The sequence below is a fragment of the Jaculus jaculus genome, chromosome 17 (genome assembly GCF_020740685.1).
Source record: "Jaculus jaculus isolate mJacJac1 chromosome 17, mJacJac1.mat.Y.cur, whole genome shotgun sequence".
NCBI classification, from domain to species: Eukaryota; Metazoa; Chordata; class Mammalia; order Rodentia; family Dipodidae; genus Jaculus; species Jaculus jaculus.
The window spans coordinates 30267884-30339972 of record NC_059118.1 but is presented as its reverse complement, the minus strand read 5'-3'; the positions used below and the strand labels follow the sequence as shown (position 1 = coordinate 30339972).

At 40.0% G+C, this 72089-nt stretch overlaps 2 protein-coding genes and 1 non-coding gene across 4 annotated transcripts; 2 read left to right on the top strand and 1 right to left on the bottom strand.

The window, feature by feature from the left end:
* The first annotated feature begins 21596 nt into the window (after positions 1–21596).
* Positions 21597–52563, top strand: Copb2 (COPI coat complex subunit beta 2). Its single transcript, XM_004663606.2, has 22 exons — positions 21597–21731; positions 26159–26296; positions 27383–27469; positions 27655–27781; positions 28802–28950; positions 30651–30797; positions 32573–32672; positions 34056–34198; positions 34438–34637; positions 37342–37452; positions 38245–38333; positions 38420–38526; positions 40581–40724; positions 41530–41660; positions 41901–42108; positions 48196–48306; positions 49155–49369; positions 51110–51202; positions 51327–51507; positions 51687–51755; positions 51890–51961; positions 52194–52563. The coding sequence occupies exons 1-22, from the start codon at positions 21729–21731 to the stop codon at positions 52287–52289; spliced, it is 2721 nt and encodes a 906-aa protein (XP_004663663.2). The 5' UTR covers positions 21597–21728; the 3' UTR covers positions 52290–52563.
* LOC123455678 lies at positions 39842–39966 on the top strand. The gene has a single exon (XR_006634061.1). It is a non-coding gene; the product is annotated as a small nucleolar RNA SNORA36 family (small nucleolar RNA).
* A 616-nt stretch (positions 52564–53179) lies between the features above and the next one.
* On the bottom strand, positions 53180–66184 carry Mrps22 (mitochondrial ribosomal protein S22). Of its 2 annotated transcripts, none has more exons than XM_045137012.1 (8): positions 66002–66184; positions 63250–63416; positions 61538–61702; positions 59418–59561; positions 59026–59109; positions 57515–57660; positions 54419–54527; positions 53180–53304 (listed from the first exon to the last, which is right to left on the bottom strand). In XM_045137012.1, exons 1-8 carry the CDS (start codon positions 66171–66173, stop codon positions 53209–53211), a joined length of 1083 nt encoding a protein of 360 aa, XP_044992947.1. In that variant the 5' UTR covers positions 66174–66184; the 3' UTR covers positions 53180–53208. The 2 variants fall into 2 exon arrangements, with proteins under 2 accessions (XP_044992947.1, XP_004663662.2); XM_004663605.2 differs by having other exon boundaries at positions 63250–63413.
* Between the last annotated feature and the right edge of the window lie 5905 nt (positions 66185–72089).

Here is a 72089-nt window from a genome sequence, read left to right as displayed (position 1 = left end):
GTGAGACCCACTTGAAGGGCTACATGGCATGAGATGAAAAGGCAAAAGTTAGGCTGAGGAGATGACTCATTGGGTCACAGTGTTGAGTTCAATCCCCGACACCACTTAAAAATCTAAGTGTGGGAGTGCATGCCTGTAACTCCAGCCCTTAAGGGTCAGAGACAGGACGATCACTGACACTCACTGTTCAACCAATCTGACTGAGCTCAAGATTCAGTGACTCTGTCTCAGGAAACAAGGTGGGAGAGTGATGGACGAGGACACCAGTGTCCTCCCCTGGCACCAGTTCATACACACATATACAAACACACACTGCACACCACACACACGCCACCCCCTTCCACACATCTCTATTTATATATTATACAGCTGCTCTTCTAGTCCGCTTAAAAAGAATGGAGAATCACAAACTCAAGAGTCTAAAAAAGCTTAGAGTAGGAAGGGACTTCTGAGCTCCTGCTGTATTAATTTGTACATCATGAAATAGGTACAGAGAGGTCACTCAACAAGATGCTCCTGGGGCAAAGAAGTATTCAGAGCCTTCTGGTCATGAGCTGCCATGGAATGATCTTAGCACCCCATGTATGAAGAGTAGGCCACAGAATGCTTGGGCAAGTGGATCACAATAGAGACTACTATATGACAAACTCCTAGTCCTCTATGGTTATATTTATAACATAAAGCAATTTCCATCTAGAAAGGATCCCCGCCCTTCCATAAATGCTTACTTTAAACTGAAGCCTCCTTAGAAATTATCTAAAAATTATGAAGTTAATGGAAATTTTTTAAAAGTAAAATTATATATGAGTCAAAATATGAGTAACATTCTAGAGTTTATAGTTTTAACAAACAAAAGTGAAAATTCTCTCCATCCAAATTCTACATTCAACTCACATGGAAAAAAATATGTTTGAATAAATTTTAACTTCTTGTGTATAATATATTGCCATCAATCAAAGCTTCTAAATTCAGGTAGATTTTGTTGCACATGCCTGTGACCCCAGCACTCAGGAGGCTGAAGCAAGAGTTGGGCTACATAGCAAGTTCAAGTCCAGCTTGGATTATCTAGCAAGACTCTGTCTCAAAAAAAATTTTAAAGGGCTAGAGAGATGGCTTAGCAGTTAAGCACTTGCCTGTGAAGCCTAAGGACCCCAGTTCGAGGCTCGATTCCCCAGGACCCACGTTAGCCAGATGCACAAGGGGGCGCATGCGTCTGGAGTTCGTTTGCAGTGGCTGGAGGCCCTGGCGTGCCCATTCTCTCTCTCTCTCTTTCTCTCTCTCTCTCCCTCTTTCTCTCTCTGTCACTCTCAAGTAAATAAATAAAAATGAACAAAAAAAAGTATTTTTAAGATTATCAGTGACATTTTTTTAAAAATTTTTTATTTATTTATTTGAGAGCGACAGACACAGAGAGAAAGACAGATAGCGGGAGAGAGACAGAATGGGCGTGCCAGGGCTTTCAAGCCTCTGCAAACGAACTCCAGACGCGTGCGCCCCCTTGTGCATCTGGCTAACGTGGGACCTGGGGAACCGAGCCTCGAACCGGGGTCCTTAGGCTTCACAGGCAAGCGCTTAACCGCTAAGCCATCTCTCCAGCCCGGCATTTTTATATATAAAAAAAAATCTACAATCAGGTCTGGCATGCCTTTACTCCCAGCACTCAGGGGTTAGGGCAAGAAGATCAAGAGTTCAAGTCCATCCTTAGCAACATAGCTAATTTCAAAAAGAAAAAGAGAGCCAGGCATGGTGGCACATGCCTTTAATCCCAGCCCTTGGGAGGCAAAGGTAGGAGGATCTTCAAGAGTTCAAGGTTACCCTGAGACTATATAGTGAATCCCAGGTCAGCCTGGTGTACAGTGAAACCCTACCTCGAAAAAAAAAAAGAAAAAAATAGAAAAGAAGAGGACTTCTGAGTAAGGTAGCAGCATAGTAGCAACCTAGGGAGGGAAATGAGCAGAAAAACAGCAAAATATACTCTTATACTGAAAAGTGCAGGTACATAAAGAATTATCAACCACAGCTGAAAAGCAGGAGAGACTGAGATCTTCCAACAAGCAGGAAACCAGCCAGAATCCCATGGAGGCAGCAGCAGCCCCAATCTGTTACCCACCTGGCTGGCACAGACCTACAGGAGCAGAAACCAGATGAAGGGATATTCTACTCACATCGGCCTCCTTGCAGAGTCAAGAAACCTGAGGGAGAAGACAGCAGGAACCAGCTGCTGAAGAGATCACAAATGGGACCAGCTGAGCAGCTCTGGTACAACTCCAGGCATCCTGCACAGCCTCCCAACCCCCAACTGCTAGTGACAAGACCCACAGGCAAACTCATCAACACACCCCTGCAGCCACATAACATCCACCACAGCTGATTAGAACCCCAGATTAAGCAATCCAACCAGGCTAACTAAGTCCACAGTGCAACAGAGAGGGACAGAGATAGGCACTCAGCATTAGTGAGATTTGAAGCCACCCCAAAGGGTAACAGGGCCTACTTACACAAAGCCAGGCACATAGGCCTACACTGGAAGTGCTAATCTCACCTTCAATGTCAGGGCAGGTTATGTGTTAGATTTGATTGATATATTCTTGGTCAGTATTACCATTCTCAAATAAGCTGTATTTTGATATAGACTATTGTTGCCTTTGACGCTGCCTTTGTCTTTTTCTTCTGTAATCAATAGGGGAATCCACTTCAGACCACAAATCCCAGTTGACAGGATTAAGGGTGAGGGGCAACACTTAACCTTAAGGACTTTGGCTTTATTAGATTAGCTCCTTGTCTTAATGCCCACTCTGTGCCAGTTTTGATTTAATATGTATATTGCTCAGTTGAATTTCAGAATTTGCCACTAATTTGCTCCACCCAGCTTTCTAAGATACTTGCAAAGCTGGCAAACACAACACCTAGGGTCACTTCTGCTGCTACTCTAGGAGCAATATATGAGCTACACCTGGCATCTAAACTCAGGACAAACTAAGAGGAAGGCATGAGTGGGAATGTCAAGACATTCCAGTACACTATGAAGAGAACAAACATAACATTCAGGGCATAGTAGAAAGAGAAAAAAATTGGTCCAAAGGCATAGTTGGTATTTTAAACAAAATCATAGATGAAAATTTCCTCCAAATAGAGAAAGTGATGCCAATACAGATACAAGAAGCCTTTAGAACGCCAAACAGTCAAAATCAGGAAAGAACCCTTCCCTACCATGTGATAATTAAACTACAAAACACACAAACCAAAGAAAATATATTGAAAGCAGTTAGAGAGGAAAATCAAGTCACATATAAAGGCAAGCCTGTTAGATTAACTGCAGATCACTCAACACAAACTTTAAAACCAGAAGGACTTGGAATGATGTCTTTCAAGTTCTGAAAGGTAACAACTGTCAACCAAGATTACTTTATCCTGCAAAGATATCCATCCAAATTTATGTAGAAATAAGGACATTCCACAACAAAATCAGGCTAAGGGAATATATGACCATTAAACCAGGTATATAGGAAATTCACAAAAGGATCCTCCATGCTGAAGAGAAAGAAAACACACACATAAGAAAATAGGAAAAAATAGAACACACTCAAATAATACTTAATATAAGAAAGTAAAGAAAAAAAACACGAAGAACTGCAGAATAAGAAGAATGGCAAAAATAAATGTATACCTTTCAGTAGTAACTCTTTATATCAATGGCCTCAATGTCCCAACCAAAAGAAACAAGTTTCAGACTGGGTTTAAAAGCAGGATCCTTCTATTTGTTGCCTTCAATAGATTTACCTTTCCTCAAGAGTCAGACACTATCTTAGTGTCAAAGGATAGAAAACAGTATTTCAAACAAATGGACCTAGAAAACAATCAGATTTCACTATCCCAGTATCTGACAAGATAGACTTCAAACCAACATAAGTTAGGAAAGATAAAGAAGTTCACTTTATATTAACTAAAAGAACACTCCAACAGGAGGACATTACAATTCTAAACACATATACACCTAACATGGGAGCTCTCATGGAATAGAAGGAGCATATCTCCATATAATAAAGGCTATTTATCACAAGCCTACAGCCAACATAGTAAATGGGGAAACTTGAAGCTTTTCCACTAAAATCAGGAACAAGAAAAGAGTTTCCACTATCCCTACTTTTATTTAATATGTACTATAAATCTTAGCTATAGCAATAAAGCAAGAGAAACACATTAAAGGGATACAAATTGGAAAGAAGAGATCAAATTATCATTATTTGCAGATGATATGATTCTATACATAAAGGACCCTAAAGACTCTACCAGCAAACTGTTAGATCTGAAAAAACACTTTTAGCAATATAGCAGGATGCAAAATAAAAACGCAGAAATCAGTAGTCTTCCTATATACCAACAACAAACCTGCTAAACATGAAATCATGGAATAACTCCCATTCACTATTGCCTCAAAAAATAAAAAGGACCTTGGAATAAACCTAACCAAGGAAGTGAAGGATCTCTACAATTAAGACATTAAAATACTCAAGAGAAAAATTGCACAAGACACTAGGAAATGCAAAGAGATACCATGTTCTTAAGTTGGAAGAATCAGTATTGTGAATATGTCAATCTTATCAGAAACAATCTACATATTTAGTGCAATACCTTTCAAAATTCCAGTGGTGTTCTTTGTGGAAATAGAAGAAAAATAATTCTAAACTTCATTTGGGAAACACACCAAAAAACCCTCGAATAGCCAAACAATTATGTTCCACAAAAAATAAGGCTGGCAGTATCACCATACCTGATTTTAACCTATATTACAGAGCCATAATAACAAAAACAGAATGGTCCTGGCAGAAAAACAGACACATAGATCAATGAAACACAATAATGGATCTAGATGTAAGTCTGTGCAGCTACAACCATCTGATCTTCAATAAAAATGCCATAATTATTCATTGGAAAAAAAGCCTCTTCAACAAATGCTGTTGCAAAAACTGGAAATCTATATAAAGAAGGATGAATATAGATGCTTATCTCTCTCCATGCATAATAATAAAGTCCAAATGGCTCAAAGACCTTAATATTAGACCTGAAACTCTTAAGCTGCTATAGGAAAAAGTACAGGAAACCATTTCACATACTGGCATAGGCAATAACTTTATGAACATAACCTCAGTTGCTCAGGAAATAAAACTACTTATCAACCACTGGGATCTCATGAAATTACAAAGCTACTGTACAGTATAGGACACTATAAATAGAGCAAAAAGGAAGCCTACATTATGGGAGAAAATCTTTGTCAGATATACATCTGACAAAGGACTAATATCCAGGATATACAAAGAACTAAAATTCTAAACAATATGTAATTAAACAATCCAATGAGATAAATGAGCTATGGAACTAAATAGAGAGCCCTCAAAAGAAGAAATAGACATGACCTATAAACACCTAAAAATGTTCTACAGCCTTTAGCCATCAGGGAAATGCAACTAAAAACTACTTAGAGTTTCCATCTCACTCCTGTCACAATGGCTATCATCAAGAAAACAAATGATGGAAGAGAAAGGAAGGGAGGAGGATACTTAATAGGTTGATATTGTATATATGTAATTACAATGATTGTAATGGGGAGGTAATATGATGGAGAATGGAATTTCAAATGGGAAAGTATGGGGGTGGGGAGGGAGGGAATTACCATGGGATATATTTTATAATCATGGAAAATGTTAATAAAAATTAAAAAAGAAAGAAAACAAATGACAATAAATGCTGGCGTGGATGCAGAAAAAGAGGAACTCTTCTATGCTATTAGTGGGAATGTAATCTGGTACTGCCATTGTGGAAATCAGTAAGAAGGTTCCTGAGACAGCTAAAAAATAGATTTATCATATGACCCAGCTATAACACTCCTAAGGCATCTATCCTACGGACTTGTCTCACTACCTTGGAGATACCTGTACATCCATGTTTATTGCTGCTCTATTCACAATAGCTAGGAAATGGAACCAGCCTAGGTGTCCCTCAGCAGATGAATGAATAATGAAGATGTGGTAAATTTATACAAATGAGTTCTATTCAGCTTTACTGCTGAATAACAAAATTATGAAATTTGCAGGGAAATGGATGGACCTACAGAGGATTATTCTTAGGGAGATAACCCAGGCCCAGAAGGCTACATGCCATATGTTCTCTCTCATACATGGATCCTAGCTACAAATGTATGGACTTATATGTGAGTTGAAATAAAACTCAGTAGCAGAGGCCAGTAAGCTAGAAAGGGGCTATAATGGAGGGAGGAGAGGAGATGATTTAAGGGGATGATATATATATATTGCAACTGATAACTGGAGGTGGAAAGGCCTAAGTGAGGTCAGGGGAAGAGATTGAAGGGGTGAAAGCAGGGTTAATCAAAATGTGAGAGGGTATGAAGAAGCCATATGGAAACCTACTTTTTCAGACAACCTAGATGCCATAGTTTGTTACCACAAAAGTTTCAGTGCTAGGGATGAAATACTTTCCAGTGAGTTGTTGGCCAGGGAGATCGCTGGTGACCCCTAATATTACAGGCTTTTGTCAAGGTTCTTGCTTCCCCACCATGAATAGGTAAGACCCTCTTGCTGGAGACTACATATGCTTAGGCTGCAAGGTCACTGAGAAATCTTGCTGGAGAGGAGCTGAAAACCTCTTTTCTGTGGACCAGCTGACACAAAGCTGGGGAAAAAGCTATACAAGATGCAGCTCTATGGGAGAGAGAGAAATGATCAGTGTAGATAAACAACAGTGGACACTGAAAGCCTTAAGTTTGGTCAGCCATGCCAAATGAGCCAATGAGTGAAATAGTGGCTTATCTGTTATGGGGGAAACCAACTACTCTCTACTTGGACTGGAGGCCCTGTACATGGGAGGGAAGACATGTCCAATACTGAAAACCTATGATGGAGGAGTTCATGAGCCCTAGGAGTGTAATGCCTGCTAGTGTCTGCCTAAATGCATATATTATGCTCACAAAACTGACCAGTAAGCACTTTTCTTAATGTTAACCCCCATATATACATGCTACTCTCAGTTGTGGTTACAGAAGCTTCTCCTTTCAGATGGCAGTGACCTCTGGGATAACTCAAAAGGTACCAAAGTCCAGGGAAGAAGAGACAAAGGAATGCTTAGCACTGAAGCATCTCTATCACACATTCCAAGGATCAGGGACCATTGTGGAAGTGGTGGCAGAAAGAATGTAAGAGCCAAAGGAGGGATAGGACTGCTTACCAGACATAAAATGGCCTGGATATATATGACCTCACAGTGCTTGGCACTACCTACACAAGACACTCCTAATAGGAGGGAAAGATGATGACATCAAAATAAAAGATTAATTTAGCAGCACTCGGGAGGTAGAGGTAGGAGGATTGCCATGAGTTCAAGGCCACCCTGAGACTCCATAGTGAATTCCAGGTCAGCCTGATCTAGAGTGAGACCCTACCTTGAAAAACAAACAAACAAACAAACAAAAAGATTAATTTAGAAGGGTAGGGGATATGCTGGAGTGGAAAGTAAGGCGGGAGGGAATAATCATGGTTTATGGCCTACAATTATGGAAGTTGTCAATAAATTTAAAAAAAAATAAAATTTAAGTTTAAAAAAGAAAAAAGGAAGGAGGGAGGCAAGGGTCGGAGGGAGTTTGTAGGAAATAAAGAAAGGGAGGGATATGGAGGGATGATGTGAGGAAGGGATGAAGGGAAGGAAGGAAGGAAGGAAGGAAAGAAGGAAGGAAGGAAGGAAGGAAGGAAGGAAGGAAGGAAGGAAGGAAGGAAGGAAGGAAGGAAGGAAGGAAGGGGGAAGGGAGGAAGGAAGGAAGGGAAGGAAGGCTTTTACAATCAGTCAGACCTTTGCTTAGAAATGTCAGGCAGTATCTCAATTCTCAGAAGACAGTTCAGTGGTCCTTCAGCTCACTTTAATCTGCTGTTGGGTATTATGTGATCATGTGGTCAAAACTTTCCCTTTCACACAGTTCATGTGAAATCCAGTTGATAATTTCAATTTCCTTTAATAGGAAGTTAACTGCCTCACAGCAATAAATCAGTAGAGAAGCATGAAGATTAACCTGCTTAACATTCTTCCACGGCTCCCCAGAGCCTACAGAATAAAGCCAGATTCTTTAAACTGACAATCATGGATCTTCAGAAGCTCAGCCTTACAAGTCTTTCTTGTGTCATTTCTCAATCCTCCCTACTTTACTCTCTGGCCCAGAGCATGATAAACTATCCTTATTTCTCTGGAAAAATCAAAGGTTCTGCATATACTCTCCTGATATATGTCTGGCAAGTTTCCACTCATAACTGTTAGTTACATATATCCACTTGGAGGGTTATATAATTAATACCAACAATACCCTAAATGCAAAAATAACCCATTTTCAGTGCTATATGTCTCACATCAACATTTTCCTTTCATCACTAATCTGTTAGTTATTAAAAATGGTTGATGGGGCTGGAAAGATGTCTCAGCCATTAAAGGTGCTTGCTTGCAAAGACTGCCAGCTCAGGTTCAATTCCCCATTCCTACATAAATTCAGATTCACAAAGTGGTACATGCATCTGGAGTTCATTTGCAGAAGCAAAAGTTCCTGGCATTCCTATTTCTCAAATAAATGAAAAAAATTAAAAATAAAATAGTTTACATCCTTAACTTCCATTTCTTTATCACCCTATGATTTTTAAAATCTTTTACAAACTTGCTCCTAGCATTACTCAACTAAAAAGCCACTTTAAACATCATCACTTGATACTTCTCAGAAGACAGTTTGGTGGTCCTTCAGCTCACTTTAATCTGCTGTTCTGTAGCATCTGATTATATAGTCAAAACTTTCCCTTTCACACACTATGTCAAATCCAGTTGATGATTTCCACATTTTGGAATTCTGACTTCTGATAATCACATGCCTCTTTGGAAACAGTTTCACAAAAACCATTTTCCTGAAGCAATGACACTGTTTATTTACCTGTCTTCTATCTCCTTCCTGTTCCTTCTCTGCCATGCAGTTTTCTTGGGTTTCTTGACTATTTCTTCAACAGTTCCTTTTCTTTCTCTCACTGTTTACCATTGATAAATTTCTTTCAAGCTGGGCATGGTGGCGCACACCTTTAATCCCAGCATTCTGGAGGCAGAGGTAGGAGGATTGTTGTGAGTTTGAGAACATCCTGAGACTCCATAGTAAATTCCAGGTCAGCCTGGGCTAGAGTGAGACCTTACCTCAAAAAATAAATAAATAAATAAATAAAGATAAGTTTCTTTCTTTGACTACTCTTTCTCTTGTTCCACGTTCATTCACTGACTATATCTTCCTCTAAGTAAAGATATTCTTCTGGGTTACTAAATTCAAAATAATAGCATTAAGACATTTCCCATTCTCTCAACTCAACACACCCAGTCTTTTGTGTGTGTCTAATTAACTATAGCTTCTCAGGAAAAGAGGAAAAATTTCAGTCCAGTAAAAAGGGCAGTGAGATAATTAAATATGCACTGGATAAACCTTAGATAAGATTCTTAGAATTGTCATTTATTCTTTTTGTGTGTATGTACTTATACATAAAAAAAGTTTTTTTGACAACTTCCATAATTATGGACAATAAACCATGATAATTACCCCCTCACCCTTCACAACTCCACTCTTCAGCGTATCCCCTACCCCTCTCAATTAGTCTCTGTTTTATTTTTATGTAATCATCTTTTCCTCCTGTTATGAGTATCTTGTGTAGGTAGTGCCAGGCACTATGAGGTCATTCCTCTGTATCTTCTCAGGATAGTCCCTTTTGAATCATCCAAGAGGTCACTGCCATCTGAAAAGATAAGCTTCTCTAACCAAAAGTAAGAGTAGCATTAATATATGGGTATGAACATTAAGAGAAGTGCTTGCCTGACAGTTTGATGAGCATAATATATGCATTTAGGCAGATACCAGCAAGTGTTAGAGCCCTACGGCTCATGACCTCCCATGCCATAGGTTTTCAGTACCCGGCATGTATTCCCTCATGTGGAGAGGGTCTCCAATCCAATTATAGAGCACTTGGTTTCACCCATAACAAACATAACACTATTGTACCCATTGGCTCATTTGGCCTGGCTGGCCAAACTTAAGACTTGCAGGGTCCAGTGATGACTTCTCTCTCTTCCATGGAGCTGCATGCAGTATAGCCTCTTCCAGCTTTCTGTTGGCTGGTCTTCAGGGAGGAAGTATTCAGCTCAGCTCAGGCAAGATTTCTCAGTGACCATATAGCCCAAGCATGTGGAATCTGTAGCAATAGGGTCTTACCAGCTATTCCTGGTGGGAAACCAATTATCTTGGCAATGTCCTGTAAAGATTTGGAGGCATCAGGAAACTCCCTGGCCAACAACTCACTGGAAGGTATCGAATCCCTGACACTTAAAATTTTCTAGTAACCATCATGGTTTCTGGGTGCATCATTTTCCAATAAAGTAGGCTTCTACATGAGTTATTCATATCCTCTTAGATTTTGCTTAACACTTCCCCCATTCCTTTACTCAAACTATTCCCCTGACCTCACTTAGGCCTTTCCACCCCTAGTAATCTGTTCTTTGGCTTACACATATATATAATACCATCTCCTTAAGTCCTCCCCTCTTACTGGCCTCTGCTACTCAGTTTTATTCCAACACATGTACAAGTCCAAACATTTGTAGCTAGGATCCACATATGAGAAAGAACATGGGGAGCATGGCTTTCAGTGCCTAGGTTACCTCACTAAGTTTAATCCTTTCCAGGTCCACCATATCATTTCATTTTTCACAATTTCATTTTTTTTTACCACTGAATAGAATTCCATTGTACAAACATACCACATCTTCATTATCCACTCATCAGTTGAGAGACATCTATGCTGGTTCCATTTCCTAGTTTTGTGATAGAGTGGCAATAAACATGGTTGTACAAGTATCTCTAAGGTAGTGAGACAAGTCCTTAGGATAGATGCCTTAGGAGTGGTATAGCTAGGTCATATGGTAAATCTATTTTTAGCTGTCTAGGAACCTCCACACTTATTTCTACAATGGTAGTACCAGATTACATTCCCACCAGCAGTGTATAACAGTTCCTCTTTTTCCACATATTTACCAGCATTTATTACCATTTTTTTTTCCTGATGATAGCCATTGTGGCAGGAGTGAGATGGAAACTCTAAGTAGTTTTAAGTTGCATTTCCCTGATCGCTAAGGATGTAGAACACTTTTCAGATGTTTATAGGCCATCTGTATTTCTTCTTTTGAGAACTCTCTATTTAGTTCCATAGTCCATAGATTTTTAGTTCTTTGTATATCCTAGACATTAGTCTTTTGTCAGATGTATAGCTGACAAAGATTTTTCTCCCATAATGTAGATTTCCTCTTTGCTCTAGTCACAGTGTCCTTTACTGTACAATAGCTTTCTAATTTCATGAGGTCCCATAGGTTGATTAGTAGTTTTATTTCCTGTACAAGTGAGGTTATATTCAGAAAGTCATTGCCTATGCCAACATGTTGAAGGGTGTAGTGGTTTGATATGGGTGTTCCCCATAAATTTATGTGTTCTGAATGCTAGGTTCCCAGCTGATGGCAATTTAGAATTAAAGTCTCCTAGAGAGAGTGTATTGTTGGGGGCAGGCTTATGGATATTATAGCCAGCTTCTCTTGCCAGTGTTTCACACACTCTGACTGTTGAAGTCCACCTGATGGTGCCACTCTGTGTTTATGTAATCAAACTTCCCCTGTCATCATGGAACTACCTCTTGAGTCCATAAGCCAAAATAAACCCTTTTTTCCCTCAAGCTGCTCTTGGCCTGGTGTTTTCTGCCAGCAACGCGAACCTGACTGTTACAGTAAAGTTGGCAGAGAGTGATGTTATTGCTGCTTAAAACATGACTGTGGCTTTGGCCTTTTGGAACTGGTTTTCAAGAATGAAGGACTGGGAGATTTGGTTTAAGAGCATGAGAAAGAGCTTTGCCTGGATTGGGCTAGAAGCAGTTTGTGTGAGAGGCTTGCTGTTATGCCCATGTCTTGAGAATCTGTTCAGGGATGCATGAGTAAAAATGGACTGGTGTGAGTACAGAGATGTGGCACAGAAAAAATGAAATCTTTGCACAGAAACTTCTGCCCATCCAGCTACAATTGTTTGAGATTACGACTATTGAGATTGGGCTAGCTAACTTGTATTGGGAAAACTGAAAGAATGTAGAGTCTTTGAAGGGGCCTGAATGCTGAAGGAGTGTCCTGTTTTTCAAAGTCTGCTTTATTCCCCCACTGGAACAAGTAAGAAATGCAGAAAAGAGAGGGTCGTTGAATTTGCAACATAGTCTTGTGTTTTGCAAATGGCCATGGGCAGTGTGAAGGAGGTTTGCTGAAATGCCTGCATGGAGATGATGGAGCCATGAGGATGAACTGTGAGTTGTGGTGGAGATCCAGTGGAGATGCTGAGACCACAAAATAGATGCTAAGGAGAGCTGCCAGCCCCTAATGAAGTTTTCCAGGACTGTGAGTAGCCTAGCTGGACGGGTAAAGTTGGAACTCCAGAAATGTGTTGCTGGTTACAATTATCAGACATGAAGACTTGTCATTGACTAGAATCAGTAGACTTGGAGCTACAGAGCTTGATGTTTGCTCTGTTTAAATCTTGTATGGGTTGAATAATTCTGTGCTATGCCCAATGTCATCTTTTGTAGTGTGAATGTTTATTTTGTGCCACTATGGGTTTTTTTTGGGGGGGGGTTATTTTTTGATATTTTAGCTCAGTTAAAAGACCTTGGATTATGGGGATGGTTGAACATCATTAGGATTGATAAAACTATGGGAGCTTTTAAAGTGGGACTGAATGCATTGTATTTTATATCATGGATGGTTATCAGTTTGTGGGGGCCAAAGGCAGAATGTAGTGGCTTGATTCAGGTGTCCCCCATAAACTTAGGTGTTTCAAGTGCTAGGTTCCAAGCTAATGGAGATTTGGGAATTAATGCCTTCTGGAGGCAGTGTATTGTTGGAGGAAGGCTTATGGGTATTATAGCCAGCTTCCTCTTGCCAGTGCTTGGCACACTCTCCTGTTGCTGTTATCAACCTGATGCTGGCAAGGAGGTGATGTCCACTCTCTGCTCATGCCATTGTTTTCCCCTGCCATCATGGAGCTTCCCCTCAAGTCTGTAAACCAAAATAAACCCTTTTTCCCACAAGCTGCTCTTGGTCCAGTGTTTTCTGCCAGCAATACAAACCTGACTGTAACAAAGGGTTTCCCCTACTTTTTCATCTAGCACTTTCAGAGTTTCAGGTCTGATGTTAAGGTCTTTAAGACTTTAAGACTCTTTGGACTTGTGCATAGAGAGATAAAAGGATCTATATTTAATATAGTGCTAGAAGTCTTAGCTATAGCAATAAGGCAAGAGACACACATAAAAGGGATGCAAATTGGAAAGAAGAGATCAAATTATCATTATTTGCAGATGATATGATTCTATACCCAGTTTCTGTAGGACTTTTACCATGAAGGGATGTTGGATTTTGTCATTTGTCTTTTCTGCATCTATTGAGATGATCATGTGATTTTTGTCCTTCAGTCTATTTATATTGTGTATTACATTTATTGATTTGCATATGTAGAACCATCCCTGCATCTCTGGGATAAAGCCTACTTGGTCAGGATGAATAATCTTTGTGATATATTCTTGTATTCTGTTTGCCAATATTTTGTTGAGAACTTTTGCCCTTATGTTCATGAAGGAGATTGGTCTATAATTTTCCTTTCTTTCGTTTTTTCTTATTCCTTTTTTTTTTTTTTTGGTTCTGTTTGTGTCTAGTTTTGATATCATAGTGATGCTGGATTTGTAGAAAGAGTTTGGCAGTAATCCTTCTTTTTCAAGTTTATGGAAAAGTTTGAGAGACATTTGTGTTAGTTCTTCTGTTAAGGTCTCGTAAAATTTACCAGTGAATCCATCTGGGTCTGGGCTTATTTTAGTTGGGAAGTATATATATATATACATACATATATATATATATATATATATATATATATATATATATATATATAAAACTACTTGGATCTCCATAATTGTTAAAGTTCTATTTAAGTGGTTAATAAATAAATAAATTTTGCTTTAATTCTGGTAAGTCATGTAAATCAAAGAAATCACCCATTTCTTTCAGCTTTTCAAACTTAGTGGAGTACATGTTTTTATAGTATGTCCTTATGATTCTCTGAATTTATTTTTTATCTGTTGTAATGGTGCCTTTTTCATCTCTAAATTTATTAACTTGTGTCTCTTCTTTCTTTTGGTCAGATTTGCTAAGGGTTTATCAATCTTGCTTATCATTTCAAAGAACCAACTCTTTATTTAATTTATTCTTTAATTTTTTAATTCTATTTCATTAATTTCTGCCCTAATCTATATTATTTCTTCCTGCCTGCTGATTTTTGGTTTGCATTATCATTCTTTTACAAAAGCCTTAAGGTGAAGTATTAAATTGTTTACTTGCAACCTTTCTAATGTCTTAAAGCTGTAAATTTCTCTCTTAGGACTGCTTTCATTGTGTACCAAGATTTTGGTATGTTGTATCCTCATCATTTGATGCTATGAATTTATGAATTCTTGATTTCTTCATTGACCCATTCATCATTTTGTAGTGTATTAATTTCCCATGATTTTGTGTATGCCCTATAGCTTTTTCTTGCTGATTTGTAGTTTACTCCCATTTTAATCAGATAGAGTACAAGAAATTATTTTAATTTTCTTGTATTTGTTAAGATTTGCTTTCTGTCCTAGTATCTGATCTATTTTAGAGTGTTCCATGTATTGTTGAAAAGAACATGTATTTTGCACCATTTGAATGAAATATTCTATAGATATCTGTTAGGTCCATTTGTTCTATGACCTCATTTAATCCGGATGCTTCTGTTTATTTCTTGCTGAGATGACCTGTCAATTGGTGAGTGTAGGATATTGAAGTCACCAACTACAATTGTGCTTGGTGTTATCTGAGACCTCAACTCTAATAGAATTTGATGAAATTGGAAGCCCCTATATTAGGTGCATATATGTTTACAATTGTAATGTCCTACTGTTGGAGTACTCCTTTAGTTAATATAAAGTGAACTTCTTTATCTTTCTTAATTTATGTCAGTTTGAAGTCTACCTTGTCAGATATTGAGATAGTGACACCTGATTGTTTTCTAGGCCCACTTGCTTAAAATACTGCTTTCCATCCTTTCACCCTAAGATAGTGCCTGTCTTTTATGGAAAGGTAAGTTTATTGGAGGCAACAAATAGACAGATCCTCCTTGTAACACAGTCTGCAAACCTATGTCTTTTGGTTGGGGCATTGAAGTAGTTGATATTAAGAGTTATAATGGAAAGGTATACATTTATTCTTGCCACTCTTCTTGTTTTGAATTTTTTTTCTGATTTTTCCTTTACTCTCTCGTATTATTATTTTAATATGTTTTTTTTTCCTGTTACCTTGTTTGTTTTTCTTTCTCTTTAGCATGGAGGAGCCTTTCATATATTTTCTGTAGAGATGGTTTAGTGGTCATATATTCCTTTAACCTGTTTTTGTTGTGGAATGTCCTTATTTCTACATCAATTTGGATGAATAGCTTTGCTGGATAAAGTAATCTTGGTTGACAGTTATCTTTCAGAGCTTGAAATGCATCATTCCAAGCCCCCTGGTTTTAAAGTTTGTGTTGAGTAACCCACTGTTATTCTGATGGGCTTGCCTTTATATGTGACTTTATTTATAGTTTATATGGAGGTGAGAGGTTATTTCCTGATTTTGTCTGTTTGGCATTCTAAAGGCTTCCTGTATCTGTATTGGCATCACTTTCTCTATTTGGGGGAAATTTTATTCTATAATTTTGTTTAAAATCCCAACTATGTGTTTGGACTGAAATTCATCTCCTTCTACTATGTCCTGAATCTTGTGTTTGTTCTCTTCATAGTATCCTGAATGTCTTGAAATTCTCATCTATGCCTTCTTAGTTTGTATTCTCTTTGGTGGATTACATTAGATATACCACCTGCTCTTCTAGTTTAGATATTCTGTCCTCTTCTTAAGCCATTTATATATCTTCAGGGTAGGAGTTTAAGGTGCCATATGTAGCTTTTATACTCCAAGAGTAACCACAGAAGTGACCCTAGGTATTGAGTTTGCCTGCTTTGTAAGTATTTAAGTAGACTGGGTGAAGTAAATTAGTGGCAAATTCTAAAATTCAACTCAAGAATATACATATTTAATCAAAATCAGTATATAGTATCTATGCAAGAGTTGGGATTAAGACAAACAGGTAATATAATACAACCAAAGACCCTAAGATTGTGTTTTGCCCCACACCCTTACATCTGCCATCTGGGAGGCTATTTCTGGTCTGAAATGGGTTCCACGTCTGCCATGGCCAAGTCAGACCCTGACCCCCAATAATAACAGAAGAAAAAGACATTGGCCCTACAAATCAGGAAACATCAAAGGCAACAATAGTCAACACCAAAATACAGCTTATTTGAGAATAGTATGGTCAACCAAGAATGTATCAGTCATATATTACACATAACCTGCCCTGATATGGAAGGTGAGATTAGCACTTCCAGAGCAGGCCTATGTACCTGGTTTTGTGTAAGTAGGCCTTATTACCATTTGAGATGGCTTCCAATCTCACTAATGCTGAGTACCCACCTCAATCCCTCTCTCTTGCACTGTGGACGCAGTTAGGCCACTTGTGTCACTGGATATGGTGTTCTGATCAGCTCTGCTGGATGCTGAGCAGCCTGGGGTGGATGAATGTCTCCCGTGGTTTGCATCACTGGTGGTTGGGGAATGGGAGTCTGTGCAGGATGTCTGGAGTTGTACCAGAGCTGTTCAGCTGGTCCCATTTGTAATCACTTTCAGCAGCTGCTCAGCTTGTCCCTGCTATCTTCTCCTTCAGGCTTCTTGACTTTGCAAGGAAGCTGGTGTGAATGGAATATCCCTTCACCTGGTTTCTGCTCATACAGCTCTGTGCCAGCCAGGCAGGTAACGAACTGGGGCTGTCCACACTTCAGTGGGATTCTGGCTGATTTCCTGCTTGCTGGAAGATCTGAGTCTCTCCTGCTTCTGTGCTATAGTTGATAATTCCTTATAACCTTCACTTTTCTGTACAACTTTGTGTTTTGCTCTTTTTTCCTCTGCAGGCTGTTCTGGTGTGGTTACTATACTGCCATCTTACCCAGAAGTCTTTGTCGTTCACTCTTGAACATTGTGACATGGATCATATTACATAGTCTATTTGGGTCTCAATTTCTCACATAAAAATTAGACAAAATAGTGCCTTCTTCTATGTGATTTGCAGTTCACAAATTGTATATTTCTGTGATGGGTACCTAGTGCATGCTTACTAAAATATATTTCTGCTATTGTTTTCACATCCATTTCCCTTAACCTTTGTGTATATGTATGTGTGTGTATATATGGTGTTTGTGTATATTTGTGCACATGTCTGCCACTGCACATGTGGAGGTCAGAGCATAAGTTTGGGGTGTAGGTCCTCACCTACTACATGGTTTAAGACAAAGTCTCTTATGTCAATTAACATTGCCATCATGATGCAAATAGCAGACTAGCTGGCCCAGGAGCTTTGGAATTCTCTTTATCTACCACAGCTGTAGGTGCATTTGGGGGATACAAGGAAATATGCTACTTGTATGGCTTTACATGGGTTCTGGGGATGCAGATTCCTGTCATCAGATTTGTACAGCAAGTACTTATAACCACTGAGCCATCTCCCCAACCCCTCCATCAACTTTTGTAGTCTATCTTTCCCATTTCTTCACATATGTCAAACACATAAACAGAGATAAATATCTAAGGTACATATAGGAACAGGTTGATTTTTCTGGCTCAGTAGTTCTCAATTGTTTACTGAATCAAAGCCCAATTATTCCCTATTTAGAAATTTCCAAGGTCTAGTCCTGCCTCCCTCTTTTCCTTCCTTCACCTCACTCCTCTTCTAAATGAATACCATCCTCCAAGCAAACTGGGAATATTCTGGTCCTCAAATATAGCATATACTCAAAGATCATCTAAAATTCTTCCTTTTAAAATATTTTTTTCATTTATATGCAAGCAGAGTGGGGGGGGGGGACACTCCAGGGCCTCTTGCCACAGCAAATAAGCTCCAGGTGCAAGTACCACTTTGTGCAGCTGCCTTTACATGGATACTGGGGAATTGAATCTGGTCTGTCAGGCTTTGCAAGCAAGCACCTTTAACTGTTGAGCCACCTCTCCAGCCCCAAATCCCACCTTTTCATTGAAGCTTGTTATTCCCTCAGCTGAATATTTTAGTTTGTTGGTGCTCCTCTCACTGGCACTCATATTCTGTCTGCTGTAGTGCTTTATGCTAAATTAACCCTTCTTGCATATAGACTGTGAAGGGAGAAACTAGATTATTTTTACACTCCTACTCACTGGTCGGCTAAGTGAGGATGCACATATATTTAAAAGCAAAATTACACAAACAAAACTAGATCTTTCCTCAAGGAGTTATTTCCACTCCCTCAACCTCTTATGAAGAAATAGGACTAGGAAGGGGAGGGAGGGAAGCTGACAGAGGCACTCCTGGTGGAATTTCCTCTTGAAATTCGCCCAGCAGTAGAAAGAAGCCAGGGTTGAAAGAGCCATCCTAGAAATTGAGCATGTAAGACTTTAAGATCTGTTGATCAATCGCAATCAACCTCTTGGGGAGCCCTTTAACAACTTGCTAACCTTGCCTCTATTTCTTTTCTTCCCTAGAGTTATTTTCTAGCCTTTCAATCTCCTCTAAATCAAAGAATAAACAAAAGATTTCATTTTAAACCTACAGTTGAATACTGAGGGATATACATACATATATTTGATGTTAGTTTATGTATTAGTGAATATTTGAAATTTTTCTTTAAGATGGAATTTCAACCAAAACCAAAGTACTAAGTTCTAGGGTTATTACCCTAAGAAAGTAACTAACATAGTGTTTTTGTATAGTACACATTTTGCATGTAATGGTTAAAAAGAAAGAAATAATTCATGCTTTCTTTTTTTTTTTTTTTTTTTACTTTTTCTATTTTGGGAGGCAGAGTTTTTTTATATAGCCATGCTGGCATTGAACTCACAATTCTACTGTGTTAGCTCCCAAGTGCTGGTAGTACATACATATGCCACTATGCCTAGCAAAGAATTAAGAGTCTACAACTGCAGAACTTAATGTCTGTTAATTGCAGTAGAAAAGATAAAAAGATACAAAATGGGCATGATACTCAGGGGCTTAGCTCCTATATCAATACCAGCTAAGTAAATCCTTGGGTAGCTAGTGGAATTTAATGATTTACATAAATTCAATTATGGCTTGAATGTAAAGTGTCCCTCACAGCCTCATGTATTTGTGATTAAGCCTCAAGCTTAATCTCCAGCTGAAGGAGCCTTTCAGATGTGGAGCCTTGCTGGAGGTGTGTCACTTGGAGCAGGCCTTGAAACTTTACAATCTAGCCCCCTTGCCAGTTTAGCTGCTTCCCTCCAGCTGATGTGATAAGATGTAACATGCTCCTATCTATTCATGTCATGCTTTCCCTTAAAAGCTTTATAAACCAGGCCGGGCGTGGTGGCGCACGCCTTTAATCCCAGCCCTCGGGAGGCAGAGGTAGGAGGATCGCCATGAGTTCAAGGCCACCCTGAGACTCCATAGTGAATTCCAGGTCAGCCTGCGCTAGAGTAAGGACTCTACCTCGAAAACCAAAAAAAAAAAAAAAAAAAAAAAAGCTTTATAAGCCAAATTAAACCGTTTCCTTCCTTAAACTGCTTCCAGTCAAATGTCTTGCTCCAGCAACCAGAGGGTAACTGATGTATCAACTGAGCTCCTGGAGAACTGACAGAACATTTTATTCGACATTACTTGATATTTTGTCAAATTCAAAAATTCTTTCAAATACAAGAGAATTCAGAAAAAACCATTATTCATTATTAAACAAAGTGTAGTTCATATAGTTTTAAATCCTTCAACTAATACTTGTGATTCTTTTGGTCTATAGAGTCAGCAAAAAGTAAATACTTACTAGTCTGTCTGTAAAATCTCACTACCGACACTAAAATACAGCTCCAGACTCACTCTTCTTTCCACGGTTGAATATTATTACTGAACGTAGAATAGTAAAAATAGATGTTTAGAAATGATTCAGCCTGGTTTTCTTTAAAGATGAAGACAACTGAGGCCCATAAGACCGCCACACTAGAATGCCAAAATTATTTGATTAAAAAACAAACACTATGGGACTGTAGAGATGGCTCAGCTGATAAGGGCACTTGCTTGCAAAGTATGGCAGCCCTGGTTTGAGTCCTTAGTATCCACAGAAAGCCATAGTGTGGATTTCAATTGTAGCAGGACGTCTTCTTGGCACATCCATCCTCTCTCACTCACTCACTCGCTTAAATTAATATTTTCTAAAATTAAAATTAAGGGGTTGGAGACATGGCTTAGCAGTTGAGGTGCTTGCCTGCAAAGCCAAAGGACCCAGGTTCCATTCCCTAGAACCCATTTAAGCCAGATGCATAAGGTGTCGCATGTGTCTGGAGTTCTTGTGAACCAGCTGAAGGCTCTAGCACACCCATTCTCTCTCTCTCTCGCTCAATAAAATAAATTAAAAAAATAAAATTTAAAAAAATTAAAGTAAAATAACTCGCTTTCCATTAACACGTTGCCTTTCTGAAAACCTGAGGATCTAAAAAGACTGCAAGGTTTCTCTCAGATCAAAGGTACACATCTGTAAGTAGCCAGAGGGCAAGTTTTATTTGGTCTACAGTGTTTTTTAAAAAGTGCAGTGAGTGGGTGTGACAGCACCTTACTTGGAGGGCACAGGCCCTTCTAGAATTCAACTACTTTGATAAGACGATACTTTGACGCAGCATATGGAGCACAAGGCTTCCAGGGCACATCCACCTGAGTTCAAATCCTGACTAACCATTTCTGAAGTCTCGGCCAGGGCATTTATTTAAACCACCGTTTCCTCATCAGTAAAATAGACATTATTCGGTTTTGGTGGGAAGATCTGAAAGTAAAGACTCTCTGGTCCATAGCTCAAGGACGATAAACACGTGGTCAGAGAATGAGTAACAGGGCGTCGGGACGCTCCTGGAAGGGCAATCCTGACTCCTGGAGGCTCCACAAGCCAAGGTGCTAGGCCCCTCCGACCTCAGAGCTCCGCGACCCACCCACATCTTCCCGGCCTCGGCGGGCGTCTCCCAGGGCCAGCAGGCTTCGGGCCTTGACCTCCAGTCCACCGGAGTACCCACAGCTTTGGAGCCTTCATTTCTCTCCTCGGCCCTCTTCTCCGAGCCTCGAGTGAGCCGCTCTGCCCTGGAGACCCGTGCCCTCCTCCTGCAGTCTGCGCTCTGCAAGAATGTCTCGATTTCATTTTCTGTCCATCATTTCTGATCCTGACCAACGGTAGGTAGCCCGGGCCACGGGCAGCCACACCCCTAACCCAACTCACACCCCTTCCAGCTCGGCGGCGGAAGGCGTGGAGGCCGCGTTGCCTAGGAAACCAGGGCGGGGCTTGGGAAACCAACGCGAGGGGGGGGGCTCGCGCAGGCGCGCAGTCCGGCTCACACTATCGCGAGACTCGCCTCCCGGAAGTTCCACGTCAGTGGGTCCGCCGGTCAGCGGGTCGGTGGGTTTCTGAGGGCCAGAGTCGCCGGGAGCTAGTGCGGGCTTCCGGCCTGGGACCGACGGAACCATGGTAGGTCCAGGTCCTGCTGGAGGGAGCGGGTCCCGCCGGCTGCGGCCGGATCGCTGGGCTTCCCGGGCTGAGGGCCGCGGGAAGATGCGGCCCTGCGAGGTCCTGGTTCTGATTGCCCTGGGGGGTAGAGGAGTCGGGATCTGGAGACGGGGGCTGTTGGGGGTCCCTGCCAGAGAGGGTTTCCTGATTCCCTTGGCACTTGGGGCGCCTGTCAGCACCGGCGATCTGCATTGGGGTCGGTGTACGTATAGGGACATGCAACAGGCTGAAAACGAACTCCTAAGAGGGCTATGGCAGTCAGCTGCCCCATTCTGCCCTTGAATGGTGACTGCTAATCAAACATCCAGGTCGGTGTTGGTTTGAATTATGTATAGTTAAGTTGGGATTGTTCAGAGTCCCCCGGGATATCACTGCTGCTACTCAGAATACCCTTCTGGAATATCACATTGGCTCAGTGATCAATTAAAGCACTGTTAGGATGACATGGTTTATGTGTCCGAGTTCCTCAGTTACTGAAGGAAAATATGAGGTGTGGTGGCTTTTGTGAAAGCTCCCACTGTGGCTCTTAGCACAAAGACACTTCATGCTTGTTCACTCGGAGGACACAGAAAAAGAAGTTAAAATTTGTGATAATTAGTAGAGTAAAATTCAGAAATCACTGAAGTAAAAGGTTCTGTTTTCCTGAAATTACCAAGTAATTTAAAGATTTTGGTTTGAGAGTAGTAAGCTTGAGAAGGAAGGCACTTGAGTCAGAAATTCAGCTCTGTACAGGTAGGTCCAACTTTTTTTTTTTTTTTTTGGTTTTTCGAGGTAGGGTCTCACTCTGGTCCAGGCTGACCTGGAATTAACACTATAGTCTCAGGGTGGCCTTGAACTCACGGCGATCCTCCTACCTCTGCCTCCTGAGTGCTGGGATTAAAGGCGTGTGCCACCACGCCCGGCTTTAGGTCTAACTTTTTGATGTTATGCAGCAGTTGTCATCTTTCAGATTTCATGCTTGAGAACCACAGAGTCAAAGTTACAATAGAATAAATCACAAAAAGTTCCAAAGTTTTAAGTTTACAATTTTGTATGGGGCCACATTCGTAGCTATACTCAGCTGCATGCAGCCCATGGGCCACAGCTTGGATGCCCCTGCAAGATGCAGTGTTGTAGATTAAAATGAGGGAGGCGTGCCTAGAAGTATGAACAGAGTAGACAATAATAGAGAATGTTTTTTGATTTTTATTTTTTGAGATAGCCTCGCCCTATCCCAGGCTGACCTGGAATTCACTACGTGAATTTAGGCTGGCCTGAACCCACAGCTATCCTCCTACCTCTGCCTCCCAAGTGCTGGGACTAAAGGCATACTGTACCATTCCTGGCTAAGATTTTGATAAGAGATCTACAAAGAGATGAGTGGAAGCCTGTGTGTGTGTGTGTGTCTCAGGAGGTCACCTCTGCTAGGTCTTCATTTTATGTTGAAAAGATCACAACAGTGACAGCAGGACAATAACTCAACTTGCCAAGTACACATTTAGGTTGTTCTTACCCCATCAGAGTGCAAGTACATTTTAGATGAGCCTTCTCAACCTGCCCACAAGAGATGAAGCCTGCTGCTCTAGTGTGTCGTTATCTGTGCTGAATTCACTTCTAGAATGATATCCATGGGAGAATCAGAAAGTAATTACTCAAATTAACTTCCTTTTCTGTGGTTCAGATAAGAAATCTGCCCCAAAAGGTGCTGTTTTAAACTATTACTATTTCATGATGTGAGAGAATAATTATGTTTTTATATTTAAAAGTATTCTAATTTTTTAGTAGGTTTCTGTAACTTGAAGTCATTAAAATATTGCTGTCATTCTCATTTAATTCAGGGCCTTCATGGCCATAGATACAACTTACTGGGCACACGTTACTTGCTTTGCATATTAATTTTTTTTCAAGTTTGACTTTTAATTTTTTTAATCAATGAAGGGAAAATGCATACCAAATGACTGTTTTGTGGTACTTAAAAAATTTATGTTTTGCTGTATATTTGGTATCAGCAGCCAAGCTGAGCACATGGGGATGCCTGGGAGAAGTCCATGTAACCCAGAATCCATAGAAGCCATGGTGCACCTGGGGCTTCCTCGAGGTCAGAGTACAGCCTAGGCTGTGTAGAGGGCTAGTCTTCCTAGAGATCGGGGTGAACTGGGCTCTGCGGAGGCCACTGTGGGGCCCAGGCTCCATAGAGGTCAGAGTAGAATTTTAGAGAACTGCTGAATTACAGATTTATAATACTTAAAATACATCTGTTGAAGTAGGTAGGATTTAATGAATGTTGTCTTCTGATGAAATTTGTCCTCACTTGTAGGATATGTGTAACTCACTGAGTCAACATTTTCCAAATGACCATTTTATAAAATTATGCATGGTTGAAAAATCTATTAAAAGTGTAGGAAAGACCAGTGAATTTTAACTTGGCAAAATATAAACATCTCATCCGGGCATGGTGGTACACACCTTTAATCCCAGCACTTAGGAGGCAGAGGTAGTCAGATTGCTGTGAGTTTGAGGCCACTCTGAAACTTTGTAGTGAATTCCAGGTTAGCCTGGGCAGAGCGAGACCCTACCTCGAAAAACAAAACAAACAAAAAAATATATATATACATACATACATACACATTTCACTGCTGTGATTTCAGATTACACATGTTCTTAATGAAACTACCACTTAACAAAGAATATGCTGTTATTCAGAAATTGCTAAATTGTCACTCTGAAACTTTGTAGTGAATTCCAGGTCAGCCTGGGCAGAGTGAAACCCTACCTCGAAAAACAAAACAAACAGACAAACAGATGTACACACACACACACACACACACACACATGCATTTCATTGCTGGGATTTCAGATTCCACATGTTCTTAATGAAGCTACCACTTAACAAAGAATATGCTGTTATTCAAAAATTGCTAAAATTGTCTTATTTCCAACCGTACTTGTGAGGCTGGGTGGTTGGGTTTTTTAAAGATACATTTTATTTACTAGAGAGAGAGAGTGAATGAGAATGGGCTTGCCAGGGCCTCTAGCCACTGTAAACTAACTCCAGACGCGTGCACCACCATGTGTATCTGGCTTACATGGGACCTGGACCTGGAGAATCAAACCTGGGTCCTTAGGCTTTGCATGCATGCACCTTAACTGCCAAGCCATCTCTCCAGCCCAAGGGTGGTTGGTAATCAAACAAAACAACATATTACAATGAAGGCAAAAGTAAATATGAAAACCAAACTGTCTGCTATTAAGTGAAAATTTAAAGTGTTTATAAAAATATAACATTGAAGGGGGGAAGTGGGGGGGGAATTGCCATGGTTTATTGTCTATAATTAATGGAAGTTGTCAAATATATATACATATATATGTATATATACACACACACACACACACACACACACACACACACACACAAAACACTGGCTGGGTGTGGTGGTGCACATCTTTAATCCTAGCTCTTGGGAAGCAGAGGTAGGATGATCACTGTGATTTCAAGGCCGGCTTGAGACTAATTCCAGATCCACCTGGGCTAGAGTGAGGCCCTACCTCAAAAAAAGTATTAAAATTAAAAAATGGGGCTGGAAAAAAAAAAAGAAAAAAAAATGGGGCTGGAGAGATGGCTTAGTGGTAATACGCTTGCCAGCAAAGCCAGAGAACCCAGGTCCTATTCCCCAGTACCCATATAAAGCCAGATGTACAAGGTGGCACATGCATCAGGTGTTCATTTGTAGTGGCTAGGAGGCCCTGGCACGCCCATTCTTTCTATCTGCCTTTGTCTCTCTCTCTCTCTAATAAATACATATCTTAAAAATAAAACATTAGCACGCATTACATTTTTTGAAAACATAATTTTTATAGAAATATTTTAATATGTAATAAGTTTGTTATTTGAAAATTAGTGAGTACATAAATACGTTAAAGTTGCTTCAGTTTTACTTTTTGTTTGGCCTTTTCAAGGTAGGGTCTCACTTTAGCCCAGACTGACCTGGAATTCACTTTGCAGTTCCAGGTTGGCCTCAAACTCACAGTGATCCTACTACCTTTGCCATTCAAGTGCTGGAATTAAAGTCATGTGCACCATACCTGGCTCAGTTTTACTGTTTTTAACATGGTAAATATCACTAGACATTTTCCTATATAAACAAAAGGTCTTTTGGGTTCTTCATAAGTTTTAAGTGTGTAAGAGGTCCCAAGAACCTAAAACTTGATAACCACGGCTATAAATTAAAATATTTTGAATAGTCTCACTTTAAAATGTGTGATTAAAGTAGATCCTTTTGACTTGAAACTAGGCTCATAATTTAGTAAGGTGAAAACAGAATTGTTTTGTAGGTCTCTATAATATACTACTTCAAGCATATTTTATTTTGGCTTAGCAATTTAATTTTTTCAATGTCTTTTCTCCTTAGCCTCTTCGACTTGATATCAAGAGAAAGCTAACAGCTAGATCTGACCGAGTTAAGAGTGTGGATTTGCATCCTACAGAGCCATGGATGTTGGCCAGTCTTTACAATGGCAGTGTGTGTGTTTGGAATCATGAAACACAGGTAGTATCTTTAAAACAACATGAAAGGAAAAATGATTGGTAACAAGAGTCCAATAACCATATACACACTGCATACTCAAAGTAGTATAACATATTTTCAGTAAAGAGAATTAAACCTATGTTGGAATTACTTGGGGAAAAACTCTTGTGGCCATATTATATGTGATATTTAGACCATGTTGATGTAGGTAGTATGGGCTGTAGTGTTGGTTCTGCCTGGTTTTTTCCCCTGTCACCAATGGCAAAGAGTTACTTGCCATTTATGTGTTCTGAGAGCAACATTTTACAGAGAAAAAAGTGGTTTGTGGAAGTAAATCACTTTTAAGTTTTCATTCTTACAAAAAAAAGTCTGAAAGTATCTTAACTAAAGCATGCAGAAGGATTATATCTTGTTTAAGCCACTTCTGTGGACTCAATTTCAAAAGAGCAAACCAAGACATTCAACAGATATGAGCGGTATGCCTGCCACTGTTCTAAGTTCTGGGTATACAGTGGTAAAAAAGATTCTTGCCTCAGAAAACATAACAGGGAAGATTGAAGTTAGCCATGTAATCGGGAAGTGCAGTGTTACGTAAGGGAAGCACAGGTTTTCATGGGTGGGTTTTCCAGTCAGAGGGACCAGGAGCAGAAGGCAGGCTGGGAGTAGCCAAAGGTAAGGCTGGAGAGCAAGGGAAGTTAAAGACCACAGAGGATCTGGAATACCACCTTGGGAACATCTGCTTTCCCTTTAAGTGGATTTTATTTTCAAATCTACTAAAAGGTTACTTGAGTTTTCATATTTCAGTCTAAGAACATTTCTTAAAATGTTTATTTATCTGCAAGGAGAGAGAGAGAGAATAATGGGCACTCCAGGGCCTCTTGCCACAGCAAATGAAATGCCACTTTGTGCATCTGGCTTTTTACATGGGTTCTGAGGAATCAAACTCAGGCCATCAGGCTTTGCGAGCAAGTGCCTTAACTGCTGAGTCATCTCTCCAGCCCCTAAGAACATTTTGGAGTTAGAAATGGTTAATAGATATATTTAAGCATAACAGATTTTTCAGTTATTTTCTTGTAACCCAATGTGTATATTCTTTCACTTTAAAAGACACTGGTGAAGACATTTGAAGTGTGTGATCTTCCTGTTCGAGCTGCCAAGTTTGTTGCAAGGAAGAATTGGGTTGTAACAGGAGCGGTAAGTTATAAGTATCAAATCCTATCTTCTGAATTAATCAAAGATTATGTAAACTAGTGGCAGAATTTTGGTTCCTGGCTTGTGCAGTATTTTGCAGGATGCATGTTATTTTTTGAGCATATGGTATAATTGTCTATGGAAGTTACTTTGCAATAATAGTGATAGTTTTCATTTGCCTTTACTAGGATGATATGCAAATTAGAGTGTTCAATTACAACACTCTGGAGAGAGTTCATATGTTCGAAGCACACTCGGACTACATTCGCTGCATTGCTGTCCATCCAACCCAGCCATTCATTCTAACCAGCAGTGGTAAGAGATAGTGTCTTTCGGTCATGGGCATCTCTGGGTAATCATTTTCAATCAGTGATACTTGCGATTCAACTGCTGCTATAAGTACAGCTCTGATTCCAGCCAGCTTTTAGACCATTTTAATCCATCACTGTGTTGTTGATCTTACTTGCTTTTATATTTTAATGAAATACCAACTATATAGAGGAATAGATAATAATCATTCCAATTCTTGTCAGGGAAGACCTAAAGGTCTGGATGTTTAAACATCTGCTGAGCAGAAAGCACATTACCTGTAGATGAGTAGTTGCCGGCAGATTGCCATCGACCCTAGGTGGTTCTAGCTTTGCATTTGGACTAGCTTGCACCTTGGTGTTACGCTCAGCAGTGGACTTTGAGTTGGGCAATTAAAATGAGTAATTTTGATTGTCTAATAACTGAAACATTTTTAAAATAAAAATTGCAAACTTAAAATCAACCACCTAAGAGCAAATGAGTATTCTTTCAAAATTAATTACTATAAATATTCAGTTATACTTAGTTTGTAATCAAACTGTATACTTTTTTTGGTTTGTTTTTGTTTTGTGACTTTTTTGGGTTTTTGAGGTAGGGTCTCACTGTAGCCCAGGCTGACGTGGAATTCAGTATGTAATCTCAGGCTGGCCTCAAGCTCATGGCAGTCCTCCTGCCTCTGCCTCCCAAGTATTAGGATTAAATGTGCACTACCATGCCTGGCACAACCGAATACTTTTGTCATTGTTGAAACCCATTAAACTTTTCTTAAATACTTCACAACATTTTAACATTTAGTGAAGTCTGTTCCTTGTATTTCATCTCTACTGTTATAGAGTTAAGTTTACTGTCAGAATAAATAAGGATTTTGAAATTTTTTCAGTTTTGATTCTGTTATTCTCAATAACAGATTCTCAAATAACAGAATATGTGACTTGTGTTATGTTTGCTGCCTTAGAAGGTACAAAGACTGTCTATTGAAAGGGGGAAAATATAATTTGCAACTAACTTGACTATCTTTTGGCCTAGATGACATGCTTATTAAGCTTTGGGACTGGGATAAAAAATGGTCCTGTTCACAAGTGTTTGAAGGACATACCCATTATGTCATGCAGATTGTGATAAACCCCAAAGATAACAACCAGTTTGCCAGTGCGTCTTTGGACAGGACCATCAAGGTAGGTCCTATACTGTTGGTAAAAGAGATTTCTTGAGGTATTTTACTACTGGCTGGCAGGCACATTACTTCTGTCTCTAGAAATATGTTTCAGAAGCCCATTTTGAAGTCAAAAAAGAATTCTCAGTTGATCCAGAAGGGCATGTTCTCCAGAATACTGACTACTAAGTGCTCTTACAGCAGAGCACTCGACCAGGTAGAAGCAATGGGTTGTCAAGTTGTTTTAGCCTCTAGGATCCCAGAATGAGAAAAGTGACCTTTTTTTTTTTTCATTTCTGGTTTTCATTTTTGCCTTTTTCTTCTGTGTTAATGTTTGAAATTTAAATTCCGTCTGCCTCCATTTTCCCCTTTCTTTTTTTAAAGAATATTTTTGTTTGTTTATTTATTTTCATGGAGAGAGAGAGAGAGAGAGGAAATAGACACTCCAGGGCCTCTTGATGCATGTACCACTTTGTGCGTCTGACTTGACATGGGTACTGGGGAATTGACCGGGCTGTCAGGTTTTGCTAGCAAGGGGCTAACCACTGAGCAATCTCTCCAGCCTCCATTCCCACTTTCTTATTCTGTTTCTGTATACTGCTGCTGGTCGCCTTTCTTCATACATACTATCTTGTCAGTTCCCTGTCAGAGTGTAAACTACAGGTGCCTATTTATGGGATAAAAGATCTACCAAGGCTAACCTTAGCCAGTGAGACACCCTTACCCAGTCACTGTCCTAGAGGAATGCCATGAATGCTTACAGAGCCTTGCCTTAAGCAGCTCTGCCCTTGGACTACAAGTCTTTCATTCTCTCCTTTGTATTTTTTTCTGGACAACTACACAGCTTTTCAAGATTTAGTGGAAATATTGACTCTGAGAAGCTCTTGTCAGATATCTACTGCTGTTACTTGCCTGGAAACCTCCAGGCTTTGACCTTACTTTTCCCCCCTTGTAATGTATTGTCCTTGCTTTTGGGATAGGTTGGAAACTTTGAAATCTTTTTTGACCTTCCTCACCACATTGGTCTTAAAATTTTTTAAATACTGCTTATCTTTGCTGAAGCTGTTTGTCATGCACAGTAATTGGCATACATTTGCTCTCATGTATTTATACTCCTTGCAGCTTTCCAGGTGGTAGGCACCTAGCACATAGCTATAAAGATAAAGTTCAGTCTTGTAATTTTTATATTTTTATACTTGAAATTTTTTAATTAAACAATGATTATTTATTTTTGAGGCACCATTTCCAGTGTAGCTCAGCTAGCCTTGAACTCATTATGTAGTTTAGGCTTGTACCCTCAATCTTCCTGCCTCTACCTCCTAAATACTGAAATTACAGGTGTGCACCTCCATACTTGGCAGTATTTCTTTCATTTTTAATACAACTTACCAAATATGGTTTCATTAGGTTTGTATAAAATCATTACCAACCCCTTAAAAGAAGTGTAAAATGTCTAGATTCCTGGACTTTGCTACAGATCAACTGAATCCATCATCTCTGGATAAAGCTTAGAAACTGGCATTTCCAGAGAATACCACAGTGGTGCAGCGTCCTGAAAAGCCAAGTAAAGTGAGAAAGAACAAAATGAAAAAGTGAAAGGAAATGAATGTTCTCAGTATTTCTTTCCTGGGCTTTGGCATATTATGACATGCCCGATGTGGGTGGGTTTGCCTTTGAATTCAAAGCCCTGGACTGACTGGCAGATGCTGTTGCTTTCTGAAGGTGTGGCAGCTGGGCTCCTCATCACCCAACTTTACTCTGGAGGGACACGAGAAAGGTGTGAATTGCATTGATTACTACAGTGGTGGTGACAAACCATACCTCATTTCAGGTGCAGATGACCGTCTCGTTAAAATATGGGATTATCAGGTATAGTGTTTGTAACCTTGCTTACTTTATGTTACACTTGGTTTCTACTATTTCTTACAGTACCACTAAAACTTGGGTTATAGAACTCTGTTCACAATGTCACATCACTTTAGGCCTCGGTATTTGTACCTAAGTTATTGTCCCAAATTTTTCCCTATATGTGGATATAATGTACATATTGAATTTTTTTAAACTAAAATGCTAGTCTGCTTATTTTTCATTTGATAAAGGAACTTAGAAATTTTTACATTTTTAATGTTGAGCTATATAACTCCAAATATTTTTAAATTTAATTTTATTTATTTGAGAGAGTATTGGGTATACCAGGGCTTCTTAGCCACTGCAAATGAACATCAGACACTTATGCCACCTTGTGCATCTGGCTTTACATGGGTACTAGGGAATCTAATCTGGGTCCCTAAGCTTCACAGGCAAGTGCCCTAACTGCTAAGCCATCTATCTCTTCAGCCCATCTGCAAGTATTCTTATTAAGTTTGTTTCTATATAGAAACTAGCAGATGAATGAATGTCATGATATAGCCAAGTACAACCATTTTACCAAAATTGTTGTAAAATGGGTAATGAACCCTTGTTACCATACCTTTATCTCTAAGGTTTTCTGTTTTTGTTATATGTGCATATTTGTATATGTGGGTATACCTCAGGTATTGTTCCTTCATCCACCTCCCACTTACTTTTTTATATATTTTATTTACCTATTTATTTATTTATTTGAGAGAGGGGGGAGAAAGAGGAAGAGAGAGAGAGAGAGAAGGAGAGAGAACAGGTACACCAGGGCCTCTAGCCACTGCAAATAAACTCCAGGCACATGTGCCACCTTATGCATCGGGCTTTATGTGAGTACTGGAGAATTGAACCCAGGTCTTTAGGCTTTGCAGGCAAGCACCTTAATTGCTGAGCCATTTTTCCAGCCTGACCACCCAATTATTTTGAGACACGGTCTCTCATTGGCTTGAAACTCACAAAATGGGCTAGCTGGACTAACTAGCAAGCCCTAGGGACCTACCTGTCTCTACCTCCACAGCTTGGAATTACAAGTGTGTACCACCATTCCTTGCTTTTTGTTTTCACCTGGGTTCTAGAAATTGGACGCAGGTTCTCATGTTTGCAGAATAAGCACTTTACTGACTGAGATGTTCCCAATCTAGGATTTTCTTAAGTTTTTCTCTTATTTGTTTTCAACATTAAAGTTTGTATAAGCAGCTGGGTATGGTGGTGCACACTAGCACTCAGGAAGCCGAAGCAAGAGGATTGCTATGAGGGCAGTTGGCCTGGACTATGTAACTAGTAACAGGCCAGCCAGGGATGCAAAGCAAGACCATGTCAGGAGGGGGGAAAATGGTGCCTTAAGCAAAGTAGTTAATAAAGTGGGCCTACAAAACTAATTTACTTTGAAAGTTTTTTTCTGACTTGTGCTAATCCAGAATAGAAGCAGTACAGGCTAAAGCAGCACGGTCTGCTTAGTGCACAGGCAGTGTGGCTATAATACGGAGAGTCCGTTAGCCTGAGAATGCGGGAAAATAATATTCAGATGAGAACCTACATCACTTTGGGTTTTTCTTCTTTGAATATGATAATTACATTTATCCTATGAAATAACTAGAGAAAATGGTCTTGTATACATACAGTAAAATATATTTAAAAAATGATTTTAGATGACCTCAGCTACTGTCATTGATCAAAGATCCATGCATTGAGAGAATTATATTATTTGTCTTTCGCTAGTAAAAATGCTTTTTGTACCTTGATTACAGAATAAAACATGTGTGCAGACACTGGAGGGGCACGCCCAAAACGTGTCATGTGCCAGTTTTCATCCTGAGTTACCAATCATCATCACAGGTTCAGAGGACGGTAAGTTAACTATGTTTCCATCCATGCCTGTATTTACTCAATGGATATTTAAATCAGATGGTACCCTTGACTTAAATCCCTTAAATCAAGCACAGTAATGGGAGGTTCCTTTTAAAAAAAAATTGTGTATTTTTTTATTTGTAATCATAGAGAGGGTGGGAGGAAAGAAGAATATGGGTGCACCAGAATTTCTTGCCACTGCAGACGAACTCCAGAAGTATGTGCCACTTTGTGCGTCTAGCTTTCTGTGGGTACTAGGTACTAGGGATTTGATCCCAGGCCATCAGGCTTTGTAAGAAAGTTCCTTTAACCATTGAGCCATCTGTCTAGCCCATAATGGGAAGTTTGAAGATTTTTTCCATTTTTGTTAGAATGCTAAACTTAAGAGAATAAAGGGGCTTATTGTCGCTATCATTGTATTGTGCTCTGCTGCTGTCATTTAGTTAAAAGTACACTGGGATCTAGACAAAAACTGAAAGAGATGTATTCTAGAGTCATACAAACCTGGGTTCAAATTTAGGCTCCACCACTTTACAATTGTATGGTTTGGGCAAACAGAAGTGGGAAAATACTTGTTGTTCAGAAAGTGAAAGGTTGAGAAGAAATCACAGGTAGAAAGCATCTATCTGGTACATGTAAGTACTCTACCCAAGAAATCTTGTTAATACTTTACACTTAAAAATTATATTTCTAAAGCGGCGTGGTGGTGCACGCCTTTAATCCCAGCACTCGGGAGGCAGAGGTAGGAGGATTGATTGTCTTGAGTTCAAGGCCACCCTGATAGTACATAGTTAATTCCAGGTCAGCCTGAGCCAGAGTAGACCCTACCTTGAAAAACGTGTGTGTGTGTGTGTGTGTGTATATACACACACATGCACACACATATATATATATACATATATATGTTTCTGTAGTGAATTCCAGGTCAGCCTGAGCTAGAGTGAAACCCTACATCGACCCCCCCAAATATTGCTGAAAAAATAAAATTTTTTAAATTTATATTTCTGGGCTGCACCCTGAGTTCGGTTCCCTGGTACCCACGTAAAGTTGGATGCACAAGGTGGTGCATGCATCAGGATTTCATTTGCAGTGGCTAGAGGCCCTGGCATGCCCATTCTTTCTCCCTCCCTCTTTCTGCTTGCAAAGAAATTTAAATTTTTTTAATTATATTTCTTAGTTTCAGTTGCCTAGTAGTAGTTTTTCTATTAGTTAATATTTCTATTGCTCTATAAAAATTAAAGACTGTAGATCAAAAAATTAGTCATGAAATTGCCAGGAAGTGCTTTGTATTAAAATAGAAAGGCTTCCATGAATCCTGTTTACTTGACAGTTTATTGTTGAGTGTTCATATTCAAAGAGAATATTCATATTGTTCTTTTGCAGGAACTGTGCGCATATGGCATTCAAGTACCTACCGGCTTGAGAGCACATTGAATTACGGGATGGAGAGAGTGTGGTGTGTGGCCAGTCTGAGGGGGTCCAACAATGTCGCTCTGGGCTATGATGAAGGGAGCATCATTGTTAAGGTATTTTCCAAATAGATGAATATATGCAACACCATTTTCTTTGCATTTTTATCCAGACATCTTTCAAGTCTCCAGTTCTGTTACACCGACACTGCTTTCATTAACCAGTAGAGACTAAGCAGTGGCAGTTTAAAGTGGAAGAAAGGAAATAGGCCTCTGTGCCAAGGAAAACAAAGAATGCCTGTTATGTGGTTTTTGTTTTCCTTTTTCTTCCTAAGAGCTATTTATCATTCTTACAGCTTGGCAGGGAGGAGCCTGCCATGTCCATGGATGCCAATGGGAAGATAATTTGGGCGAAGCATTCAGAAGTCCAGCAGGCCAATCTGAAAGCAATGGGAGATGCTGAAATTAAAGATGGAGAAAGATTGCCACTGGCAGTAAAGGATATGGGCAGTTGTGAAATATATCCTCAGACTATTCAGCACAATCCCAATGGGCGGTAAGCCATCACCAATGTCTCTGAGCTTCTCTGTGTTAGAACAGGAGTTTGCATGTCCACAGCATGTCCCTAATTACTCTTCCTTGAACTTTTGCCCTGGCCTCACATCATAGTCCCCATTCAGCTGCAGGCAGCCAGTCAGTGATAGAGTTGCCATGCAAGGTGGACAGTTAGAGTGTACTGGATTTCTTCCTTCATGTGAGTCGGATTTGTGTTCTTTGTACTCCTTTGGGGACAAGGAATATATTGTAACAGTTGATACTCTCTACATGTTGCTAACTCATGGCTCTTAAGAAGAAAAGCTAGGGCCTGGGGAGATAGCTCAATCAAGGATCTGAGTTCAGATTCCAGCACCCACAGAAAAGTTGGGTGTGATGATATGCATTGGGGTCCCAGCACAGGGAAAGCAGAGATAGGAGAGTCACCGGAGCTTACCCACACAGAATCCCTAACCTTTTCTTTCAAAAGATGCTTACTAGAGTTAGTTTTCCTTTTTTTTTCGTGTGTGTGTGTTGATGCATGTTTATATGTGAATGGGTACGTATGTGTGCCTGTGGAAGCCAGAGGTTGACTTCAGATGTCTTCCACAGTTGGTCTCTATCTTTTTTAGGTCTCACACTAAAACTGCAGCTCTTTGATTCATCTAGGCAAGCTAGCCAGTAAGCTCTAGCCCTAAAAATTCCATCTCTTATTCATAATTTGAACTGTCATTTGTTTTTCCCTTAAGATTTTTAAAGCCAAATATATTTCTTTTTAATTATGAATTTTGCTGTATGAACAAACCATGTGTTTGTCCCATTTGCATTGTATACTCTTATGTCCCCTCTCTCCCACTCATTCCACTGAGGGTCCTCCTCAGTGGGTTGTTGGTATTTATCATAGGGTTATGATATATCAGTTTCTCTAGGGAGGGGGAAGTGCGTCAATATAGTCCTTCCCATTCTGTGGCTCTTACAATCTTTCCACCCCCTCTTCTACAATGTTCCCTGAGCCTTGGGTGTATTACAAGTCTACTTCAGTTGTTGAGCTCTCTAAAACCTCTTGATTTCTGCTTGATGAGTTCTGAGTGTCCTCCATATCTGTTGCCATTTCCCTGGAGCAAGTTGTCAGGATAGCAGTGAGAGCAGCACTCAAGTTTAAATCCCCATTCCTTTTGTGACATCTTTTGGGCCCTGGCAGATGTGCTAGAGGTGGCTGGTCTCATGCTAGGCAGTTAGCTATCTTTTCTTGATGTATTGATGTGTCTTGGTTCTCTCCAGCTTACATTGCCATCTGTAAAGAAATAAAATAAGCCTGTTTATCCAACTAAGAGTGTGAGCAGCATGGGTTAAAGGGGATAAACATAGATAATTGAGAGACTTTTTGATGGGTGTAGCCACTCTTCTTGACCAGACACTAGTGAGAGCTGCTCTCTGGAGCCAGTGACCATTGTATTCACAGGATTCTGACCTGGTTCTCAATACCAGGTACTTTCCCACTTAATGGGCCTCTTATTCAGTCAGAGAGCTGTTGAATACCTGCATAAAAGCCAGATGTCTTGAGTAATGGGTTTCTAGAACAGTAAGTTTATACTTACTGTTGTAGGACATTCAAAACTATTTTACATTAGACCTGGACATCTTTTTTTAAATACATGTGTGTATGTACACATGCAGAGGGATGCATGTGTGTACAAATAGAAATAGGCTAGAGGACAACCTCAGGTGTTATCTTCAGGGATACCAGCCACCTCCTTTGAGACAGTATCTTCTTATTGGCCTGGAGCTCACTATCTAGACTAGACTGGCTGGCCAAAGATCTATAAGGATCTTCCTGTCTTCATCTCTCCAGCAGTGGGATTATAGGCATGCACCACCATGCCTGGCATTTCACATGGGAACTGGGGATCCAACATGATCTACGTGCTTGCAAGGCAAGCACTGTACTGACTGAACTATCCCCTCAGCCCCTAATCTGGGAGTCTTATAATGCCTCTTCATTGTCATAAATGACAAGTGATAAATGTCAAAGTTCAGTAAATGATAATCTACAGTTACTTTTAATTATTTTAGGAAGATTAAGCATGCGATTCATGTACATTTGTTAGTAGATAGGTATGTATATCTACATATATTACTCTCAGTGTCTTTAAAGGTCTTTTACTGTAGATAGTAGACATTACCATGTTTTAAATGATAACTTTGAAGAGAGTTGTTTTATATCTATCAGTAATGTTTTTTACTGTATAACATTCTATTTTTATTCATTTTGTTAAAACATCTCATTTAGTATGATGAACAATATTTTATACCTGGAATAAGATTTTTATTCATTTAAAGGATGCACATCAAAATGAAGATGAACACAGTAAGATCATACCTTCTTAGGGTGTAAATGTCATGAGCAGAGTGCTAGCTGTCTTGATGCTGAACATAATAGGTGAATCATTACATCCCCAGATATGCTCATGCTTCTGTCCCTAGTCTCCTTGATTTTTAAGAGACCAGTGCAATAACATTTTTGACAATAACCCCATATTGATAGTTGCCTTAGGATTTATTGCCTATAATATTTTTTGTCTAAATCTATTCAAAGAAGTATGTAATTGAAAAGATACTAAATTATAATTGACTGAAATAGCCTTTGTTATTGAATTATTTTACCATCAATGTGTATTACTTTCTAACATCAGTATGCTATTGGCTTTCATTTCTGTGATTTCTAGGTTTGTTGTGGTGTGTGGGGACGGGGAGTATATCATCTATACTGCAATGGCCTTGAGAAACAAGAGCTTTGGGTCTGCCCAGGAGTTTGCATGGGCCCACGATTCTTCAGAGTAAGTTTCTACAATGTCCACCCTGCCCTGAATGCAGATTGGTGTCAGGTGCTGCTCTATGAAGGAGGTTCTTGAGGGTCAGTATGGTCTGTGCTTCATCAGGTTAAAAGCTGCCCCCCAAAACTACTTAGTCAGCTATCTGTGCAGTGTAAGCTGTCTTGCCCTCCATGAAGTACTATTAAGCTAGCTTTTGAGCTGATCCATCAGTACATAAGTGTTCCTTTTTGTGCAGAGTAGCATTCCACTGTGCATGTACCACAGCTTGTCTAAGCGGTCACCTGTGGGTAGATATTTGTGTCATTTCCATATTCTAAAGTGGTTTGTAAGCCTGGTAATCGATATGGTGTGCAAAACACATTTGTTATTTGTTATTTGTCCACCTGTCAAGTTTACTGATACTCCTAGAGGAAAAAGCATCTTACAATGAAAATCCTTTTGTACTTTTCCATAGTTAATTAAAATATTTGAGGGCTGGAGAGATGGCTTAGCGGTTAAGCGCTTGCCTGTGAAGCCTAAGGACCCCGGTTCAAGGCTTGGTTCCCCAGGTCCCACGTTAGCCAGATGCACAAGGGGGCGCACGCGTCTGGAGTTCGTTTGCAGTGGCTGGAAGCCCTGGTGCGCCCATTCTATCTCTCTCCCTCTGTCTGTCTTTCTCCCTGTGTCTGTCGCTCTCAAATAAAAAATAAATAAAAAAAAATGAACAATAAAATATTTGAAAATATTTCTAATATTTGGTAGAATTATGGTTTTGTGTGTAATATACTGTATTTGCCTTTCCTTTCCTTTTCCCAGGTATGCAATAAGAGAGAGCAACAGTGTTGTAAAAATATTTAAGAACTTTAAGGAAAAAAAATCATTTAAACCAGATTTTGGAGCTGAGAGTGAGTGCTGTTTATTTACAATACATTTTTAGAAGGTGTGTAATGCCTCAATAACATGCAAGCAAAATTCTGTCTTCCTTTTTGAGGTATCTATGGTGGCTTCTTATTGGGAGTTCGCTCTGTCAATGGCTTAGCCTTCTACGACTGGGATAACACAGAACTCATACGCAGAATTGAAATTCAGCCCAAACATGTAAGTTTTCTCTTCATTGCTTTTGGAGAGTTTGTCCTTACAATGTTTGAATCTCATAAAGAAACGTCCTTTGTACCCTACCATCCCTGTCCATTGTGTTGAACACCATGCCATTTATCTTGGGATTGCTCAGAAAATTGGACAGTAAAAACTAGATTTTTTTTTTTTGTTAATGTTTTCCACCAGTTTGTTTTGGTGTTTTTTTTAAAATTTTTTTATTCATTTTTATTTACTTATTTGAGAGCATCAGACAGAGAGAGAAAGAGAATGGGCACACCATTCAGAATGGCGAACGAACTCCAAATGCATGTGCCCTTGTGCATCTGGCTAATGTGGGTCTTGGGAAATTGAGCCTCAAACCGGGGGTCCTTAAGCTTCACAGGCAAGCGCTTAACCATTAAGCCATTTCTACAGCCCCAAAAAACTAGATTTTTGGGGGGAGAGACAATAACATGCATTCTGATTTCAAGAGATGTCATTGTCTATGTTCAAAATGTAAAGATTACATAGGCATTTAACCAAGGTATATGCTGAGTACATCCAAACGCTGTAATGTACATGGGAAGTGAAGTACATTGTCTGCCATCTTTGGAACACAATGACATTTTCAGGGGGAGGGAGTGTCATTTAAGTATATGATAGGATGAAGGTTGACTTCTTTAATAAGCATGCACCTTCTGTTCAGTATCCTAGGTAACAAAACTGGCTGCTTATAAGTCAGCTCTGTATTTTTTTAAAATTTATTATTATTTTTTTATTAACAACCTCCATGATTGTAAACAATATCCCTCAGTAAAGCCCTTACTACCCCCCACTATCCCTTGTGAAACTCCATTCTGCATCATATATCCTCCCCATCTTAATCAGTCTCTTTTCTTTTGATGTCATCACCTTTTCCTCCTATTATGATGGTCTTGTGTAGGTGGTGTTAGGCACTGTGAGGATATCCAGGCCATTTTGTGTCTGGAGGAGCACGTTGTAAGGAGTCCTACCCTTCCTTTGGCTCTTACATTCTTTCCACCACCTTTTCCACAATGGACCCTGAGCCTTGGAAGGTGTGATAGAGATATTTCAGTGCAGAGCACTCCTCTGTCACTTCTTCCCAGCACTATGATGCCTTCTGAGTCATCCCAAGGTCACTGCCATCTGAAAAGAGAAGGTTCTAAATGCAGATGCAGACACATCCAGGATCCTAGTCCTTCTGCATCCATGCTTCCTCCTTCAGGTCATCGTTGTCTTCTTTTCTTCTCCTTCTCTTTCTCTTTCCTTCTCCCCAGCTCTGTATTTTTAAAAGTATAAAAAAAACTGCAAGTTTTTCCAGTGCTGAGTTCAGGGCAGGCCAGCTTTCCTGGTCTATTAATTAAACTTTGGGACATTGAAACTGGCTAAGGGAGATGACTGAATCTTCTATTCTGGTAACTTTCCTTTTAGCCAAAAATATTCCTGCTTGAAGCTTGGGTGTGGCTCAGTGGTAGAGCATGTGCCTATCATGTGCAAAGGCCTGGCCAGGAGCAGAAAAAAGAAAAGAGTGCTTGCCTAAATCTAATATCACAATAATTACTGAGTTCCAAACAGTTTAGGGGGTGGGGGTATATTTGAAATACAATTAGTTTTATAACTGGCTGCTTTGCATATTTTTTAACAAGTTAATAAAAGAAAAATTAGAAGCCAAAAAAAAAAGAAGCTGACTTAAAAAAAAAAAAAACCTGCAGGACATGGTGGTGCACACTTTTAATCCCAGCACTTGGGAGGCAGAGGTAGGAGGATCGCCATAAGCTCAAGGCCACCCTGAGACTACATAGTTAATTCCAGGTCAGCCAGCTGTTTAAACAGCTTTTCTCCTCAGGACTTTACCACGGGAAACAAAGTAGCCCTATGATCCCTATTTTCTTCTGCAGAATGGTGACTGTGCCCCCCACAAGGAAAATTGGCTTGGGGGGTATATGCAGTCATGGGCATACTGCAAGGATAATCTTGTGATAAGCAGAGTTGGTGCTGCTTGTCACTTCTCTCAGAAAACCAACAGTTGTCTGTGTTTTTATGTCCTCTTGCAGATCTTCTGGTCTGATTCTGGAGAGCTAGTCTGTATTGCCACCGAGGAATCATTTTTTATCCTGAAGTATCTGTCAGAAAAAGTCCTGGCTGCCCAGGAAACACATGAGGGAGTTACAGAAGATGGCATTGAAGATGCCTTTGAGGTAATTACCTCAGCACAACTTTGGTGTTTCTTCTATGTGCTTTATAGTCTTATGGCAAACTGCTGATTTTAACATTCATTATAAATTAGGTTGCAAGGGCTAATTATGTACAGAGTTCTGGTGAAGTGTGAAAATTAAAATCTTAGCACAATGATCTGCAGCTGAAAGCATATATCAAAGTTTCTCCTTTGATTCTAGGAAATCTTTGTTTACTTTGATTGTTTTCATTAGGAAATTTGAAGTTGTTTTGGTTCTGAGATGGCTTAGTCAAAATGATGAGGTTGAGCTCCCAGGTAGAAGAAATAGATAACCTACTATAGAGATAAATGTCCTGTAAGATTTTGTGAAATACTTAATATTCCAGTTTCATGTGTATTATGGGGTTTAGTTTACTTACCCAATAGTGAAATTTCATGTTACAAGTAGGCATCTAAGAATCTGGTTTTTTTTTGGTTTTTTTGTTGGTGTGGGAGGGTGGTTTTGGTTTTTCTAGATAGGGTCTTGCTCTAGCCCAAGCTGGCCTGGGATTCACTATCACTATGTAGTCTCAGGCTGGCCTTGAACTTGCAATCTTCCTACCTCTGCCTTTGCCTCCCATGTTCTTGGGTTAAAGGCATGCACCACCATACCCAGCAAGAATCTGTTTTTAAATGATGTCGCAAATTTCAAGGAAAATATATTTATTTCTTGAAACAGTTTACTTTGCACTCCTTATGTAATTTCTTACTATTATATGCAGTTTTTTTGTGTTGACAGATTTCTAATACTGGATAAGGTAGTAATAGTCTTCATTTTCTTTCTGTAGGTTCTTGGTGAGATTCAGGAGATTGTGAAAACGGGGCTGTGGGTAGGCGACTGCTTCATTTACACAAGTTCTGTGAACCGTTTAAATTATTATGTCGGAGGAGAAATAGTCACTATTGCCCATCTGGACAGGTAGCTGAGTATCATTTTACTTTTGTTTTAAACTCCTAATTTAAAAGTGTGCTTTGTAAACAAAACTGGGTGCTGACTTGCAATAACAATAGGCGGATTTCTCCATGTTACAGTTTTAGTAGATTGCCTATTATTAACTAAAATTATATTCTTTGAATGGAAAAATTTTAAACAAAAGGCAAGAAGTATATGTATAACTGTAAGTTTAGGCTTCTAATTTCATTTGTGTTTGTATGACAGGACCATGTATCTTCTGGGCTATATTCCTAAAGACAATAGACTGTATCTGGGGGATAAGGAATTGAACATCGTTAGCTACTCTCTGCTGGTTTCAGTGCTGGAATACCAGACTGCTGTCATGCGGAGGGACTTTAGCATGGCCGACAAAGTTCTTCCTACAATTCCAAAAGAACAGAGGACCAGAGTTGCACACTTTTTAGAAAAGCAGGTAATAAAGTTTTTTCTTCATTGTTTTTCTTTTTATTGGCTTGTTTCTAAAATCAGCTATTTAAAGGAATGCTACTATGGATTTGAAACATATTACTCTTATGGCAATCAAATTTCTTGGCTTGAGGTGCTTATTACAACATATGTACCTTCTGCTTGAATTCTTTCTTCTAGTTACATTCAGCACCTTTGTACGCTCTGAATGTTGCTGGTGGTATTATTAGATGGCTTAGCGGTTAAGGCATATGCCTGCAAAGCCAAAGGACCCTGGTTCGATTCCCCAGTACCCACGTTAGCCAGATGCACAAGGAGGCACATGCATCTGGAGTTCATTTGCACTGGCAGGAGGCCCTGGCATGCCCATTCTCCCTCTCTCTCTCTTCTCTCTACCTCTTTCTCTCTCTCTGTCAAATAAATAAATAAACTATGTTAGTCTTCCCTCAGCACATCTTGTTCTCAGTCTCTTGGTATTTTTATTTCTCTAGTGTACTACTTCTTCCCATTTTTACCTCAGCAAAAAGACATGGTAAAATAACCCATAACATAAAATTACCATTATCAACAATGCCTTTTGCTTAAGTGTATTTTTTTTGTAATTTTTTTAAAATGAGAGAGAGCAAGAGGGAGAGAATTGGCATGCCACGGCCTCCAGCCACTGCAGTCAAACTCCAGACGTGTGTGTGCCACTTTGTGCACACGCGCAACTTTGTGCTCTTGTGTCACCTTGTGCATCTGGCTTATGTGAGACCTGGAGAGTCCAACAGGCGTCCTTTGCAGGCAGGTGCCGTAACTACTAAACCATGTCTCCAGCCCTGCATTCTGAGTCTTAAATCAAGGTTATAAATATGTGGCATATAAAGTAAGTTCTCTAAGTCCTATCCTACTTCTGTGTTTGGTTTTTCAAGGTAGGGTCTTGCTCCAGTCCAGGCTGACCTGGAATTCACTTTGTAGTCTCAGGGTGTCCTGGAACTCATGGCGATGCTCCTACCTCTGCCTCTCAAGTGCTGGGACCAAAAGTGTGCACCACCACACCCATTCCATCCTATTTCATTTGTTTGTTTATTTTTTTGTCTAACTCCTTTGGTATTTATTCCTCTATGTGTGAATAGCATGCAATATAGCAATAAGCTATTGTTCATTTTCCAGGTTTAGGCATTTAGTATAATGTCCTACACTATAGAAAAAGAGGATTTAGCTTTTTTGTGATCTTCTGGGTTTTTTGGGGGGGGAGGTTTTTGTGATGGGGTCTCAATATATAACCCAGTTTCACCTGGGATCTGAGTATCCTCTTGCATTAGCCATGAAGAGTTGGGATTACAGGCATATAATCACAACTTAGCTTTCTTTCAGGGTTTCTGCATTTGCTACATGCATGCACTTTCTATCTCTGTCTTACCACTAGTTATACTGCCAATTGAATCATATTTGATATTTACATTATTATGGTGATATAAGTAAACACATTTCACTGCTGAGCCATATGATAGATTATAGTTTTCCCTTCCTATAATTGCTTGTTTTCCCTGGAGTTCATAATTGTCTATTTTTTTTTTTTTTCTATTGCTTGATTTTCTATGTACTTACTGTATATTCCCAGGAGAGTCTGTTGACTCTGCAGATTTCCTTGGAGTCTCCTTTCAGTTTGTTTCATTTCCTTCCATGGGGACTACTATTTCTGCTCTTGGAAATCTTCTCATGTCGTGCCGAGGCTCTCTGCCTTTCTCTGGGGTCAGATTCATTGTCATCTAGATTCCCTGATCTTCTTTCCTGCTTTACACCCACAGTTTGATAGAGGATGCTCTTTTGTTATCTGCTGAGATACAGGTTATTTATGAAAATAAATTTTCTTGGGACTTCAGATATCTGAAAATGCTATTTTTAAAAAATTTTATTTATTTATTTGAGAGGGAAGGAGGATAGGTGCACCAGGGCCTCTAACCACTGGCAAACCAACTCCAGACACATGCACCACCTTGTGTACCTGGCTTATGTGGGTCCCCATGAATCAAACCTGGGTCCTTTGAGTTGCCGGCAAATGCCTTAACCTCTAAGCCATCTCTTCAGCCCGTGAAAATGATGTTTTTCTATTCTAAAGTATATTTGGCCATTAGGGCTACAAACTTCTTGCTAAAAATAATTTCTTCTTTCAGACTTTTTTGAGGCAGGCATTGCTTCCAGCTTATAGTTACTATACAAAGCCATTTTTGCTCCTGATTGTCAGTATATCACCTGATTTTTTTTTTTTTTTTTCCTGAGAGCTTTCCGAATCTATGATGGTGGTGGGCCTTGATATAACAGACAATTTTCATTAACTTCCTTTGTTTTCTGCATTCTCTTTCAAGAACTGTTATTCAGAGGTCAGCTCTTGGTTTGTTTTTCTGAATTAATAATCTTTTTCTTGCTTATAGATGAAAGTTGCTCTCAGTTCACTGAGGATCTGAGATTTTTTTTTATGTGTTTGAGAAATAGATAGAGAGAGAAAGAGCCCAACAGGTCCTCCAGCCACTGCAAACTCCAGATGCATGTGCCACCTTGTGCATCTAACTTATGTGGGTATTGGTGAATCAAACATGGGTCCTTAGGCTTTGCAGGCAAACACCTTAACCACTAAGCCATCTTCCAAGCACAGCCTTTTAATTTTGAATTTTTCTTTTCCTCCTATATGGTCTGTTTCCAGGTTGTTTTTATCTCTTTCCTGTTAGATATTTTACTCAGGTGTCTGATGATCCCTGGGTCCTCATTTACAAGTGGATGTGTGAGAAGCAAATCAGAAAGTTACAAAAAATATAGTTGACCATTTGATTTGAAAGCTTTCATGTTAGTGTCTTCACCTACTGTATTTAATGACTTTTCATTTATTTATTTAATGAATCATCCCAGGCATTGTTCTAGCTGACAGCCCTCACCAAAGCACATTTTAGTACTGTTAGTGTCTCTTCTTGAGCCCGTCAGATTTGACAGAAAACTTCTCTAGTCCCCTTCATTCTAGGGAATGAGTAGAAGGCAGCTTGGAATCTGAGTGCATACAATGACATTTAGTCTCTTTCCGTTATCATATCATATATCCCCCACACTGGAGACCCTTTCCAAAGCCCAGACCTGTGTGCCAAGCATAGGAGGGATAGGAGCAGATCTGTGTATCCAACCATTCAGGCAGTTTTATTTGTAGTGCTACCTTTTTCCAGATACCTTGGAGGTTCTGAGGTCTGAATAGGCTATTTTTGTGTTTTCCTTACTTATAACTGAAGACTTTTCCTTAAGTGGTGTTTTAACTGAATGTATTGTGCTCCTCCAGCTTTTAAATATTTGTAGTCATGTCTCCTCTCCTTTTCTGGTATGTCTTTAGGAGTTTTTGCCTCACCAAAATATATATATATATATTTATATATATATATATATACTTATTATATATATATATATATATTATATATATATATATATAATATATATATATATATCCTTAATATTTTAGTGGAGATTGAGTAAAATGAAAGTGTATCTATGTAATCCACCTCATTTAATCTGCTTTGTCCTCACCTGACTGGGTCCAAACACCTGTCCTTCTCTCTTGAGTTTTATGTTGTCCATATCAGAGCTAGTGAAGAAAAGGAGTGACCCAGATTATTTAGGATGGCTGTTGACATTGTACATTGACATTGCAGTGGAGTAAGTGGCACATTCCCAACACCATGAAGCCATCGGAAGAGCTAGGCAGAGTCTGAAAGCCGTCTGGTTGTCTATCCTGACCGTGCCATGCTGAGCATTTTCCCCCATGAAAGGAGAAGTAAATCGACTCCCCTGACACCACCACATTCCTACAGCTGAAGAACTTGCCTATCACTGCCTTTGTCTTGCAGAAGCTACTGTAGTTACAGTGATTAGTTAAAAGCCTGTTCCTGCAGGCATAATGGAGCACAGGAGGAAACCTTGGGCTTTCTGTTCCTTACCATATTTGGTGATAAGTAGGCTGGACATGAGACCAACACAGAAGGCATAGGAAGTAACTTCTCATCCATGTCCGGACCTAAATTTCAAAATATTTGCTAAATGATCTACAGATGACAGAAAATTGGAAGGTTTTGTATTTGGCTTTCTTTGCCCATTTCCTGCCACTATCCTTCCCTGTGAAAATGAGGCGTCATCTCTCAAGCCCAGCTGTGCTGAGAGTCTTACCAGCAGCTGAATTGACCTGTATTTTGTTTCTTGAAAGATGCATTCAGTAAAAATTTATTTTTTGCATTTAATAAGGATTTATCATTATGTGAAATACATGTTTTGTTGATCAATTGCTTAGTTCTGAGTCACATTACCAAGAAATCCTTTAAATAGAATTAAATTTATGCATGTGCTTATTTTATTACAGTGAAATATTACAGGATAATCTCTGAAGGCTTGCAAATACAAGATTGTGCTTAGTAGCATGTTAATACAAATACAAACACAAGAAGAGGGAATAAAATAAACTCTTCATTTGCTAAAGAAGTTTGCTTCTATTTTGTGCTATTTATAGGGTTTCTTGAGTGATGGGAAACAAGTTGCTTGGAGTTTAGATTATATTTGGTCCATTGAAGGCTATGATAGATTTTTTTTCAGTGTCGATATTACCATATGCTAGAAGTTTCTGCTTTGAAATTTTAAGAACTTCCAATGAAAATATAAAATATTAGCCTAAAACTTTATAAGATGATAAACTTTTCATTATTCTTCTAAGTGGCATGTGCAACCTTTTGACACTGTGACATGTATCATCTGCAAAGCTCACACTAAAAAAATACAGAATAAAATTACTAGAGAAAGCCCTCACAATACATTAAATAAATTTACAGTTTCGTGTTGGGCCGCATGACAATCCTAGACCATGTGTAGCCCATGGGACACATGTTAGACACTCCTTCAGGATGCTGAGTGGGAAAGGTTTTTGCCTTTTGTTTGTTTGGGGGTGGAACCCAGGGCTGGGTGCATACTAGGCAAGTGCTATGTTCCCAGCCCCACAAAAAAAATTAATTTTATTTATTTATTTGAGAGAGAAGAAGGCAGAGAGAGAGAGAAAGAGAGAATATGGGTGCACCAGGGCCTCCAACCACTGCAAACTATAGACACATGCACCACTTTGTTCATCTGGCTTACATGGGTCCTGAGGAATCAAACCTGGATCCTTAGGTTTCACAGAAGTGCTTAACCGCTAAGCCTTCTCTCTAGCCCGCAAAAATGTTTTGAAACCACCGCTTTGTAAGGCTGTTAGCTACTCCCAGACCTCCTGGCAACTTTTTCTGCCACTTAGGTACAGTGGCATCCTGTTGCTAACTACCAAAGGGGCCTACATGCCTCTCACTGGCAAGCTTACATTTTGGATACTGTAACATGTAAATTCAGTCTCGATAATCGTATGCCTTCCTTTCTCCATGCTCTGTACTTGTATCCATGTACACGTGTTGTGATATGTCCAAATACTCTTCTAGGTGCTTGGGCTGCATTAGTGTATAAAATAGAGTTCTGCCCTTGAGAAGGGAACTGGAATCACAGCATGCCTTGTGCATGGGTGTGCATTAATAATGCCTTTTGTTGTTGTTTTGGTTGGTTGGGTTTTTTTGTTTGTTTGGTTTGGTTTTTCTAGGTTGAGTCTCCTTGAATTTACTATGTAGTCTCAGGGTGGCCTCAGGCTCATAGTGATCCACCTACCTCTCCCTCCTGAATGCTGGGAGTAAAGGCATGCACCACCATGTCTGGCTTAATCATGGAGTACTTTGTGACTTTTCTTATATATACCATGGAACTTGGTTCGTATTCGCATCCTCACTTCATTTCCTTACCCCTGCCACTGATTTCCATCCCCCAAGTGCTTCCCCTCCTGCTTTCTTGTCTCTCATGTGGGTGATAAGATTCTCTCTACGTGAGACTATGCACTGTTTTGTATTTCACTTCCCCCATTATCCTCTTGTTCCTTCCTTCCTTCTTAGTACCCCTTCTATTTTCATGTCAGGACAAGGTATTTTTAGTTTAGAAAGGGAAATAATTTTCTTTGTATACATTTTGCTTATACACATTTTTGTATGTATGTCAACATACATTTCTTTTTTAAAATACTTAGGGCTTCAAGCAGCAAGCTCTTACAGTATCCACAGATCCTGAACATCGCTTTGAGCTTGCTCTTCAACTTGGAGAATTAAAAATTGCATACCAGTTAGCAGTGGAGGCAGAGGTATGTACTAATTTGTGATTTTGATTTTTCATAACTGATGGAAAGGGCAATAGGTGTTTATGTGATTACTGTTTTGTTACTAACACTTCTCAAATAGAAACTAAGGGCTCATTTTGGTGAAATTTTTGTGTTTTTGGTAATGTGCAAAGATATTGTTAATTTCTGCATAACAAGATATTCTATGTAGCAGGGAAAGTAGTCTGGTAATTCAAGAGTATACATATAGCTGCAGTTTGTCAATATCCCAAACTAGATGGAGAGTATTGATTAAAAAAAGGGTCTGACATTTTACAAGGCTGTTTACATATTTGTAGAGTTTGTACATTGTCTGCTTCTAATGGTAGCTTAAGTTTACCATTTACTGGCAAATTAATTTCAAATTGTACAAAATAAACCTTTTTATGTTAAGATTTAAATATGCATTCTTTTTGATTCCCGAGAAGGTATAAATGATGGTATTTATTATGAAATATTTAAGAACGTTATTTTGTTCTTTCAAAATATGGTATTAAATTCACTTGTTAAAATAATTACAATCTAATTACCTTCAAACTTGTTAGATGGTTTTACTTTGTTTCACTTTGTAATTACAAAACAAAATGAGTTGGTAATTACTCATGCATCATTGAATTGTTTGAATTAATTTTTTATATGTGAATAATTCTTATTTCCTCACTATACATTTTGTCATACAATTCTTTGATAGAACCAACTTAACAAGCTTAGCTCAGTACATCTGCGTAAGTATCTTCAGTTGTCATCATAGAGATGTTGAAAATGACAATAATGCTGATGTTGAGTTTAAATGTTTATTTAAAAGATGTTAACCTAGGAACTCTTTCCTATAGTCAGAACAGAAATGGAAACAACTTGCTGAGCTTGCCATTAGTAAATGCCAGTTCACTCTAGCCCAGGAGTGCTTGCACCATGCCCAGGATTATGGAGGTCTGCTGCTCTTAGCCACTGCCTCTGGAAATGCAAGTATGGTGAACAAGCTAGCAGAAGGTGCCGAGAGAGATGGCAAAAATAATGTGGCATTCATGAGCTACTTTTTACAGGGCAAGTAAGTATGACCGTGAGGTTTAAAAGATGTTGGTGAGCATAACAATAAAAAGCAATGATTTCTACATTGATGGTAGGATGTTTTTAAGAGGACTGTAAGGAGTAGATCCTGGGAAGAGAACTGATAGATGGCTGGCCTTGAATAGTGGGGCCGGTCAGAGGTCAGCAGTGCCCCGTACCTTGGTGATGCTCCATAGTAATTAATTTCAATGTGATTTGGGGACTGGGGATGGAGCAACATTGTTAAGAGACTTTGCCTAGCATGCAGGAAGTCCTGGGTTCAGTTCCCTGCCAGGAGTAAACTGGGTGTGGTGGTGCACAGCTGTAATCTCAACACTTTGGAGGTAGGAAAATCAGAAGTTCCGTCATCCTTGGTTACATGGGTAATTTGAGGTTAGCCTGGGATTTATGAATCCTGTCTCAAAAGTTGGGGGTAGGGTGGCTAGGAAAGGAGAAAAGAAAGTTAGCTAACTCAGACTGAAGAAGGACTCAGTATGTGAGCCAAATGAGTTCAAGGTAGGAGAAGTTAAATCCCTTTCAAATACCCTGCCAGCTAATGGCTCAAGCATTTTATTGAATGACAGCAGTTGGTTTCCTGCCTGGCAGATGACTTATCCAAACTGGATGATTTTTATCTCTTATGGCAAAGATAAAGGAGATGACGGAGGCTGGGTACTTCTAAACTTCAGCCCAACTTTAAAGTATAAAAATGCCACCTATTTTAACTCTACCAGTTATTGCAAGCCAAGTCAAAACACAAAAATATATATTTACCTTGCCCTACATGCTGGTTTTTTAAAAGTCATACAGACTTTAGAGGTACTGAGGAATTGAACCCCAGGGTTTTATGCATACTAGGCAAGTACTCTACCACTGAACTCTACTCCCAACTTCATCACAAAACCGTGTACACCCCAATATACATGTGTGCATGTGTGTAGCTGTAAAAATAGGTCCACTATTCCTTATCCATAATTCAAAATATCTAAAATCTTCCCTGAAAATCTGACTTGAACTCTGGCCTACAATTTCAATTACTCTGATGACAGTATGGTTTTTATTGCACTTAATAGTCATGGGCTATTGTAAAAATCTTTTTACTTTTGCTTGGCACCAAGGCTATTAGGTAATATGTACTGTATTACCTTTCTGAAAGCCAAAAGTCTGAATTTTGAAACATAGCTATGTCACAAACTTACAGAGAAAAAAATGAAATTAATAATTGAAAAAAAAATAGCCTGTAACCTCTGCTAGTTGGGAGGCTAAGGCAGGAAGATTACAAGTTCAAGGCCTGCCTGAGCTAGATTGAGCTCAGAGCTAGCCTGGGCAACTTAATGGGAACCTGTCACAAAATAAAGTGAAAAGAGAAGTAGGTCTGTAACTCAGTCCTCTACTTCTTCTCCCAAAGAACTCAGAACAACTAGATATATAAAGTTTACTGTCTTGTGAGGCAGTGGGCTATCCACCTAACCTGCACTGAAAACACTGCTCTCAATATCCTCACTTGAGTTGTTAAAACTGTTTAACAAAAGTAGTCACAAAAGCTGCCTTATCCTCATACCCTTAAAGTCCGCTGATTTTGTCAGAAATGAGCGAAGGGCTCAAAATCAAAAAGGCATGAATATGTAAGGGACAGGGACACTGGAATTCTGACTTTTTAATACTAAATCTACATTTTCAGGCGTTAAGTCCCATAGTTACTGTTTATCATGGTAACAGTGCCTCTTCTTTTCATCTTCAGGCTTGATGCTTGCCTCGAGCTCTTGGTCAGAACAGGACGCCTCCCAGAAGCTGCCTTCCTGGCCCGAACTTACTTACCCAGCCAGGTTTCAAGGTGTGGACTTAATGCTTCAGATAGAAACTTATACCCAGCCAGGTTTCAAAGTACAGACCTCATGTTTCAAGTAAAAACAGGACTCATTTACTTAGTCTCTCTGGTTCTGTGATGTCTGTAATAGGGTGGTGAAACTCTGGAGAGAGAATCTCTCAAAAGTCAACCAGAAAGCAGCAGAATCCCTTGCTGACCCCACTGAGTATGAAAATCTGTTCCCTGGGTTAAAAGAAGCCTTTGTTGTTGAAGAATGGGTGAAGGAAACGCATGCTGATCTTTGGCCAGCCAAGCAATACCCACTTGTCACGGTGAGTGGCAGTGTGCCAGCCTTCATCAAGTGACTCTGGGGAGGAAGCACATTTACAAGCCCAGCTTTTAAACTGTGCTAAGTACATTATTAAGAGCTAATGTCTGGGACTTGGGCCAAGTGTCTAGATCGCTTATGATTTCAGAAAATTTCATTTTCTCTTTGCTTTATTTTCAACAGCCAAATGAAGAGAGGAATGTTATGGAAGAAGCAAAAGGCTTTCAGCCCTCGAGAGCCACAGTGCAGCAGGTCAGTGGGGAACTGCATGTGATAGTGTGACTACTACCTGCCACCGCCGAACCTGGCCCTCCTCCTTGGGGGGAAATGTAAGCCATCTCTTTGAGGGTCCTTTGTCTTTATATATATTTCTACTTGGCCTTCAGGAACTTGATGAGAAATCTGCTTCTCCTACTCCAGTTATCATGGCCTCCTCAATGGCCCACAAAGAAGAAAAGGTGAGTCAGACATTCCCTCCTATGCCATGAATGTTTCAACCAGTACAGACCTCAGGAGGTTTAGGAGGTGGCATTGGTATCAGATTTCCAGCATGGGGGGAGGGGGCGCTTTGAAGTGGGAAGATGTTCTTGTGACTACTAAAGAAATTTTAGTCCTGGCTTTGGAACATGAACCACGTGATTTTGCTTAACATGGCATTGTGTAGCATCACCCTCTTCCTTTCCTCCACAGAGCTTACTTGAACTAGAAGTGGATTTGGATAATCTGGAGCTAGAAGATATTGACACAACAGACATCAATCTGGATGAAGACATTCTGGATGACTGAACACAGGTTTACTCAAGTAAACAGATCATCTTTATGTAGGGGTGTTGATTGCCACCCTGACCACAGTGCTTGGACCTGAGAAACTCCTTCAATTTTGTATATGAACTCTGTGGACCAAGGGAAACAAAATAGCCTCCTTATCTTAAGGGGAATTTCTGGGCAGCATTTAAATTATGTTTCCCTTGTTAACTGAAAGATATGGGCTTTGGTTTTTTTTTTTCCATACTGTTACTAAACCATATCTCATAAATTCCTTTGAAGTAATTTAAAAATATATTGAGTTTCCTTTCTGAATAATGAAAATACATTTCTAATTATAAGGCTGAGCCAAAACACCTCACTTAAGGAACAGCCTCATGTGCATTTTCCAAATATCACATTTTTCTTAAAGGTGCATGTTAACACTATAATTATCTAAGCCTCTTTTCTGATCTGTCATCATTGTCCTTAATCTAGGTATAATGGCTGGCAAGGAGCTTTACCCTTCCTCCTAGTCTTTACCTAGTAGCTGCCCATTCCAGCACCAGGGCCTGAAACTCCTGGTCCTCAGACCTCAGTCAACTGGACTCCATATACAATACCTATTGGCTTATTAGGTGCCATGTAAGAGTATGCCAGGGTTTTTTTTTGTGAGTTTGTTTGGTTTTGTTTTTAACTATCCTCAACTGTAAATAGAAAAAATCATTTACTCAGGCACTCAAATATTATAATCTGTGCTCTTGAAATTTAGAAACTGAGTAGGGTAGCAAGTTGTTCTTCATATTTTTGTTAAAGGTATTACCTAGACCTTAAAAAGTAAAAAAAATTATAGGAAACTACAAATCAGTCCCTCTTAATTGTGACATTTTTAAAGCTTCAGCTTGACATTAACAAAACGAAAGGGAATAGCATTTAGTAAAATGAAATGTTTTTAATGATTTCAGGAAGCTGCAGAATGTCTAGCGAATGAGTCTTGATACGTCTGCAGTGTTAGTTCTATATATGCTCCTCTCTGGGCTTCAGTTTTTGCAAAGACCTGTTTAAATTAAAAACAAAAGTTTTAAAGCAATAGGATATACCATTTACAAGGTCAGTTAAGACATCATTAACATTTCTGTAGCAGGAAATTAGAGTCCCAATTAAGGACTTTCAAATTTCACAATAACTTTTCCTGAATGTTATGCAATAGATTGGGGATGGAGCCAGGAAAACACCATCCAACATATTTTAAGCCGTAAGAATTCTAAACTCCAGAATAGCTGTCATCTCATTCAGTCTACTTTGAGAAAAGATTAAGGTCCTGACATTGTACCACCTGCTAGATCAAAATGGCTTCAGAGAAGTCTAGACAATGAGTTCCAGCAAACACTTCTAACAAGTGTCTCTGAAAGTTGGTTGTTTTGTTCTTTTAATTATTATTATTCCTTATCACAGAATATTGGGGTATATACTATAGTTTCTCTCTCTGTTCCTCTTAGGGTGGTAGCACTTGTAATTTTTATCCATAGTGAGCCTAACTGCTTTGCAGTATGCAAAATATAATACTGGAACGGAAGCCAGTCCACAAGCCATGCCTATTCTGAACATTAGAAGACACTGAAATACACAATGACCTTCCCACCAGGAAATGTTACTTCAACTTAGCATTTGCAGGGAGGATTACAGGTATATGAACCCATGGGTCAGAGTGGTATGCAAGACCAAAATAATGTGACCAAAGCTTGGTGGTATCAGAAAGCCACCCCCTCCCTTTCCTGACATCTGCCTGTTTCCCCCTGGCATGAATATCCCACAGTGAAGGACAGGAAGCTTTTCTTGGGTACATGTTCTTGTTCTCCACTTGTCCTGGTAACCTAACCCTCTCCAATGAAGCTTGGCTCTTTCCAAATAACCTGCTGTGGCCACTGCCTAAACCTCTCTGCCAACATGCCCACCACCTGCACACTGTATTGCACTCCACCCCCACCAATCTGTTCCCATGGTCCAGACAGAAGAACAGTCGAGGCTATAATTACACTGACATTTTCAAGACCAAAATTGTATTCACAAATCTGTTTAGTTACTATTAAGTAATTAACAAATGGTACCATTTCCGAATTTTTACCAACTCAGTCGTTACCACAAAACTGAAGAAAAAGAAGACCCTTTACCTTAATCAAATTTGCTCCCTCAGCAGCCTGCTCTTTGGCCTCCCTAGCTGACTGGCCGTTGGGATGGAGCATGTGATACAGCTGGACCAAGCTGGTAGCATCTTCAATCCTGAGGGTGAAAAGGCTCAATATTATGAAGGGGCTTCCTTCACTGGTTTCACAGCCCTGTAGACACATTGGGCCAACTTCACACTAAATTACATTTCACACTTTTCTCTGGTGGGAAGGAGGAATGTTCTATAGTTCCAAAAGTATTTTCAGGAAAAGTGACTTCCTCACACCAGCTGTGAGGGAAAGCAGAGGGCCCACCTTACAATATTAGCAATATGGCTATGTCCTTTTTGGAAATGGAACATCACCTGCCATAGAAATAACATTCTCTTCTTAAAATATTTTTATTCATTTATTTGTATGAGAGAGAAAGAAGCAGAGAGAGAGAATGGGCATGCCAGGGCCTCCAACCACTGCAAAGGAACTCCAGATGCATGTGCCACCTTGTGCATCTGGTTTATGTGGGTAATGGGGAATCAAACCTGGTCCTTAGGCTTCACAAACAAACACCTTAAGTCATCTCTCCAGCCCCAGAAACAACATTCTTAATGGTAGGTGATTTGCTAATTCAGAGGACAGAAAGACTGGTTTATCTACCTTTTTGAAAATTTAACAATTTCTTTCAATATTAAAAATGTTGGGATTACATACTTGGGACCCTTTTGTTTTACAGGAGCTTTGCCTTTTCCCCCCTTCTCTATGATTCTCTATAATAAAATCTTTCTAAACTTCAAAAAATAATAGTCTCACTAGCTGTCCCCAAGCCAGTCACTATCTTCTCACACAGTCAGTGTGCCTTCCAAACATTTGCCACCTTGAAGCTGGGGACCGAGAGACATACAAATCCAAAATGTTCACATTTTTGGAGCTCTGCTATATACACTTATTTAGTGAGATACTGGCTTGTAGTTAAGAGCTACAGGGACAAGGACCCCTAGCTCAGTGCTATCCCTCAGCATTACCTCTGATTACCCCCACTTGCCAACTATCTAAAAGGAGAGAGATCATTGACAGGTGGTAGTAAAAAGGAGTTCAAAATTCCTCAAGACACAGGGACCTTAAAGAAATGTTCTGAGCTTATCCTATCTTAAAGGCCCATCCACTGTAAAGGCCGTATCTTGAGAAAACAGACCAACACTGCTCATAGAAAAGCCCTTGGGGGCAAAATTTCAAAATGGTCCTTACAAGTCTATTTTGTTTGGTAAAACTGAACAAAGCTCACTGGAGGTAGTGGCATCAAAATGTCTCCCCAAGGAAAAGATAAAATAACTCCTTTTAAGGCTTAGGCATGAAGCTCTGTGGGTGTCTACGTAACAGAATTTTCACTAGGTTCATGTGAAAATGTAATGCCTGTGTTTCACTTCACAACTTAAGGACAGCTTAACATCCACTCTACATTTAAGATTAAAAGAAAATTGCTATTTTCAAAGCATCTTTGTTGTTGTTTCTTTTTTTGAGATAAGTTCTCCTGTAGGCAAGGATGGCCTCAAACTTGCTATGCAGCTCAAGATGACCGTGAACTTCTGATCCTACATCCACTTTCAGAATGCTGAGATTATAAGCATGCACCTCCATGGCTGGTTTATGTGGTGCTGGGGATTGAACTCAGATCTAGGCAAGCTCTCTAGCAACTGTGCTATATATCTATCCCCTATTTTCAAAATGTCTTAAAAGGATCTCTGCAAAACCAACGGTGGGAATTGAGTGTGACGTAAATTCATGCAGAATCCTAATGCTGGTCTAGTCCCTTGGTCTCTAGTAAGGTGTGCACCCACTACTGCCCAGCCTGAAATCTGCAGTCAGTTCACTGTCCAGAACTGCAAGAGGAGTTATGGAAGTACTTAACCTCCCAGTATGAATGAACCACGTCAGAGGTATGTGACATAAGACTACAGTGCCACACATTACTGCTCCTCAGTGCAGAGCTTTCATTTTCATGCTTGAGCATTACCACTTTGCTCTACTACTTCACAAAGCATTGTTTTAATAAGTTCAGAAGCATGTCACTAAATTGTTACCATCAACACAGGCCCACTGCTTATGGGAAAAGGATGACTTCTGCTTCTGAACTGAATTACACTACACAGGTGAAGTGACCTGGCCTGGAAGTCATCAGTATTGGAGTTGCTGTTCATGTAAGAAATCTGTTGTTTCCAAATGTGGGCAATATTTCTTAAGACTATACATGTGGAAGCTCCTCATTCCAAGCATCTTACTTTAAGAAAAACTATACTTAAATACTGTTTGCTACAAGATGCTAACAATCATCTGGGGGAAAAAAAAAAAAAAAAAAACAGCATCAATAGTCTTGCTCAATTCAGTTTAAAATTTTTAAACTCACTTTAAAAGACATGCAATTCCAGCAACACACAAGATGAAGTATGTTTACATGATTTTACTTGAAAGCACACCAGCCTGATGTTAAAAATACAACAGACATTCTTTATCTCATACTATTTTGGCAACTCTTCTGATGCCTTAGAAGTCTTCCAAAGCCAGGGCTATCAAAAGCAAGTTATTTTCATAAGTTAAAGACAATTACTTGACAGCCCTACAAAGAGCTCTGCCAGCAAACAAGTGTCTGCAAGAACTTATTTTACATTTCCCATGGACACCTCTGAGAATTTCTGCAAAGTTCACGGACACCCAGGAGTGCTGGTTAGCAGTGGATAATTAACACTTATGACCTGCTGAAAGTCCAAAACTAGTACTCTGTCCAGGAATCTAGCAAAACCTAGGTTATGCCGAAACAAGATTCCAGACAAATGGAGATAAGTAAAAACTGGAAAGTCATGGGCTGGAGATATGCAAAGCCAAAGAACCCAGGACCGACGTAAGCCAGATGTGTCTGGAGTTCGTTTGCAGTGGATAGAGGCCCTGGTACAGCCATTCTCTCCTCCAACCCCCCTCTCTCATAAATAAAAAATTTTAAAAAATCTTCCAGTCACTAGATGGTACACTATTGTCATCAGGAAAATACCACAGCATATACAGACTTTATTGTTGGGGCAGTAAGGAAGATGAGTTTAATCAGATCATACTTACAAATCTCTCTGAATCTGGTCAACAAGCAAGCCATCAATCTTCTTATTATTTACAAAATACCAAGCCATTCCACCAAAGTGTCTTGTTGAGCGTAAGAGGTCGTACTTCCCATGTCTGTCTATATCTTCATAGGTCTGGTGATGAAGCTATCCGTACAAGATACACAGAAAACAAGTGAGCCACATTACATGCTTAGTGTTGAGCAGGAATGCCTCTCAGCAATGCCTGAATGAAACCAGGTCAGCCTGCAGCTGCCTCCTGTCATTGGTGGGCAGGAGGGTTCTTTCAAGGAAGAAATCTGTTGAGATGACAACTAATCTGGGCCTTTCCCACTACAAGTATTTGACCCGAGCAATTAACAGCACTCAGTGCTGCCCAGTCTGACACAAACACCAATTCCATATATACAGACCACTAGATGAGATCCTACCATTCCTTGATCAGGTATAAAACGAATCATTTTTTTAAATTCTTTCAAACCCTTATCCCATCAAACTAACTACCCATCCCATTAGCTCACCCATTCCATCTTAGTGACATTCTATCAGACTGACCTTCCTAAATGAATATTGGTGAGGGCAATTCTTTGTTCAGATGGCTTTTAAAGCCTCATCTAAGCACTGCAATTACCTGCGATGGAGTCCCAATCACCTTTCTGTTGCTATCTTGAATTATTCCCTTACAATGTATACACTGTATGTACAAGCAAACTAGATGCGTGGTCATGCCTCAAGCATACTTCGTTATTTTCTGCCTACTGCTCATCATTGCTGGACTGCAAGCTTTGACACAACATTGTCTATCCTAGGCATGGCACCTATACTACACATAAAAAAGGTATTGATAAACCAGGCGTGGTGGCACACACCTGTAATCCCAGCACTCGGGAGGCAGAAGTAAGAGGATCGCCAGGAGTTCGAGGCCACCCTGAGACTTTGCAGTGAATTTCAGATCAGCCTGGGCTAGAGCGAGACCCTACCTCGAAAAACCAAAAAAAAAAAAAAAAAAAAAGTATTGATGAAAATCTACTTATTAATCTGTAAGACACACACTGAGCTTAGACAAGATTTTAGTAAATAATGTTTTCCATATGGTAAATGTTTTAAAGTCTTTGTCATCATGTGTCCTACCCTATCAGTGAGTAGCAGTTCACACTCAGCAAGGGACTTCACGCTCCTTCCGTTCTGTATGGTAGTTGTACTGATGGAATATGTATCAGGTTTTTCCTTTCTTTCTCCACATGAACTCTCATAACCAAACTCATCGTATTATGTTAAAAATACCTGGGCACAGCTGAGTATGGTGGCACATGCCTTTAATCCCAGCACTCAGGAAGCAGAGGTAGATGGATCACCAAGAGTTTGAGGCCACATGATACCACATAGTGAATTCCAGGTCAGCCTGGACTAGAGTAAAACCCTACCTCCAAAAAGCCAAAAAAAAAAAAAAAACAACCACCTTGGGCATATTAATATTTAAATCATACTTTAGAAACTGTAAAATATACTTACCTTGATATAATCAGCAGAATCTGGCTCAAACTGGGCAACACAAAGATTGAGGACATCAACATGTCGATCCTTGCTATACATGGTCTAAAACCACACAGCAAAATTGGAATCAGATGAGAACATAAAGTTTACCACCTGTCCTGACACCATGAAAGGCCTGTCCATCAACACACAGGCCACCTATGTGCCCATCAAGAGGCAAAAAGAAACAACATGGGCTTTGTAATTGTTATACCTGAATTCAATCCCAACTAAGTCAACTATAAAAGCCCTAGTTACATTACCACTAGAATTTGTATTTACCAAGACAAAATGCCAAGCAAAACTGGAGCCAACTGGTTCACCAAACAAATCATTACTATTGAGTCTTGATAAAACAGAATTTTTCTTACCTTAAGGTTTTCTTCCTTGAAAATTACTGGTGTCAAAACTCTACGACCTTTCTTTGGAAAATATATTTGTATCACCCGATCACGTTCTTCCCAAGAGGCTTTACGAAGTGTGCCATTTGGTTCTCTGACAACAATAAAACGTTCCTAAAACAGAAAATAAATAAACAAAAATGATTTGTGAAGACTTCTGTTCAGTTCCTGTGTCTCAGTAAGTCAATTATAAGAATAATTTGAAATCCACAATATCAAATGCAACTAGGAAACAAAAATACATTCATGTATTTGACGTTCAACGATAATTTTAAAGCCCAAAGACTTGGCAATGTGAGAGTCCTTCATTCACCAATGTTTTGCATCTACTTAGCATAAATCTAGTGAGTACCAAATGGTGCTAACAGAGTTAATACATGAAATGGCTTAACTAAAACATATCTGAGATTTATTGAAATCCATTTCAGAAGATACATTCTAAAAGACTCTCACAAATTACTTCATTTCCCCATCCTAAAGTCTCACCTAGTTACCTCTGAACTATGTTTAATATTTTCAAAATAAAAGGAATAAACCTCAGAACATAGTCTTAATTCTACCCTTCTGTGATTTTTTCATATTGGCATTAGATATAAATGTCATAGGGACTAAGATCCACCTGCATGCGGTCTCTTTATTCTTCCAACTGCCAAATTCCAGACAATAAGAATGCTTCTTCCTCTGAATTCTATCCACTATCATTCAACTGGCAGTTTATGACCATGATTATTAACAACAGGTATTGATGAACTAGCAGACATAAGGATAATTCTTTGCAACAACCAGGGTTGTAAAGCCATACACAAAACCTTGTCCACTGCTGATTGTTGAATCTACTAATGCTTAAATTAACCAGCTGCTACCGACTCTACTTTTCAGGTGTACAAATCTCTACATTAGTTCTAAAGATAATTAAAACTTTAAGGGATGGAGAGATGGCTCCGTGGTTAAAGGCACTTTCTTGCAAAGCCTGATGTCCTAGGTTCAATTCCCCACTACCCACATAAAGCCAGATGCACAAAATGGTGCATACATCTGGAGCTCATCTGTAGTGGCAGAAAGCCCTAGCATGCCCATTCTCTTATCTCTCATGCTTTCTTCCTCTCTCCTTAAAGTAAACAAACACTGAAAAAGAAAAAGAAAAAAAGACCTGTCATCAAACACTGAAAATAGGTTAAAAAATTAGCAGATGTGAAAATAATTGTTTCTCAAAAAGATTTTGGCAACTTGAAAAACTAGGACCTCACATTTCTTTTCCCCTTTCAAGTTACTAGAATAGCCCCACACCAGCCTTCATAGCATGGCAAAGTAAATACCACAAAACAAAAATTCTAATCAAAATGGCAATACTGTGATCCTTAGTCATTATTTCAGGCATGCAGATGGCTGGTACACACATATACAGCTAAAATCAGGTCCTCTAACCATAGTCATATATGATCAAAGAGTGACTAACATAGGGTCACTCTTCTCCCAAACTCAGCATTCTATACTATTCTGATGCATTTGGAGGACTGAACTGGAAATTACTCTACTTATTCTCTACTTGCAAGGCTCAAATACAAAACTGATATTGTGTAAATACCAGTGTTCTTTTAAACTGGCAATCAAGAGAAGGGAATTGATTCAGATAATGAAAGCCACAATGGAAGAATCAGCAATGTCTGAAATTATCTACCGTTCTTACTGAAAAGTCCAAAAAGCAAGTATCCATTGGGGAGTTTATTTTGTGGCATCACAGAGAACTAAAAACATTCCATCTTCTTAAAAATTTTCAGGAAAGGAAATCAGTGCAAGTTAGGCAAGAATTTCCTTTCACTGCTTTGTAAGTTTTATCAACTGGCTTGGGGGTTTCTGTCTGGCTGCACATGCCTTGTTCTGACTTAGCACATCTGTCTCTGCTGTTAATCTGAAATAAACTGAGGCTACCATCTGCAGTGAAATGACAACATCATGATGTGAACTGTACAATTTTATGTTCCAATCACAAGCACTCATTCTCATGTCAAAACTTCGGCAATCACACAGAAACATCTATCGCTACATGGTATTTTAAGCAAAAATCATTTTGCAATTTGACATATACTTACCCGGTGTGGTACATGATATGATATGTCAGTAAAAACATATTTATTCGTTTCTGTTCCTTCCAAAATCTTATCTTCAGCTAGCACATCATCTATGGGTGTTCGCTCTTCCAGAACCGGTGGCATTTTTAATCGTACTTTAGCGGCCTCAACTGCCTGTCTGGTAGCCTAATAAAATAAAATCTCAAGAAAAGTCATAATGTCATAGTCCAAAAGGATAATCTGATAAAAAACAAATACTGATAAATGCTAAGGAGGGCTCGGGAGATGATTCAGTGGGTAAAGCACTTGCTGTACACGTCTTGAGTTTTCATATCCCTAGACCTCCTCTATAAAAGCTAGAACCAACAGTAGGTTTCTGGAATCCCAGCATACCAATAGTTAGATGGAAAGCAGAGATAGAACTGCCTAAAGTTCTGTAGACCAACTAGCCTGGCAATCAGCAGTAAACAGCAGTAAGAACAAAATACCCTGCCTCAAACAAGGTGAAAGCAAGTATTAACAACCCAGTTTTCCTCTGACCTCCACCCATACAGACAACCACACTTACACGTCAACACACACATTCGCATGTGTATGCACATACATATACGACAATAATTTAATTTAAAAAAATTGTAAATATTAGCTGGGCATGGTGGTGCACGCATTTAATCCCAGCACTCAGGAGGCAGAGGTAGGAGGATTGCTGTGCGTTTGAGGCCACCCGGAGAGTACATAATAAATTCCAGGTTAGCCTGAGCTGGAGTGAGACCCTATCTGGAAAAAGAGAAAAAGAAAATAAATAAATAAATAGTAACAACTACAAAGAAAATGAGTTGCAACCATGATCAGTGAGTGAAAAGTCAAGCTAGGGACTTGAGGCAAAGACTAAGCAGTTAAAGGTGTTTCCTTGAAAAGCCAAGCTTGGATCCAGGGGACCTGGCCTTTGCTTATGGTGTGGTGAACCGCAGCTACAAGTTTTCCCACTATCTAAACAGCATAGAAATGCTATGCAACAGTACCAGGTTATAAAATTACTTAAAACAGAGTAATGCCTGCATTTATTTGGACTAAGTGCCAGATCTTTCAAATACACTGAGTGTATTGGGCTCACTCAATTCCACACCTATCTCACACACTAGATGCTATTGGTACATCTCCATTTCATGGAAAACAAGCACACCTGTGTTAAGTGCTAGAAAACTGCAGCACTGGGCTCTGAACGCAACTTCACAGTCCATGCTCTTAACCACTAACTATACTGTTTTATGATTACTCTGAGGGGTGAAAAAAGAGCTTTCACTCTTCATGTAATAGGCCATTGAATGGCTGGATTTTCTGCTATGACTAAAAATTATTCTTTAGTCAGAAGAATGGAGATGCTTCTCATATTCATATATCAAAGTATATTTCACAGAAGACATAACACCCATGGCTCCAAGAGAACACTGGTGCCTGGAGTAGGACATTATTCCGCAGAATATCTTAATTTCACCAAAGCTGCAACCCCAAGGCAGCTCCCAGCAGATGTTCCTCAAAGAAGGAAGCTGGAGCAGGCAGGAGGCTTGGGCGCTCTGGGTTAGGAAACAGCTTTGGCCTGGACATCCAGACCTGATTCACATACTCTCTCTCTCCTGCTGTCCATGGAAAGGCAGCTATAAGATACAGGGCCTCTGCAACTTGTTTAATCCCTTAAAGAAAGATACTCTACCAACATGCCTGTGTTCACATACCTCTTCCAGCTGTGCCTGGTTCATCAGCTTGTAGGTTGGTGGCTTCAGTTTCTGTACAGCTGGTGTAAAAGTCTTCTGCAAGTCCAGGCCTGTCATCTTGACGAGGATGCTTTGGACTTCTTCATCCATAAATGTCAGTTTCTTTATCTCTGCACTACTAGACTCTGCTAAAATGGATTTTAGTAAATAAGCTGACAGCAACAACAAGCCAAGCCTTCTAAACAGTGCAAGCTAACAATAAAAGCCATGGGGCTATTCAGTCTTTCATTCAACCTGCATGGAAAAATCTACTAAAATTCACCATAATTATGATATATTTTTTGCCAAAGTCAGTCTACTATATATAGGAAGCAACATGAAAAATTGTTACCTCTTATAGATTTATCTTTGGATTTTTAGTTGTTATAAAAAGAATAGCTGTTGGAGACGGGCCCAGAACCTTGTACACTCTAGACAAACACTACCCACTGAGCTACCTCCTCATTTTCAGCATTTAGATTTGTCTCCTAAAGCCAACCATAGTATACCCATAAAACAAGTACTGGTATCCCAATTTTATAAATGGAGGTACTGATGCTAACCCAAAGATACCTAGCTATTAAGGAACAAAGACAGGGCATACCAGCGCTTATCTGTTTCTAGAGCCTACAACACTTCCAACTTAAACTCAGCTCTGCCTCATGCAATTTCCAAATTCCTTTGACTCACCTCTCTTTCCCTCTCTATTAGGAAAAGCAAAAGAAGAGGCCATTTGTTCCCAGGTTCCTTTGTCCCTACTATTCCTGTAGGATTCTAAACTACTTCCTTTTCTCTTCTCTTGGTCTCACTGGATGTCCACCTAGCTTCTTGTGGCTTTAATTACATTCAAATGCCAGAGACTCAAAAACTCAATCTCAGCCAGGCGTGGCGGCACACACCTTTAATCCCAGCACTCGGGAGGCAGAGGTCGGAGGACTGCCAGGAGTTCAAGGCCACCCTGAGACTCCACAGTGAATGCCAGGTCAGCCTGAGCTAGAGTGAGACCCTACCTCAAAAAAAAAAAAAAAAAAAAAAAAAAAACTCAATCTCCAACCCAAATCGTCTACCAATCAACCACCCAATGGACATCTCACCTACACTTCAGTATTGCCAAATCACAACCTACCAATCTGCCTTATATCATATCAGCTTTTCCTACAGTTCCCCATCACAGCACCATCTGCTAGGTCATGCAGGACAGAAATCTAGAATTTATTCCTGATTTCTTCCTCACTCACAACACAAAGCCAAAAATAGCAATAAAAATAACAGAAATGATAGTTGCTAACATTTATTAGACATTTGCTATGTCTCAGTACTCAATTAAGCTAAAAACATACTCAACACATTCAATCTTCACAACCCTACCAAAAATATGATTATCCCCATTTTACAAAAAGGAACGCTGAATATACTGCCAGCCACACCCCATAATCTCTTCATTTCCCATTGCCACTACCCTAGTCACAGCTATCTTCAACTCTTTTTAAATATTTTATTTACTTATTTATGGAGGGGGAGAACAAAAAGGCAGAGAGAAAGAGAATGGGCACACCAAGTCCTCCAGCCATGCAAACAAGCACCAGACACATGTGCCACTTTGTGCATCTGGCTTTACATGGGCCCTGGGGAATCCAACCTGGGTTCCTAGGCTTTGCAGGCAAGTGCCTCAACAGCTAAACCATCTCTCCAGTCCCATCCTCAACTCTTAGATTTAGTCTCCCTGCATTCTTTTCTGGAATAATCTGCTAAAAATTAAAATGACTCCTATGTTTAAAATCACTAATGGATTCCAGCATCATTCATTCTAATTGCATCACTGTGTCCCTGCACTAGGTGATGAATGTTCTCTGAAGACCAGACCCTGCCTTGTCTCTGTCCCCCAGGGTCCCTTGAGCATCCAACACATAGCAGATCAATAGGTGTTCGGCACTACTCCTTTCTCAGAGAATCTTGCCCATTTGCCCAACTTTAGTGACCACTTTACCCTGATGTTCCTTGGTTTATAGCTGATTGTATAATAAACCTGAAATCCCAAAGCCACCTAAATTCAGTGTGTCTAACCTTCTCCTGCATCACCTCTTCCCCCCTGGGGGGGGGGAAAAAACTATTCCAACAATTAATATCCATTTTGGTATTCCATAGAGAGGAATTACATGCTTAAGCCAAAAACGTGAAAGCCTTGATTTTTTCCCTTTTAAATCTAGATCCGAAACCCACAACCAAACCTCATCAAGCCTAGCTCCAAAATAGGTTCGCCCCCTCAAAAAAAAAGTCTTTTTTTTTTTTTAATAGACTTGTGCTTATTATTCTGTCCTCTCTGCTTGGAGTTCTTGCTTTCTCCTTAGCATGGTCATTCAGCCTTGGTCATTTTCCCTGCATATCCCATCTTGTCCGAGGGTCTCCCATGTGCATTCCCTTAGGCAGCCAGTGTCTGCACCGTCCAGCCGCACTGGGCTGAGTTCGTCCGAGAGGAAGGCTTGTCCATCTTTTTTCCTGTATCCCCAAGGAAGCTTTGATTAGCACCGTGCTTGACAAGGAACGGAACGCGAACACTGCTGGCTGAATGGAAGGATGAATGAATGATTGGATGGATGGATGCAGGGTGGCGAAGACGCGCCCGGCTGGAACAGAAGGAAGCCGACCGCGGCCGAGAACGCCCCGGGCGGAGAGCAGCGGGACGGCAGCGACGTCAGGGTTCGGTGCCCCAGTGGACCCCCGGCGGCTCACTTACCCGCCTCGGAGCTGAGCTGGCGGCACGGCGGCCTCGCCTCGAAGGGCCCGGGCAGCGTCTGCAGCAGAGCGCCGGGCTGGGGCTGCGTTCCGGCTCGGATACAGAGCCGCTGTGAGCGCCGACAGCCCGACAGCATCCTCCACAGCAACACACGGGTTCTGAAGGCCGCCATGATGACCCGGGGGGAGGGGCCTCTTGCGCCGGAAGTGATCTGATAAACTTCCGGTGCGAGCACTGTTCGACCAGCATTCTGGGAAGTGTAGTCTGGTTGAAGGAGTCGTGCGTGCAAGTCTTTTGCGCCTTTGTAGGTTGTATGTTCCAAAATAGAAGATGTTCGTGTTATTCCCTATGAAGCGATCCAAACCTTTCTGTCTCCAGGCTGTAGTCCAGTTGCTTGTTGTTAGCCTCAAATTTCTTTCTTCCTTTTTTTCTTTTTTTTTTTTGGTTTTTCGAGGTAGGGTCTCGCTGTAACCCAGGATGACCTAGAATTCGGTATGTAGTCCCAGGGTGGCCTTGAACTCAACGGTGATCCACCTACCTCTGCCTCCCGAATGCTAGGATTAAAGGCAAACGCCACCGTGTCCGGCTCCTTTCGAATTTCTAACACACACCCCAAATTAACTCTTGCATCTCTTTCCTTCCTTCCTTCCTTCCTTCCTTCCTTCCTTCCTTCCTTCCTTCCTTCCTTCCTTCCTTCCTTCCTTCCTTCCTTCCTTCCTTCCTTCCTTCCTTCCTTCCTTCCTTCCTTCCTTCCTCCCTCCCTCCCTCCCTCCCTCCTTTCTTTCTTTCATTTCTTTCTTTGAGAGCAGAGAGAGAAGGAGGGAGGAGAGACAGGAAAAGAAACAGAGCTAGCTGGATTATGGGCGGGCCAGGGCCTTCATGCCACCACAAACGAACTCCAGATGCATGTGCCACTTTTGTGGGTACTGGGGAGTGAAACCCAGCCCACAGACTTTGCAAGCAAGCACCTTTAGCCACTGAGTTATCTCCCCAGCCCCTAACCTTTCATTCTGAGTCCACCACCAATTCATACACCTTATTCTTGTCACATAACTTCTCCCTCCCTTTATTTTCCTTTTCCTAATATGTTTTCTTAATACTGCTGATTTATCTGCTTATTTTCTCACTCCATGAAGACAGTGACTTTACACATTTTCTTATAATATTACCTGGTCTAGTGCAACTATGTACAGGGAAAATACTTGTTGAATGAATTAATGATTCTGTTATGCTCTTTCCCAGCTGCCCAGAGTGTTAAAGTCTTCTCCTTCCCTAGAAAAGGTTGGTGTCTGTGCTAAACACTTTTCCCACAGTTTGGCAAAACAAAGCTGAGAGTAAACACGTGTGAATTAGCAGGTTGAAGAGACTTATCTCCTAACTCCACCTGTTTTCTTCCCCACTCCCCATGATAATTCATTATACACAATTCCTGTAGTACTTCACTATATTGGCATCCAAATGTAGTAGGAAACACTCAGGGCATGCACATCTGCTCCAAGAACTGTCTCACAAAACCAGTCCACCAGAGAAACTGCTATATCCTCAAGATTAGTTTTACTGAGCAACTAATAACATATACTTTAGACTCACTTTTCATAGCAATTTCTGCTGCTGGCCAGCTCTCATAAGCACCAAAAAAAAAAAAAAAAAAAAAAAAAAAACTTATTTCAAAGTAATTTATGTGGATTACTCTGCCTCAGTAAATAAATCCACAACCTTTCCTTTGTTCTTTGAATATAGCAGAGGTCATTCCAATTGTGTGTTTATGCCCCAATTTACAATCAAAATATGTGTGATTGCTTTTTAGCTCCACTCTGATTATAGTTTTAGGATAAAATCCTAAACTTAATGGTTTCTGCAAAAGTGTTTCTTGTTCCATGTTCCATACAAATTAACATTCACAAATTTCAGAGGTTAGGAAGTAGTTATCTTGAAGGGTTGGGTAAGTAAGGAAGATTGTTTTTACCTACCCAACGTGATGTATCAAAAAGATTTTCTCTGCCCGGTCGTGGTGGCGCACACCTTTAATCCCAGCGCTTCAGAAGCAGAGGTAGGAAGATCCCTGTAACTTCAAGGCCAGCCTGGGACTACAGAGTGAATGCCAGGTCAGTCTGGGCTAAAGTGGGAACTTGCCCTGAAAAACAAAAAACAAACAAACAAAAAGAAGATTTTCTCTCAATAATCCTAAAGAAGAAACACAAAAACTAAAGTTGATGGTAGAAATGTGAAATAAGTAGAGCTTGAGTAAAAATGGTCCTTTTTAAAGCAAGGTGCTCTGTGCTAAATGAGTACAGAAAGCCAGGCAGGGTAGAAGGCAAGAAACGGAGCCAAGAAGGGAGACTGTTCAGGCAAATGAAGAAAGGAGCTGTCTTGGCCAGAGAGTCTCTCACTAACTTTTCATGAATCTCCTTTCCTTGGGCCATATTGAGTTCACTGGCATGGAGCAATCACGATTATTGGTTCTAGCTGTAAAGTTGGACAGATGTCCACATCTCTGATCTGAAAAATGAGTAGGCTTTGAGAAATGCCAGGTATTTCATTCAAGGAAGTTGAGATTATGTAGCCAGTTACTTTCTGAGAATGTCTTCCGAGGTTCTTTGGATGCAAGCAACAGAAATCTTTCCTGGGGCAAATAGAGATGGTAGTGACTGGAAAGATGTTACATACCTCACAGAGCTAAAGGAAACACTGAACAGCCACAACTCAGGAAAGATTAGAAATGGCAGCTCTCAGAGCACCAGAAGCAAGAACTTAAGAAATCTCTCCATGAAGTAAACAGCACCCAAGGAACACCAGAGATTGTCCTCTGGCCTCCACATACATGTGCATACATGTGCACCTTCACACACATGAACACCCCCTCACACACACACACACACATAAGAAATATTTTCAGGGTTTGGAGAGATGGCTTAGTGTTTAAGGTGCTTGCCTGCAAAGCCTAAGGACCCAGGTTTGATTCCCAATACCCACATAAGCCAGATACACAAGGTGACACATGCGTATGGATTTCCTTTGCAGTGGCTGGAGGCAGTAATGTGCCCATTCTATCTCCACATCTATCTCTCTGTCTCTTTCTCTCTCTCTCCAATAAATAAAATATTTCAAAAAGAAATATCAGGATGGAGAGATGGCTGAGCAGTTGAGGCATTTGCCTACAAAGCCAAAGGACCCAAGTTTGATTCTCCAGTACCCATGTAAGCCAGATGCACAACGTGGTGCGTGCATCTGGAGCTTGTTTGCAGCAGCTGGAGGTCCCAGAACACCTATTCTCTCTATCTGTCCCCCCCTCTCATAAATAAAAATAAGGAAAGAAAGCTCTAGAGGGGACTGTCCTGATAAACTTTGTAATAACAACATACCTTTCATCAAATCAAATTCCTGACGAGAGAGGCTCATTGGCATGGGTGTGAGCCTATTCACTCCTGCAAGATGGGGAGAACTTGCTGCATGATTGAAAATCCCAAGACTATCTGGCTGCAGCTACTGGAAGAATTTATCAGTTCATTGCTTCAGAGAGCTCACCAGCTCTATAAAATATGAATGGAGCCGGGCATGGTGGTACACTCCTTTAATCCCAACACTCAGGAGGCAGAGGTAGGAGGATCACCATGTGTTTGAGGCCACCCTGAGACTTTGTAGTGAATTAGAGCCTTGCTGGAAGAGGTGTGTTGTTTAGGGCAGGCTTATGGGTATTATAGCTGGCTTCCCCTTGCCAGTGTTGGGCACACTCTCCACATAATGTTGGCCAGGAGGTTATGTCCAGTCTCTGCTCATGCCATATTTTCCCTTGCTGTCATGGAGTTTTCTCTTTAAATTGGTAAGCCAAAATAAACCATTTCCTCCCACAAGCTGCTTTTGATCATGTGTTTTGTGACAGCAATGAGAAGGTAACTTCACAAGAGTGCAATTATTGACTGTCACGATAAGACTCCACTTTAGAAGAACTGTCTCCACATATCTATGCCTTTTTTTTTCACTCTCAGTGTTTGCTAAAGAGTTTTTTAAATGTTTTTATTTTTCAAGACAGCGTGCGAGAGAGATAGAGAGAAGAAAGACAGAGAAAGTGGGCATGTCAGGGCCTCCAGCCACTGTAAACAAACCCAAGATGCATGTGCCACTTTATGCATCTGGCTTTATGTGGATACTGGGGAACTCAAAGCCAGGACTTTAGGCTTTTCAGACAAACACCTTAACTTCTGAGCCATCTCTCCAGCCTGAGAGTTTTAAGTAATAAGAAAAAAATAAATATTTCCCCACATAGACACCACTTCCAGTGTTCTTCATTAATTTTTGTAGAATGAGATTTTTAAAAATCTACTATCATTTTCCTTATGCCTGAAAAACTTTCTGACCATTTATTTCTATGTGAGTCACCTGATGTTAAGTTCTTTTTTTCAGCTTCTGTTTATCTGGGGGAAAAAAAATCTCTATTTTTTCTTCATATTGTGAGAGATATTTTTCCTGGGCATAAAATTCTAGATTCTTCTATTTCTTTCTTTCTGTGCCTTAAAGATGACCCCAATGTCTTCTTGCCGTGCTTATTCTGTTCTTCTGTATATAATATGTCAGTTTCATCTACCATAATTTATTTTTTCATTATTATATGCCCTAGCATAGTTTTTTGTATATATATAACTTGGGGTTTATTGAACTTCCAGAATAGTAGCTTTCAGCATATTTGGAAAAAAATTTTTTTTTCTGAGGTAGGGTCTCACTCTAGCTCAGGCTGACCTGGAATTCACTATGTAGTCTCTGGCTGGTCTCAAACTCACAGTGATCCTCCTACCTCAGCCTCCTGAGGGCTGGGATTAATGATGTGCAATACCACACTTGGCACTGAAAAACTTTTATCAACTATTTGCAATGCCCAATATTTCTTGTTCAATATAGTCAACTGTTTTCGATTTCCCCATTCCTGCTCTCCTTCGGGGGTTCCATTACATGCATTTAAGATTCTTGAAGTTTGCACACAGCTTGCTGATCCTTTTTACTTTCTTTAAAAAATATTTTTCATTTTGTGAAGCACAGTCTCCCTTTAGCCCAGGCTGACCTGGAACTTACTCTATAGCCCAGGCTGGCCTCCAACTCACAGTGATCCTTCTACTTCATTCTCTCCAATGCTAGGATTGAAGGCATGTGTCACCATGCCTACCTGGAGATTCTTTTTTCTATACATGTTTCATTCTGTTTTTGTTTTACTTTATTTTTATTTATTTATTTGAGAGAGAGGCAGAGAGAGAATGGGCGTACCAGGGCCTCTAGCCACTGCAAACGAACTCCAGACATATGCACCCTTGTGTGCATCTGGCTTACAAGGGTCCTTGGGAATCAAACCAAGGTTCTTTGGCTTTCTAGACAAACACCTTAACCACTAAGCTATCTCCCCAGCCTCACGTGTTTCATTCTGAACAGTTCTGTTATATCCAGCTTATCCATCTTTTCTTCTGCCAAATCTAATCTGCATTAATTCCATCCAGTGTGTTTTTATTTGAACTCTTGTAGTTTTCAAATCTTGAGCCTTTGAGTTAGGCTTCTTTTAGTAACTTTCATGTTTCTATTAACTTTTTCAACACACGTGATATAGTCAGAGAGTCACTTGTAATATCCTTCCATGCTGAATTCTGACATCTGTGCCAGTCTGGGCCAGTTTAGACGATTGGCTTTTCTCATAATAAGTCATGTTTTCCTATTTGTCTACTTATCAATTTTCTTTGTGGAGTACTACATCTTTTCATATTCTTATAAACGTCCTTATGCTTTGGACTGGGATGCAGTTCAGTGAATTGGAAACATTTGTCTTTTATGATTGGTTGGTTTTCTGGAGCTGTGCATCATCCACAGCCAATTATTTCCCATTACTGAGGCCATTCGTCACAATGTATGAGTGGTTACATTCTTAATGGCAGGAGCAGGTGCTCTTCTCAGCACTGTGTGGCTGTCCATGTTCCCCAGTGCCTCAGGCCGTCTCTTCGTCTGCTCCCTCAGCAGTGCTCCACTGCACACAGCAAGGAAGCCCTCTCTGTGTTCGGCAATCTTCCTCCTTCGCCTTCTGTTTGGCCAACTCTAGTCACCCTCATCTCTCTGG

What these genes read in the sequence shown, in the direction of transcription:
- Copb2 (XM_004663606.2), top strand. An exon ending in ACTATTGCCCATCTGGACAG is followed by an intron (nt 41,661 to 41,900) that starts GTAGCTGAGTAT and finishes TTTGTATGACAG; the next exon opens with GACCATGTATCTTCTGGGCT. An exon ending in AGCTACTTTTTACAGGGCAA is followed by an intron (nt 49,370 to 51,109) that starts GTAAGTATGACC and finishes TTTCATCTTCAG; the next exon opens with GCTTGATGCTTGCCTCGAGC.
- Mrps22 (XM_045137012.1), bottom strand. Translation starts at nt 66,173, where the DNA reads ATGGCGGCCTTCAGAACCCGTGTGTTGCTGTGGAGGATGCTGTCGGGC. An exon ending in CCAGCTCAGCTCCGAGGCGG is followed by an intron (nt 63,417 to 66,001) that starts GTAAGTGAGCCG and finishes AATCCATTTTAG; the next exon opens with CAGAGTCTAGTAGTGCAGAG. An exon ending in CATATCATGTACCACACCGG is followed by an intron (nt 59,562 to 61,537) that starts GTAAGTATATGT and finishes TTTCTGTTTTAG; the next exon opens with GAACGTTTTATTGTTGTCAG.